Source organism: Lemur catta, chromosome 24, assembly GCF_020740605.2.
Source record: "Lemur catta isolate mLemCat1 chromosome 24, mLemCat1.pri, whole genome shotgun sequence".
Taxonomy (NCBI): Eukaryota; Metazoa; Chordata; class Mammalia; order Primates; family Lemuridae; genus Lemur; species Lemur catta.
The window spans coordinates 5,816,805-5,888,893 of record NC_059151.1 but is presented as its reverse complement, the minus strand read 5'-3'; the positions used below and the strand labels follow the sequence as shown (position 1 = coordinate 5,888,893).

The 72,089-nt window shown below is 35.2% G+C and overlaps 1 protein-coding gene across 4 annotated transcripts; it reads right to left on the bottom strand.

Moving 5' to 3' along the window:
* Window positions 1-22,074: 22,074 nt before the first annotated feature.
* On the bottom strand, window positions 22,075-70,259 carry MMRN1 (multimerin 1). Of its 4 annotated transcripts, none has more exons than XM_045536840.1 (9): window positions 70,138-70,259; window positions 64,357-65,194; window positions 54,534-54,653; window positions 50,643-50,749; window positions 41,745-41,858; window positions 40,224-40,397; window positions 32,976-34,964; window positions 24,196-24,348; window positions 22,075-22,934 (listed from the first exon to the last, which is right to left on the bottom strand). In XM_045536840.1, exons 2-9 carry the CDS (start codon window positions 64,944-64,946, stop codon window positions 22,513-22,515), a joined length of 3,669 nt encoding a protein of 1,222 aa, XP_045392796.1. In that variant the 5' UTR covers window positions 64,947-65,194; window positions 70,138-70,259; the 3' UTR covers window positions 22,075-22,512. The 4 variants fall into 4 exon arrangements, with proteins under 4 accessions (XP_045392796.1, XP_045392795.1, XP_045392798.1 ...); XM_045536839.1 differs by having other exon boundaries at window positions 70,142-70,259; XM_045536842.1 differs by lacking the exon at window positions 70,138-70,259 and adding an exon at window positions 69,982-70,020.
* Window positions 70,260-72,089: the final 1,830 nt, after the last annotated feature.

Here is a 72,089-nt window from a genome sequence, read left to right as displayed (position 1 = left end):
GTGTCTCCCACATATATATGAAATATGCATGCTAATAAAATTCTGTTTATTTTTCCCTTGTTAATCTGTCTTTGGTTACAGGAATTCCTTCCAACTAAGAACTTTTCACAGTTAAAGAAAAAATTGTTTTTCTTCCCCTATAGCTGCCAAGTACGCGCGCGCGCGCACACACACACACACACACACACACACACACCACACACACACCTTTTTGTCCAATGACATAGACACTCTCGCCATTTTCATAATGCGCCAGGATCCCTCACAACTTCCAGCTGTATACATCTCCTTCCTTTTTCTCATCTCCTTCCTTTTTCTCATCCTGGTCTTCTTCACTCCTTTCGCTTCACACCTGTGTATGATGGACTCATCATTTAAGACTCCATAAACTAGGGCTCCTGGATCGTGCCCTATTCCTCAGGATTAATTAGGTTGTTCCTTGTCTTTATTCTCTGTGCATAGGTTTAGTACAGTACTTTTCTGACTCTGTTACCATTCTTTTTTTTTTTTTTTTTTTTTTTTTGAGACAGAGTCTCACTTTGTTGCCTGGGCTAGAGTGAGTGCCGTGGCATCAGCCTAGCTCACAGCAACCTCAGACTCCTGGGCTTAAGCGATCCTACTGCCTCAGCCTCCCGAGTAGCTGGGACTACAGGCATGAGCCACCATGCCCGGCTAATTTTTTTGTATATATATTTTTAGTTGGCCAGATAATTTCTTTCTATTTTTAGTAGAGACGGGGTCTCACTCTTGCTCAGGCTGGTCTCGAACTCCTGACCTCGAGCGATCCACCCGCCTCGGCCTCCCAGAGCTAGGATTACAGGCGTGAGCCACCGCGCCCGGCCTCTGTTACCATTCTTAACTTGTCATTACTCACCACACTAGAAGGTGAGCTCCTGCTGATTAGAAAGGAGGTCACATTTCCTTCTGGAACCCTTTGTACACAATGCTTAGCATGTAACAGAGGCTCAAATGTGTATTGAAAAAAAGAATTATATGTCTTCATTGAGTTATGTTACTATTCTCAAAATTAATAATATTTCCAAATCCCTGCATTGTCACTGAATGGTTTTTAAACTTTTGGCATATTTAAGAGCCACATTTATGTGGTATGTTTTAGCTATAGCTTTCTGTGTACAAAACTCAGTTTTAAAATTGTGTGCTTGAAAATTATTCTATATATTTGAAAAAACTGAAATTACAGACTCAGAAAATGTTAACTAGTATGGTGAATTTTTTTATATTAATAGAAATTAACTGGATAACTTTATTTGGAAGGAAATTGCATGCTGAGAAGTAAAGAGCTTTTTTCCTGGACTTAATTTACTGTTTCTATTTCAGGCTTAAGGTAAAGGGAAATGAGAAGAAAATAAATTTATTTAAATTTGTAAGTTATCTGCAGATCAGTAAGAAAGAACCTAACTATCCTTTGAAGATTCTCTTTTTTTTCCATTTTCCCCATAAAAAGTGTAGGGGTGAAAAACTCTACTTCCATCTTCTTATGGCCATGGCTGGGTAGGAGAATTAAATCGACATGAGATAGATTACCAGGAGAAAAGCACAGTACAAGTTTTACGTGGCATGAGAGCCCTCACAAGGACATGAAGACCCAAAGAAGCACTTGGAGACAGTTACTTACCTTCTGGATTGGACAAAGAATAGTAGGTTGTGAGGAAACCACTAAATTATGTGGGAAGGCTTGAAAAGGAAGAGCTATTTCAGTAATGTCTGTACAGAATTCTCTTAGTTTCACCTTCTTATCCTGGAGGATAAAGATGTTGCATCTTTCAAGTATAGAAGGACGTCTTTCACTTGGGAATTTCATCCTCTGCTTTTAAGAAACAGCTCAAAGGTCAAAGTGATTTTTCTTGCACCTGCTGTGTTTCAAGTATCTTTACCTTAGTCAATATGCCAGAATAGCATATTTTAAACCCTTCAAAGGGTAAAAAAAAAAAAAAGCATTGACAGTGCACAAATTATGCTAATTAATATTTGATGAATGATTGACCAAATGCCAGATGTGAATCTACTGTGACCAAAACCAAGGAAATATCTTTCAATGATTTCCACAGCCAATGTCTTCTGGGAATTGTTGTGCTATTTCTAGTTTTCATAATCAGGCATTTATCTTCTGCTTCTATAGTTAGACGAGAAGTAAGAATCTTTGGATTTGTAATCAATGAACCAAAAGTCATGTCTCATGGAAGTATAACATTGTATACTTCAAAACTGCTGGAAACCCAAAGATAATGTAAACCTACTATACCATTTTGACTGTTATAGAGAAATATTTCTGTAGTGTAATGAAACTTGTCTATTTGCATCATTTCCTTTCTTATTGTTTTATCTCCATCAATTGCTACTCGCACTCCTGTTTCCAGACTGATTCTACCAAGATGTCACAGCTAAAATTTTCATTCTTAAGTGTTGAAACTCCTGGTTACTTCCTTCCATGCTTCTTTTCTTTTCCTCTTATTCTTTCTACACTTGTTATTGTCTCCTTCCCTCTCACACATCTTTACCTTATTTATTACATATTCTTAACTAAGGGACTGTTGCAGGTTAAGGTGCTGGGGAAGAAGACTCTAAGATGAAAATTCTATTCAGGAACTTTATTAGAAAGTGTTCTCCGGATTAACAACGGTGGAAGGGAAGGGACGTGTCTTAGTCCATTCGGGTTGTCACAGTAGAATACCATAGTCTGGGTGGCTTATAAAGAACAGAAATTTATTTCTCAGCCTTTGGGTAGCTGGAAGTCTGAGCTCAGTGTGTTAGCATGGTCGGGGGCTGGAGAAAGCCTGGTTCCTACGTTACAGACACCTGTGTTCTCACTGTGTCCTCATTGGGTGGAGAAGGGGAGAGAAGATGTTCAGGATTTCTTCTGTAAGAGCAGAAGTGTCCTCATGACCTAATCACCTACCAAAGGCCCCAGCTCCTAACACTATCACATTGAAGGTTAGGATTTCAACGCAGGAATTTGGGGTGAGGGCACGAACATTGAGTCTATAGCAGGAAGAAAGCAGGATGGAGCAGAGGGAGAGATTGAGCTGCAATATAGTCACAACAAAGACTTTAGCTCAGCCAGCTGATACTACAGGGAGCTCTGAGGCTGATATGGCCTATCCAAGTTTGTGAGTTTGAGGGAGGGGCCAAGGCCTTTATACTTCCACCTATACCAGTCGTTACGTGTGGGCTGCCCCTAGAATGGGAGCATGACCTTGGGCAAGGAGACTGTCTCCACCTGAGCCAAGTCCTGAAGAAGGCTGACAGCTGAGGGCTCACAGCAACATTATGAGTATCTAGGGAAGAAGTCCTTCGATCCTGAAAGGGATCCTGGTGGCACTTCATAGTGCCCACTGTACAAACTCTTTCAAGTGTGCCTTTTATCACAGAAGGTGAGGCTAATGCTTTCTTGGGAATTTAATTACCTTTGCTGAGTGAGGACTTTAGATCACACTATATATGCAAGACATGAAAACACTATGATGGGCCAGGCGTGGTGGCTCAGGCCTGTAATCCTAGCACTCTGGGAGGCCAAGGTGGGTGGATCGTTTGAGCTCAGGAGTTCGAGACCAGCCTGAGCAAGAGCAAGACCCTGTCTCTACTAAAAATAGAAAGAAATTATATGGACAGCTAAAAATAAATATAGAAAAATTACCCGGGCATGGTGGCGCATGCCTGTAGTCCCAGCTACTCGGGAGGCTGAGGCAGAAGGATCAATTGAACCCAGGAGTTTGAGGTTGCTGTGAGCTAGGCTGATGCCATGGCACTCTAGCCCGGGCAACACAGTGAGACTCTGTCTAAAAAAAAAAAAAAAACCCACAATGATGTAAGACATGAATGGTTTCCTTTAGAAAACTGAAACAATTCAAGGGACTGAATTAGGGGGAAAATAAGATCAGAGAAAAGGAAGTGGGATGAGAAGGACTGAGTGAGATGGTTGAAGTATGGGCACTCTATGGAACAAAGTGCCAGTGAAAAATGCCAGGTGGCATGGTAGCCAAAAGGATTTTAAAGAACATGGTTGTCAATGTCTGGTTGGCAGTTGTTGGTGTTGCTTCAGTGTAAATCTCTCTCAACTCCACCACCCCCACCGAAGTCTTTAATTAGGTTTGCTTCATCCATGTATTTGCATGAATGACATAATTTTAGTAAAAACTATTAGCTTGAGATTCATGAATGGGTTGCATAGCACTCACACAAGAAGAGTCCAGAACCAGAATTTGAACATTTGAATGTAAACCCTTGAGAATTTTCATAAGTCTTAGCAAAGGTTCTTATTTATACATGGGCCTAGAATAGGGTTCCAGTTTATCTTAATAGATTTCAAGGGACAAGGAAACTCCTGGCTACACTTGTTAATACATATATAGTAGATTTAAAATAGTTAAGTAATGAAATACTGTTAATACAGAATTTAGCAAAGGAATGGCTTTGGAACTCATCTTCTGCTGAGATAGCAAAGATGTACTAAATATGATAAAGGACATTATTATTAATAGTTGTATTCAGGCCACACTCAGCCTAGAAGATTTCCCTTTTCCACGTAAGTTAGGGGTGCTGATGAAACTCCTACTGCAGCTACAGCAGAAGGCATCCTTGTGGCAAAAAAATGTACACAAGGTTTGTCAATTGTGTGTACGTACCTGATAGACCCTTACTGTCAGAATTTCCTTTCTGGTATGGATGTTTGTGTCAACAGTTTATTAAAGGAATAGAGCAATGGAAATTGGGTTAATAAAATCTGTTGGATTTGATTGGATTAAAAATTGTTGCAGGCTTAAGATTAAACATAGAATAATTAGAGGGAGAAAAAAATTAAAAAAGAATTGGTCATTTATCAAGTACCTACTCTGTACCAGGCCCTGCACAAGGGGTCTCAAGGCCTGGTACAACTCAGAAAGGTAGACAGTCCCATTTTGCATCGAGGAACTTGAGATCAGAAGGGCTGTGTCTTTCCCAAGGACACAGAGCTGGGACTCAAACTCAGATCCATATGGCTAAGTTGTTTCTCAATTGCTGGGAAATATTGAAATGTCCTCATTAATTCTGATAAAAAGAAATGGTCAGTCTGAAATGTTTCAACAAAATCGTATGTAGAATATAAGTTATCATGAAACGCAGAAAGAGAAGACGAAAGAACAAAAGGATCTTTATAGAACTGTTGGTCAGTTGGGTTAAGGTGTCTTCAATGGCTAAGTAAGAAGGTATAGATAATTAACAAAAACTTCATTATGACTATATCTGCATATTATTTGAATTTGTTGTTATAAACCACTTATTCTTTTTATTAAATTATAATCTCTTCATTCCATAGTGTCTCATCAACAGTTATCAACCTTCTTTTGTTGACATTAGGAGATGTTGTTGAATGTGTGGGCCAAACCCATACTTGTAATTTGTAAAAATCTGTAAAATCTGTAACTTGCAAACCGGTGTACATTTGGGCAGACGAGGCAAGCAGTGTCTTTTGCTGAATGATATCTAAATCAGATCTATCTGGACTTAGTTTCACTGTACCTTAAATTTATAGATTTCAGGAAAACCTTATTAAGAAATCCATTAATGGCTATAAAAGAATTTACTTTATGTTAATATATAATCACTTTATAATTATAGACAGATTTTAGTTGAACTGGATAATAAAAATGAATCCAGGTAGTATGTAAACTTTTTATATTTAAATTCTAAAAAATTAAGAGTTACAGTTTCTAGAATTAGAAGATAAACTCTTTTAAATTTTCCATACCATTCCTTTTTCCAAACAAGCATTTTAAATAGCTATATGGTTCTCCTTATGCAAACTTATTTTAATTCTCGTGCATTTATCAGCACCCCTACTCTCGTACAACTCCAATATTTTTCCATTCTCTCTTCAAAGAAATACTCAGTAATTTTTTTTTCTATAACATAGACTTTCTGTCTTCGTGCCTTTGTTATCTTGTTCTATTCTGCAACTCACAAACATTGGATGAACAAGTGTAACACTAGAATAGCTTTCTACCACAAAGCTAGCTTCAGAGTCTTCCCCAAAAGAAGATATTATTACCACACAGTTTGGGAAGGCAGATATTCACCAATCAAATCAGACCTGTCACGTGTAGGTTTCAATGTCACAAAAGCTCAAATCTCCAATGACACAGAGTCTGCCTTCCTTCCAGGCAGGGTTTCAGTAATTGACGCCGTGCCCACATCACTCCCCCTTTGGCAGAAGCTAGCACAAAGCCAGCTTTGTCTTCCTCTTGAGCAGGACTCCAGACAACAACCCTTCTTTCTTTGCTTGCAGGTCTTCCATGCTATTATAGGAAGAAGCAGAGTATGTGTCTGCGATGCCCACATTCTGCTTCTGAAGTCCAGCTTCCGTCTCCTAACAGGAGTCTTGAAAGAAACAGTCTTTGGTTATATTTATGTGGTTTTCCTGCTGTTATTTTCTGGTAAGTACATCATACAGGGAAGGCACACTATTCTGTCTCAGAGGGAAGGCACATTTGTTGAGCCCCTACAGGTACACATGAATGATGATGATGAGGCTTAAACCCCAAGCTTCGTACCTGGAAAGCACGCACTGTTATCAGTGCACTCTATCCCTTGGGAATTATTGCTTCGTGCATGTGTTCAACTCGTGTTTCCTTGCTTATTTCTGCTATATTGGGCTTTATGTCTTCTGTCCTTCCAACTTATTTGGCAAAACCTGCCAAATGCGATGTATCTCCCCCTCTTTGTCATTTTCTGAATTCCTGGTTGCTGTATATTTACTTTACATTGTTTACCATGTAGTACAATCTTTTTAACTTCTCTTTCTAATTCCGAACCTGTTTTTAAATGTAATCTCATGTAGAAGCCCAATATACAAAACAGATAAAAATGGAGCTGATGTATTTGAAGCTGCCCCTGCTTTATCCTCCCTCAAGCGGCCTCTGACCTTGGTGCACAGTTTGAAAACCACTACTTTAGCCAGTTCAATATATTTAATGACATTTCTTGTTTCCTCTATTTCTGTATAATTTGTTGGGCCTGATACTACAAGAAAGGAACAAATTGCTCATTTTCAGAGATACATGAACTCAGGGATTCCTCCAGAATACATTTAGTAAATTACTTCTACTAGTGAAGTAAATTGTACTTTAGTGGCCTGAAAGAGATCATGAAATTAAGAAGCCAAAGAAAATCTATATCTCATTCAATTCTGTCTGTTAGGTTCTGGGCATTTTGTACAGTTTGAGTCTTTTAAGTTTGCTTCTGGGATTTTTGTTTGTTTGTGTTGTAACTTCCCAAGAGGACAGGTCAGGGACCACATTTCTTGATCCCTCTTTTTATTTCTCCAGCCTTCTTCACTATTCATCTCACAAGTCATCTTCCAGCCGTATCTTCGTCTAAGCCCGTATGACTTCAAAACTCATCCTGGGGAAATAACCAGGCAAACTCAGTTAATTACAGTAGGAAAAGGCAGGGACTGCATTCACTGAACCAATTGCAGACACCAGGAAGGATTCATTCTAGCAAGATGCATTTCCATAGGGGCTGGAGGAAGACACGAATTGAACTTATCACAGCACCTGGAGTGATAATGGATTAAGGTGTCCTACCAAGACAATTATGTACTAATTAGGAATTCACAAACTGACCGATGTTTACTCTTTCCACAGAGTCCCAACACTATCTTCTGCAAGAATCAGAGACTTGCTCATCTTTCCAAAACTTATTAGAGCCCCAGAAAGCACAACTGACATTACTTGCTCCTACACTTATCCTTCCCTTGTTTTCACTGAGTACACAAATTAATGGACAAAAATAAAGCCACACTTAAGCATATTCAGAACACTGGATAAAAAGAAAGTTCTATAAACTCCCAGAGAGGGGGAAAAAAGGGAAGGGTACTAACAAAAGATGGGTCAAAATAATTGGTCAGGAAGATTTTTCTAAGGAGGCAAATGTGGGTTGAAACCAAAAAAAAAAGTCATGCCTAGCTGGGGGTAGGTTTGGGCAGTGTTCCATGCAGAGGGAAAGAACAGTCTAAAGACCTTGAGGCAGGAAAATAATGATGTTTTAGAGGAATTGAGGAAAGGCCTGAGTGTTTATAGTGGGTGTGATGGAGTGTTTGAGATGTGTTTGAAGAAACAGGAAAGGGCTAAATCGTGCATGGATTTCACTTATAAAAAGTAGAAGAAATTAGAGTGTTTAAGCAGGCAAGAAAACTTGTCTAAATATTAATATCAACCTGGCTTCCATGTGGAGAATGGATTGGGAATAGGCAAGACTGGAAGTAAGAGACCATGTAGGAGGTGGTCCAGTCTAGAGACAATGTTAACAACAGAGATAACAAGAAGTGGTTAAATACAAAATACATTTGAGACAAAAATATACAAAATTAGGTGATGGATTTAGCATGGTGGCTGATGGAAAAGGAAGTATTAAAGATAACTCTCAGATTTCTGGTTGGGGCAACCTGGTACATGGTGGCTCCATTTATCCAGATAGGGAATGCTAGAGAAAGGACAGATGGAAGTGTGCAAGGAGAAAGGTAGATTTTTCACACAATTTAAATTGCAGATGCCATTAGGAATTCAAGGGGAGCTATGAATCTCACAGTTAGATTTGTAAATCTGAAGTTCAGATATATGTCAGGGAGCTATCAGAATACAGAAGTGATTTAAAGCTGTGGGATGGTCGCTGCAACAGCCAGAGCTGCGCAGAATGAAGAGGGAAAGGGAGGTGAAGAATTAAAGGCAACAGTGGAAAACAGAGAAAGGGTGAGTTCCCATAAAATATTTGTTAACTGAATTGGATTTTCAAGCAACCCCCTCATCTCTCAGTAAATGGAAATGTTGGGCAGGCCACAGGACAAGCTGTGGGGAAGGGAATGATGATGATCAGGAAGGGCCATAGCAGAGGGGACTGGAGTCTCAGTGTTATAAATTAGACATTAAATCAGTTACAGACTAGTGTCAAGTGACTGTCATTTTATTTTTCGAGTAAAAAGCATTCACATAAAGTAAAAAATCAGAGCCAATCTCTCAACCAGCTACAGTCACAAATGTCAAGAAGGCCAGAGCTTTCAACACCCAGTTGTACTTTAGAATTTTATAGTAAAATCAAGTTATTCCAAGTGCCTATTGATTTTTACGTCTTTAACTTGTTTTGTCACCCATACAATTTTAAAGCTGAAAGAGTTCTGTGTTAGCTTCTTATGGCTGTTGTAACAAATCATCCCAAACTTGGTGACTTGAAATAACAGAGATTTATTCTCACAGTTCTGGAGTCTGGAACGTTGAAAGCAGTATCGCTGGACCAAAATCAAGGTGTGAGCAGGGCCACAATCCCTCTGGAGGCTCTAGGAAAGAATCTGTTTATTGCCTCTTCCAGCTCCTGGTGGCTGTTGGCATTTCTTGGCATGTGGCTGCAGCACTCCATGGTCATGTTGCCTTCCTCTCTCCTGTATCAAATATCCCTCTGCCTCCCTCTTATGAAGAAAACACTGTGATTGCATTTAAAGGCCCACCTGAATAATCCAGGATAATCTCTCATCTCAAAATATTTAACCTAATCATAACTGCAAAGTCCTTTTTTGCCATAAAAGGTAATTTTCGTAGTTTTTGCACACTGGGACTGGGATATTTTGAGGAGCATTGTTTGGCCTCCCTCAAGTCCTTGGAAATCACTTAACATGATCCTTAGTCATTTTTGATGAGAAAAAATGATGCACAGTTGAAGTTACCTATCCAGGTGCATACATAATCACAGGCAGGGCTGACGCCAGCTGCCAGTCTCCTTGCTGCAGTAACCTCACATTCAATTAGAAGCAGGATGACACTTTTTCTGTTTTCTGAAACTGGTTTTATACTGGCAAGCTATACAGATTTTTGAGTCACAGAGACTTAGCATCAAAAATTCAAAAAGAAATCATAAATCATATGATTTTATTTCAACAATAATCCTAGAAATTATTTTTAACAATTACATACCTAAAATTTCTCATTTACAGTAATAATTCATAATTTAATATATTTTATTAGTTTATAGAGTTTGGTTCTTCAATTAATGTTCCTCAATGGGCTGGTGGACAATTTTCCTGAGGGTTCTGGGGAATTTTCTTCATTTGAAGAAAGTGTTCAAAAACACTGGGATAGCTGTGTTCCAGGGCATTGGTGATTCCGGAAATTAAACATTTTCTCCCTCTAGTACCTAATTAAGTGTTGTGTGGTCTATTGAGGGGGCAGGGAAGGCCAGCAGGGTTTATATACTTCCCAAACTATTTTACAGCCAGATCAGTGCACACTTTTCCCTTTTATTTATTTACACTTCACACATAAAGGTTTCCTGACCAAAGCGGGGGAAAAATAAAAACACTGCCTTAGATGATCAAATCAAACCATAGTAGATGTTGGTATGGTCAAATCATGGTTGTCAGTCATCACTGCAAACTTTCCAGGTGTCACATCTGTCTTATGGGAAAAAATCATAAAATATAGGCAAATAAACATTCAAATTCAACTTGATTATTCCACAGTCACTCAAAGCTGTCATGGAGAGGAATAAAGAGATAATATCAGAATACCTTGAGAATAACTGGTACATGCTTAATACTGTTTGGAGCTCTCCAATGTGAATTCTTATCGAGGAAACTTTTCCAAATATTAATACATTCAGCCCCACCACACCTTGTCTGAAAGACGAGCTTTGACAAATATCATGTTCTGATTCTAACTTCTCACTCAGTGGAATCATCCCCTACATCCCCACTTTACCTTCAGTCATTTCATTTTTAGCAATTCAGTGGTATGTACTCATATGTCATTGTTGTGTACCCTTTTATTAATATATGTTCATTGTCTGTTTGGATATCCTCTTTTGTCAAACTTCTGTAGAAGACTTATGCTTATTTTTCTCTTAAGCTATGTTTTCTTTATTGATTTGTAGGAGTTCTTTGTATGTACATTCTACCTCTTAAGAAAAAATCAGTTAATTATTCCTACTCTGCTTTTTATTTCATGTCTTTTCCATTGTGCTAGAGTGAGAGAAGAATATTTCTAATTGAACATTTAAAAATTCTTACTTCAGAGAAATCCATCAAGAGATTTAAGTGAAGTATTTTACTTCTACTAAGCCAAGCAATTTTTGGCAATATGGTTTCCTTAATTTTCATTTAATTTTGATGCATTAGAACAGTTTGTGATGTTCAATAGCTCTAACTCCTACATATTCTATGTGATCTGTTATAATGACATTTATGGTTATTATAATACCTAAAGAATCTATGAATACTATAGTAAAACTGATTCTAGAATGCCAATAAGCAAGCTAAAAATGGATTTAATATTTTTTATTTATGTGATAAATCCTTTTTTTATTTTGGCAATGATTTTCTTCACCTTTTTGTAGTTAAGCCTTTCTTTTTTACTCCCCTGCAAGCTTTGTGTCATTATGATAGAAAGAAAAGTGAAAAATTAATATAGTGTCTGATGTTCAACAAATAATTTCCTGTTACATTTTCTTGTTCATATGCCTTTATTTCCTATGCCAGCTTTTTGCCTCAAACACTGATGTATGACCTCAGACCAAAGATACATTGCATTTCAGAAGTATGCAACTGAACGTGCAAGATTTTTTATCTATGCATAGATGATGTCTATGAAAGTTTATGCTAATGACATGGTATTTCTTGATTTATTCATTTTCATAAGCTGTTTACCAATTCTGTTCATCTTGTGGCTTTTCCTTTTCTTTGCTAAAGCTTGAATCCAACATCAAGCAGTTACATAGAGCTTGTCACTTGTCTCCTGTGCTTTCCTGTGCATTCTCCTGTATTGCTCACAATCTTCTTTCTAGTCTAATAACAGTGCTAGCCAATCATTTTTGAGTACTTGCTAAGTACTGGTCATTGTGTTTAATATTTTACATGCATTGTCTCATTTAATCTACATCAGAGTCTTAATAGATAGGAACCATTTTTATGTCTATTTCATAGATGAAGAAAATGAGGCAGAGAAAAATTAAGGTCAGCTGGCTAATGACTAGAGTTCGAACGCAGTTAGTCACGTCCCTGTGATCTCCCACACTTAAAGCTCGCCTCTCACACCAAATAGGCATGATCTTTGGGTTTGACCAACTGACAACTGATTTCAAGCTTTGTTAAAAAATGAAGACCTGATTATCTTGGGACCTAATCTGTGATTAGTGTCAGTGAAAAACTTCACTTTCAGATAATCAAAAAATGGAATCAGAACTTTTAACAACATGCAAATACTCAAACTATAGCTTACACATGATTCTTATAGCCTTCCATTTGGAGTTGATTGACTTCTACAGATTTAATTTAATTGTTATGCTGAATAGACAGGAGATTACAGCAAACTCCATTTATATGAAAGATTATTTTTATAAAAATTTAATTTTGCTATTACAATTTCCACACACCTATGTGTATAAGTTATGCAATTCTTTATAGCTTATTTCTGTCTGAAGTCATTTTATTTACTTTCTCAGGTAACATGATATATTTGTGTATGCCTAAAACATGTATGTCCTTATGAATACTTCACTCATACATTTATTTTTCAACTCAGCAAGAAAAAACACTAAATTGTCCACTACATGTTAATTATTGGGCTGGGACTTACAGATACTGTGAAAAACAAGAAAAACCAATGTTAAGTCCCTGTGAAATAGCACTAATAAATATAACCAGCAAGTGGATATTGCAGCTTTCTGATTACAAGAGTGTTTTTTTTTTCTGTAGTAGCTATGCTTGAATGTAGATACTAAATACCAGTGTTTCTTTGTAATGAAAAGCAACATATAGAAGTTCAGAAATCTTTTCTTTTTAAAATTTAAGTCACTTGCAAAATAGGTTTGATTATTTAGAGAGGTCTATAAATTACCCTTTATTCAAAATGTCTATAATTTTAATCATGTTATTTTAATTGTGATAGGTTGTAAATTTGCAATAAAATAACAAGAAGGGAGGCTGTAACAGATGTTCTGTCAGCACATGTGATTTCATCTGAGACAATCTAGCATTCATCATGCTTAATCTTCATCAATTGAAATGTACTACTGATTTTCAATAACGTGAGCTCTGTACATTCAAAAAGCTTCTGATACTTAGAAAAAAATTTCCTTGACTGAAAGATTCATTTGTATAGTTGTTAATTTACCCCATGGATTTCTTTAGCCCTGATTATACATAATTTTATTTAGTTGTGTATTTTTTTATACTACATGATAACCAAAGTGGCTATTTTTTACGATAAATGCAGTCTTTTTTAATGGATCAGACCATGTTTCTTTGCATATGACAAATATTTTATTTAAATAAGTAAAACGTCACCTACACTTAAACTGGATGCACTTTGTAAATACTGGTATTAATTTTTTTCTTGGAAATACACTACAAAGATGGCAGTTTAATTTAATTTGTTTAGATAGCTATAGAATCCTATGGAACAACACATTAGAAGTAATATTTTCATAAAGAAAATACAATGTAGGTCTGCTTCAGTGCTATTTACAATGGAAATTAATTTCATTAATAATATAGCACTTCTTAGAGCATGGTTTGAATTATTATGGGGCCTTGAAAATATGGGGTAAAACTAAAAGAAGAAAAAGGAACAGCAGGATATATAGTCTGTACATTCGTTAAATGATGACTTAGGAAAATGTGTGTAAGAAAGGGAGAGTGGGAAGGAGAAAGAAGGATAAAGAGGAGAGCAAAAGAGAGATAGTGAAAGAAGAGAAATTCAGGGGAAAAATGAGCAGATAGAAAGAAAAAGAATAGGATGAAGAGGAGGAAGAAAAAGAGGCAGAAGAGCAGGAGGAGGGAGAGCAGGAGAGGAAGCAGAAAAGGAAAGAGAAAGAAGAAGGGAGAAATGAAAGGAGGGAAAGACAGGATCACGCAAGTGAAAAGACCAAAGCTTTGCCTTTCCAAGTGCAAGGCCAGACTCGCAGGCACATGCTGACATTCAGAGACTCACGCAGAGAATCAGGCTGCTGGGTAATGAGAAGGTGAACTCTGGCCCCAGGGCTTGTTTTCAGGGAAGAGGAGTGGATGTGGGGAAGAATGAATTAAAGTTCCTGCCAATGGGACTTGGGGAGAGGCAATTAGGTCTTGGCTAGTTCGCAGGTTCTGCAAAAGCCATTTGTCTGGGCCTGAACTGTCGCGGTTGCTGGGTAAATGATGGCGGTTTGAGAGGCTCCCGAGGACATGTGGGGAGTTGCCCAGAAACACAGGGCTGGTGAATCTAGAGGTCAAACAAAGTAATATTTCAAGTAGGAAAAAACAAGGTGGGGGGGGGAAGGAGGGGGGACAGAATTGCCCTTATTTCTTGGCCTTTTCTGTCAAAAAGGTTGGAGAACAAAATGGAATATCTTCCAGAATTTCTTTGCATTTATTCTAAAAAATTATCATCGCAACCCTGCCTGAATGACATTATAACATATTTTAGGAAGGAAAAATCAGAAGAATGTGCCTCTGATGCCTGTTCTGAGATTTTATAACGAACCCCCTCTCCCAGACTCTACCCCCACTGTTATTTGTTTATTTGTTCGTGAGTGTTTTCACCTTTTCCAAAAAGAATGCAGGCTGAAATCAAGGAAGTTTTATTTTAGGATAGAAATTTTTTTTTATCTTTTAAGAGCTTTTTGGGAGAGAGAGAAGTAAATATTATTACAAATTATATTCTGACCAATATTTATAAGAACATATTTTATATTAAGGGCCAATTCAATGTAAATTCATTTTAAAGCCAGTACTCTAAGACATTTTTTAAAAATTCGTATACCATTTTCTTTACTTTTAAAGTTCAGGAAACACAGAAAAAGTTTAAGTGCACTTGCTAACTTCCTACATTTATTTAGCAGCAATGTTAGTGTACTAAATTCAGCAATTCCATTATGGGAACTTAAGCTCTGCTTATTAAAATCATACCCACGTCATCCATTCATGTCTTTTGTTTTAATGTACACAGCTGCCTCATATGACTTAAAGGAGTATGTTGAACAAACACATCGATAATCACATTATACCAGGAAATAGTCTTAGGATCCTACTGAAAGAAAATTTATGGGGATGGTAAGTTTTTTCTCTCGTTAGAAAAATTCCCAAGTTTCAGGAAATAAGAAGGAAACAAACGAAAGACACATAATCACACAGAATTTTTGAAATTAAGTCAAGAATCCCTGTCCTTTTCCTTCCTAGCTTGTGAAGCCAGTATTAAGTTACTCAAAAATTAGCAACTTCACAAAGTGCAAAGGACAATATGTCTGGTCACAGTCTGAAATGTCAGTTCTTGGTGCGCTCGTAGCGGAATAATGACTAGATACACCAAAGTAAGGCAAGCACGAATCTGAGGTTTATTGAGAAGAGAAAGATAGGATTATAGAGTAAGGGCAAGATACAGGTTTATAGAGTGCGATACATACACCACAGATGGTGACCAGACCTGCTGTTGCAGCAAAAAGAGAAAGAAAAGAGCTTGAGTATGGTCTGGGTCTTGTTTTACAGTGTCTGGATAGAGACCTCCCTGTGGTTCAGATGTCACCATGGAACCACTTTGGACAGTTGGAAGTTATATGACCTGAGTCTTACTACACATGCAGATCTCCCGTGAGCCTCTCTGAAAGCCCTTTTGGGGCGATGGGGGTGAATCATCATGGCACCCACTTTCATCCCTAGGAGACCCAGAATCCCTCGCTATCTACCTAACAAATGTATGTCTTCAAACTTGTTCAAGACAAATTTGCAGGTTTTCAGAATGGCAACTGGATTGGGTAGAGACAGTAAATGATTGCCTATTTAGAGCTCTTCTTCTGGTTTCTCATATCATCAAAGCCAGAGGGAGGTTGATGAAATGGTACTAATATCTTACATCTCTGGTGATTTTCACTCTTCCACACTGTCTCATACTGTGTCTGCTCACCCTCTATCTCCCAAAAGGAACCAATCTGACTATGCTGTTGACCCCAAAACAACACAGGTTTGTTCTGTAAACCTATCCCCTGATATGCAGATTTTCTTTAGCCTCTGCCACCCCTGAGACAGCAAGACCAACATCCCCTCTTCCTCCTCCTCCTCCTCCTCCTCCTCCTCAGCCTACTCAACATGGAGACAATAAGGATGAAGGTCTTTATTCTACTCTTTCTTCTCCTACCTTTTGTTCATATTCTTTTTGCTTTGGCATTAATTTTCTTCCAGACAGCCACCAAAAGGTGAAAAACAACAGGGCAGGAACATATTCAGAAGTTTTGTTTCCTGATGTTTGTACTGGTTTTGATTGTACAATTATAGAAAAAAAAATGGCATTGCAACTTTTCAACTGTAGTGATATAAGGGAGATTAGTCCCTCTGGGTAATGTCTACTTCAAAAAGAAAAGGGCAAAATCAAATTCTGCATAATTATTTACTATTGAAAGTGGTCTTTCTCCCTGAGGCTGGAAGCATTTGGCCTTACTGGAAATAGTTTTATCACACGGTCACTTGTTGAGTCAATTTTTCCATTGGGGTAAAGAAGACATAGCTTGTTGACAAAACTGCATCACTGTGGTCAGGATATAGCTAGGAATGTAGTAGTTGTTTGTTACAACCCAGAATGAGAAAATCTTATGAATATTTGATGTCTTCATCACAGGCCTAAAACCTCTATTCAATGATGATAACAACATTAGTCGAATATAGATGTTGTGTTTCACCCCTCCAGATTAAACAAAGAGAAATCAGGATTGGTGGTTACAAATTCAAATATGTGTCTTCATTAGGGTGAGTAAAATGAATTTTAATAGGAAATTTTTAAATTTTATAAATTTTTCAAATTTGATTCAAGAATTTAGAACATTTAATTCTTTCCATATTCCCAGCATGTTCTGTGGATTTACTGATCTCAGTGTTTTTTCACTAGCTGCAGTGCCAAGAACTTTATTGATGAGCAATTAGCACGTGGCCTCATGGAATTCTTAGGTGTTCTGTGGGCACCTTAGTCTACTTGTTCTTCAGAATAGATTATAAAATCAGTTTTCAGATACCAGTATTGTTCCAGTGATATCTACAATGCATTTCTTAAACGTAAAAGGTTCTTTTGTGATGCCCAAGAATGCCTTTAGGGTATATAGGTGTGTTGATGATGATGACAATTTCTTTTCTCACACACATGTTCTACTTTGAGTGTACCACATGGAAACAAAAAAGACAAAATTATACAGCAATATATAATAGTAATGGCCTTTGTTTATTCTTCTCTTCATTGATGGGGTAGATTTCATAGTTTGCTATTAACATAGAGCTCCATGATACAGTCAAACTCAGTGATGATCTCAGAGTGTTGGCTATTTAAAGGAAATAGAATTAGAGTTTATGAAATAGAATCATGATTCAAAGGATTTAATGACAAGATTCAGAAGGAGCAATAAAAGTCACAATAAAAAGATGTGCAATCTCTGGAGGGTCTTTGAATTTCACCTACAGAATAATTTCTACACTACTTAGCTCCCTCTTCAGCAGGAAAAAAGAGATCTAAACTTATTCATTAAATAGCAAATCCACAGTTGTGAGATAGGAAAAAGGGTATAGTAGGGAATTGAAAGAGGGATGGAGGCTGTGGAAGTCATCTTTGTAGGCTGCTCTTTGTTAATAGCAAGATTACTCTGAAAAGTCATGAAAATTAGTGCATGTGAATATAACTAAGAAATCAGGATAAGGAAAGCACATGTTTTTGATACATATTTAATATATAAATGGAAACTAAATGTGTTTCTGTAAGTTTAAATGTTTTCTTATTACAAATTATACATCTAGCCACCTTAAATCATTTTTAGAAAGAGCTAGGTAGTACAAATAAATCTATTTTTCGTACATATATTTTTCTAGCAAATTGCTGTCATCCTTAATTCATAGATTTCACATAGATAAGAAATATGCATGTGGTCCTCTTTATACATATTATGCACAATTAAATATTTTGATGGTGATGATAGTGACAGCAAACATAAATGAGGGCAAGTAAATTACAAAAAAATAATTTAGGAACTGTCTGTGTCCTGGTAATAATAACATTCATCCCTCAGGTGATAGTGTGTCATATTTTCACTGTTAACTTGAGTAGACTTGATATAATTATTGATTTGAATTCAAAAAATAGGAAATCTAAATAAGTATTTGAATCTACATAATACATTAATAAACACCACCTCCAAGATTATGTTATGTAGCATTTTCACTATCTTCAGTGGGCATGATATAAATATTTATTTGAATCTAATAGGAAATCACATTACAATATGATCTAGTATATACTGATATTTTAAAAATTATGAAAATAATGTTTTACAACACCACTCTAGATATTACTACATTCAGTACTTGGTACAATGGACTGCATATTTGTGCCCTCTCCTCCCTCAAATGTATATGTGGAAGCTCTAACACCCACTATGATGGTATTTGGAGGTGAGGCCTTTTGGAGTAATTGGGTTTAGATGAGGTCATGAGAGTGGAGCCCACATGATGGGCTTAGGGTCTTTATAAGAAGAGAAAGAGACCAGAGTGCTCACATGCTCTCTGCTCTCTCTCTCCCTCCCTCTCTCCCTCTTTATCTTCCTCCCTAGGCCATGTGAAGCCACCACGAGAAGGCAGCCTTTTGCCTTCTGCAAGCCAAGAAGAGAGACCTCACAGAGAAACCAAATCTGCTGGGACCTTGATCTTGGACTTCCCAGTCTCCAGAACTGTGAGAAATACATGTCTGTTGTTTAAGCCACTCAGTCTGTGGTACTTTTTTATGGCAGCCCAAGCTGACTTAGATACATGGTATCTGAAAAACGCTTGGACTAAAGCCTGGGGTTTGATAGTATGTGAAGCAAACCATGAATAAATAATAAAATCTCCAAAATTTGGACTTTCCCCAGCGTTTTATATTGTTTAATTAGGATGTCATCCCAGAGAAATGAATAGTGCTTTATTGCTGTTTTCTCTAAACACAAATGCGGTATAGCTCATTGAGAATTCTCACTGAGCTGTGGTAAAGCACTTAAGGGAAGGTGCTTAGTAACACTCCCAAGCTTATTGATGAAACCCTGGATTTGAAACCACTGGGGCAGCAAACATCTCTGCCTTCCGCACAGGAGAGCAACTGAACTGCACGCTCAAGGAAGGGCAGGCCTATATTTTCTTGCCTTAATGTGTCCCGTGTGTCCTGATAGGCAAAGTTTTCAATAATGAGAAAAATTTTGCTGCATTATAAATTGCCTTTGATGAAGGCAAAGACTCACTAGGTTTCCAATGTGAGTTAGTCAATTTAAATTTTGAAATAGATGAACTACCACCAAAAAATCCCCTCTACGAGGACTAAATGGATAAACCAAACAAAAATCGTTATGCCTTATTTTAATCATTTCTTAATGCCTAAATTATATTAGCTCATTCTTCCAAAATGAGAGTTTTGACTGGTGAAAGAGGGTAAAGAAGAACAATTTTAGGCACATGTGGTTTTGAACATGAAGTCTCTCTCAATGCCTGGAGTGATCCAAAAGGAGGTAATGGGAGATAGCTCAAGAGTGCAATAAAAAGAGGGGAGTGATTATTAATGATAAATTTCCCATTCTTACAGGCTACCTATTATTCTAGTAGTAGTAAATATCTGCATGACCCTGAATAACGTATTTCAAATGCAGCACTTTTCTGTACTGATTTACTTGATATTTATTTTTATATTATTTGTTATATGTAATTTATCTTGCTTGTTATAAATTACATATTTTTATATTTATTTTGTAATTCATAATGATTTATTTAGCAATTAATAATGAATAAATTTGAGATTGTCATCATTAATTAGGACTTGGTGTACTTTGGGAGCTGGTGGGGCTGGTAGGTATGGTGAGAGATAAGGCTTTGAAATTAAATCTATAAAATATATCCAAGATAGTCAGCTATCTTCATAGAAGAAATCAAAGAAAATTCCAGTGCTGTATTTTTTCTACATGGGTAAGTTTAACTATGACAATTAGAAATCCTTTACTAAGTTTTCTTACATTATATTGAGTGGCTTTTGAAAACATAGCCAAAGAAGCTCATAGCAACTTAGAAGTTGCTATAATGCCTCTAAGCTATTGGTGACAGTTTGGTATTTAATTGTATATTCTACAAATATGTACAAAAAATAAGAAATAATATTAATAATTAAATTCCCAAATACCAAAGCATCATTTAATGCTAAATGTTCTAAATTATCTAATTACAAAATAAGTAAGTTAAATTGGGCATTGCAATGATGAATATTGTCAAAGGATTTACTTTCTTCTGTTCTGGTAATATGAAAGAAAAGTGATGCATTGAAATCACTGAAATCCACGTTGAAAAGCGTATTTGGAAAGCAAAAACTATATTTTAATTCATATTACTTGAAGAAATAAAATGAAAAACATTCTAGAGTAGAGTGAATTTTTAGGTAGGGACTGAGGAAATTATTAAAACTTATCAAATGTTTTTGAAAATGACAAATTTATACATAACAAGATAAAAATTGTCAGTAATCAGCCTCTAGTTTTCAGCTTGTAGGTCCCACTCTTTTCTGGCAGCCTGAATCTAGTACCGAGTGAAGCTGAGGTATGAAGGCCATTTACTTTGATTCCATTTGGGATATTCTAATGGACAATACTCACTTTAGAGTTCTTTGCAGGATTGACCAAGGTTTGTCAAGATGCAGTTTGAAATCTTCTTTTGCATAATTATGGTGAGATTCTTGGGTGTTGCAGTGTGTTGATTCTTCTTTATTGCTTGGTAGTACTCCATTGTATGGATATATCAAAGTTTGCTTAACCAGTTTGTCTGTTGCTGGACATGTGGGTGATTCCTAGTTTTCAGCTATTGCAAATAAAGCAACTATGAACATTCATGTACGAGTCTTTTATGGACATATGTTTTCAAGTTTTGGCAAATTTGACAAATTTTCAAGGTTCTACTATTCTATAAATAGTACTTTCACTTTTAAGATTGGCAATATTTAAAAAAATTGTGAATTTTGAGGAAGATTGTGGAGGATAAAGAGCACTCTTACTCATATTGATGGAACTATAGATTGGTACAAATATTTTTAAAAGCAACTGGATAGTACCTATAAAAATTGAAAAGGATGTTTAATCTTTGTTCCAGAAATTCTCCGGCATTTGCTGTAATATTGGAAAAATGACTTAACTTCTATGTGCCTCCTTCTAATGGGCAGAAAGAGAACGATAACAGGTAATACATATTTCATAGTTTAATACATAATTTGTCAGGTTATAGTGAGCATTAAACAAATTAATTCACAAAAAGTGCTTGCCATACCAAAATTTCTTGTTATCATTTTTATTACTGCTCATGGGAATCTAGTTTTTGGGAATAATTTGTCAAATGTGTAAGAAATGTATTTTTAAAAATGTTTACTACAATAATATTGTTATAATTAAAAATCAGAGATAACTTAAATGTCCATTGATAAGGGATTAGTTAAATAAATGCTGGTATATCTGTGGGAGGCAGTATAGCGAAAGGATGGACGTGGGCTCTGGGGAAGATATGGCCTGATTCCAATCCCGCCTCGGTCCTCATATGATGTGGGCCTCGGTCCATTCCTTAACCTCACTGTGCCTTAGTTTCTTCAACTATAAAAACAATGGTAATAATATCCACCTTGTAAGAGTTGTGAGGAATGAAACATCACATGTAAATTATTTAGAAGAGAACGTGGACACACTGAGCATCCCATAAGTTACAATATTGCACAGATTACTACTTACCCCTTATAAGAATAGGGGCAGATCTGCATGTGTTGCCATAGAAGGATACTTTTTAGAGAAAGGCTTTATTTTTCTCCCTGTAGATGTTGTATGAGGGATCCACTTACATATCCTTAGACTTGGGTATAAATGTCCAACTATGTGTTGATTTCTACTTTACCCTCTAATTATAGGAAAAGAACAATAGTTAAGCATATTTTAAGTTTTTAATTCAACTTTCTTAACTTTGATTCCAAATGAAAATTTTAGTACGCAAAGTTGAACAACTCAACAGTAAAGACGAAAAATAGAAGTTTTAAAAAGTATTTTTTAGTCTTTGAGTAATTTATTTGAATTTGTGAATCTAGGAAATATATGTTATATATTTATATACAGAGGGAATAACAGAAGTTGTGTTTTATTGAAAAGAATGCTGTGATAATACTGTGTGATTGCCATTTTATAATATTACTTTACATTGAAATGACTTAAAATGAAGGAACAAAAATAGGAATAGTTGTGCTAACAAACACTTTTTTTTTTCTGTGCCACTACATTTCTTTAGGAGCAAAAAGAATTCCTTCATATACAGGCTAGTCAAAAGATATCCAAATGATTTTATGAAATACACATACAACTTAGATTAAAAAAGAAGTTAGTTTTGTTTTCATTTTATGTAGAAAAACCAAAACAGAGCAGATGTGAATGCCAAGATAAATAAAAACACTGGCTGTTTCTCCATAAAGGTGATAGTTGTCTGTCTTTCATACTAACTTACGTACGATACAACAAGTAACCACTAAATGTAGTAACAGGGGGAAACTTGGCAGGAATTGTTCCTTTTACAAGTCGCAACCAGACTTCCTGCCCGTAATTTAATTCTAATAAGGCATCCCCAGTCAAAACCCTATCACAGTGTGTTTCACTGTTAATATTCTCGGACTCAAAGGCAAGCTTGTCTTTTCCATCAACCACTAAAAATCCAGAGATATGAGGACTAAAGGACTCAATGGTATACTTGAAAACATACACCCCAAGATATGGAACTCTGAATTTTCCAGTTCTTGGGGTATATGAAGCTCCATAGTTGACATCCAAATTGTTAAACAGGATAGGACCAGGTGTAGTCATTCCATATGTATGAGATGCAAAAAACGCCACCATCGGTGCATATCTATAAGATCCTTTGGAAAAATCTGTTAGAGGAAAAAAAAACGGCAAGAGTTAATTTTCATGTTTTTATCTTTTTTGTCTTTCTTTATGTCTTTATCATTTTATCTCAGTTACACAAAAGCTTAGCAGAAGGAAAAAGGTCATCTATCAAATTTAACAAGGGTATATGCGAGTGGTTACCTGCCTCTTTTCTTGGAGGAATTACCCTAAATCACTTAGTCTCTTGGAGCCTCAGTTTCTCCATTTAGATCAGGATAGAATGAACATGAAAATAACATTTGATACCTCTGTTATAGAAATGCCTCAAAGATTAATTTGCATGTTGCTTTGATCTCCCAAGAGATAATGGAATTCAAAGCACTCCATGATTATTACGGTATGCCAGAATGTTTTAAAGCCCCTTGCAGGAATTGAAGCTGACATGATGTAGAAACAATTTTTCCAACACCTTGTCAAACAGTTTCTAGAGGCTAAAGCGAAAACCAAATAAAGCCATATTCACTGTAGAAAAGTAGACAAAAGCAATTTTCTTTGTAATTAATGCCAAGTGTACTCACAAAGGCTGGGATTTAAAAATAGACTAAAAAATTTACTCTTCATTATACAGGATATTATTAAGAAAAGCCTGATTTGAAACCTAAATTTTGCTGTCATTAAAGAGAACATATTTTAAATGCTGCACGTATTCCTGTCTGAAAAGCAGAAATGGTGCACTCTTGAAGTAAATCTCAAGCAACCAATACTTATGAATTTAAATGGACCAAAAAGGCATCTTGTTTTACTGAATACATTCGAGCACATTCTAATAGTCCTCATACAGTCAAAATAGCACTATTAGCTTAACCTTCACAGAAAACGTGTTGCTGAGCATGGATTAAAGCCTTATCTAAATGTCCATACCTGACATGAATCAAAGGTGTATTTATTTAACAACTTGTTTGAGGAGAAAGAGTTTATACCAGTCAGATATATTAATATACACCTGTATTTTCTTTAAAAGATGAACCAGAGGCAAAAATTATGAGGGGGTAGAATTTTCCATGAATTGCCTCTATTATACCAACATTGAAAATTTCAACTAGTGAATGTAAATAAGAATTTGTTTGACAAAAAGACATTTCCACTTGTAAATCAGGTGCATTGTTCAGTAAGTTTCAAAAGTAAAAGGAATTAATTCTCATGTGGATCCAGGTTAAGCAGGTTGAAATATTCACTTGTAAACAGTTTCAAACAGGTTTCGGTTTACGACTTTGAGCAAACCCAAGGAGGCATACACTTTTTTACCTGGAGCTAAAGCATTTTTTTCCACCAGCTTGACAGTGCAGTTGTCACCAGTAAAAGGATGGCGGCAGGCACAGGTAAAGCTAGCTCTTCCGTTTATACACGTGCCCCCGTTCTGGCATGGAAACCTACTGCAGCCTGAATACTCCTCTGTTACTGAAAAAGAGTCAAGATAAAAGAGAATAAAGTGACCTATTTTCCTGTTCATCTCAAATCATACTTTGTAGCAGAATAGGAAAAATACTGAATTTGAAATAAGAAAAATGAGTTCCTAAGCCCAGGTGTCAAAGTGGTCATGAACGTGGTTATGAATGTGGTCATGAACATGGACATGAACTTGGACTTCATGTAAACCCCTCAGCTCTGATCTCCCTTTCCCCTTCTGTGAAGTGGGGAGAATTCTGTGATTCATTGTATTTATTTCTGTGACATGTTAAGACTTTGATCAAATGTAGAACAAAATAGAATTATCTAGGCACAGGACTATATATATTCAGAACTGGTACATGATAAAGGTGATGTTTCAAATTACTGGAGAAGAAAAATATCTATTTAATCCATGGGGATAAGGCAACTGAGTATCTATAAATACACAAATTCCGTGTGTACAAAAATACTAAATGTGAACAAAAAACCATACCACTGTATTACGGTCAAATAAAGTACAATATCTTTGCAGAGCTTTAACATTTTGAAAAGCTCTTTCAAAGCAAAACAACAAAAAGAAGCCATAAGAGAAAAAAAATTCTCACTTTTGATCACATAAGAATTAAAATGTATTTGCAATGAAAGCCACCCTTAAAGTTCAACTATAAGTGACATATTAAGAGAAAATATTTTTTAACAGACATAACAATATAATGAGTAATATCTATAACATCTGAAAAGCTCTGATAAGTCAAAAGGAAAAAAACACCCTCTCCTAAAAAAATGAAAAATGGGCAAATGATATAAGCAGGCAAATCACTGAACAAAAATCACAAAAGCTCACTAAAAGTTTTACAACATATGCAACTTTACTACTAATTAAGGAATAATACATTTAACAATAATAACATTTTGATTTCAGGCGGCAACATTTAAAAAGACAGAAAACAGTTATGGCAACATGAGGGAAAATGGGCTTTTTCATATGATGTTGGCTAAAACTTAAATTGTTGTTAAACCTTTTAATAGGAACATATTTATCAGCATTAAAAAGGTTCATTTACTTAGAGCCAGACATTTCTCCTGGCTGAATATATGCACTCAGACATACTTGTCCATGTACACAAAGATAATTTTTCAAGGATGACATCCTTTTCATTAGTGAGAAATTAAAAGACTCAAATGGCCACTGATACAGGACTTGTTAAATAAATGACAATATATTCCTGCTAAGGAATATTAGACAGCAGGTAAAGAATGAGGTAGATCCCCAACATATTTGCTTTACTGAAGACAGTAAGTTACAGTTTGGACATTACATGTAGAATAATTCCATTTATTTAGAAAACTTCAAATTATGAATATGCTTATATACCTAATTATGTAACTACAGAAAAAAAGAATTTAACACTTGCACTACTTGCCACAGGTACCACTATGGTGCCACCTTGTGGCAATAGCGTAAATGGTTTACAATTCACTCGTTTGAAATTGCATGATTGTGACAATTTTTAAGTTAGAAATGATTTGCTTTGTTTAATATTTTTCGCACGAAGTAAGACCTACACATATTTTATGTACATTGTGTTTCATATCTGTGTAATTGAAATTCTCATAAAATTTGACCAAATTGTATCCTTCTATTAGAATTTCTTGCAAAGAAAAAATATTCATATATTAATTATGTAATTAGAAATTTATTTGAATTATTTGGTATATGCTCTGTGATAATCTATAAATTATTTTCCTCATTGAGAAAAGTATTAAAAATATTTCATGTACCTAATATTTTTTTAACAAATATGTCAAACTGGCCCACAATTCTTTAATATCTTTTCTCCTCCATGTGTATAGGTGATCAAACCCTTTCTTTTGCTGTTAGCTATCATTAGCTATCATTCTAGAACTTAGCACGTTACTTGACAGCTTTAGAAACATCAGTGTTTCTCCATTACCTGTACAAATGTGAATTCTTTATATCAAAACATTGGCTTCATTTATTTTTACATTCTCTGAATCTAACGTAGTGATCAACTCACAGGAGACTGTTGAATTAATGTGTTTCTCTAAGAACGAATCAATTGTGCAGTGGAGTTGGGGAACACTGAATTATTTATGTAACCTGATCAGCTCTGTAATTCTAATTCTCCCAAATGGGAAAAAGTCACACTCACCTATAGACTCAGCCCCGTCCATGAATCAGGGATCAAACCTGTGCTAGAGAGGAGAATTTAAGAAGTTGTAGAAAAAATGGATTTCTCTGCATTGCTATTGACTCTACTCTGATTCTTCAGGATCAAGGCTATCCCTTCTATTTAGTCTCCAGGATGAGAATTACATTTTTCTCCCTGCGTTCCATAACCTTAGCAATGGGGCCTTGCCTTGCTCTTGTTTTTTGAGTGATTTCAAAGAGTGCTATTTTGACCTTTATTCCAATGTCTTTGTAAGGTCATTCATCTGGAGGAGGGGAGGATTTTTTTTTTTAAACATTGTGTTATATCTAAAACATCTAGAACAGTACTGGATCTCATTAGGCACTTAATTAATGTTTGTTGAACTGAATTGAACCATTATGAATTATAATTTTCAGAAAATATTAGTAATTCTAAAGATAATTTATTTGGGTTTTAAAAGAAAAACTGCTTAGAAGAGTTTTAGCACAACATTTTAAGCTAATATGACACTGAATAATAAAAATTATCTTGTACCTTTAATTGTCCCTTTAATCTAGGAAAGTATTTTACAAACATCTTCGTTTGTTTGTTTGTTTGGAGACAGAGTCTCACTCTGTTGCCTGGGCTAGAGTGCCGTGGCATCAGCCTAGCTCACAGCGACCTCAGACTCCTAGGCTCAAGCAATCCTCCCACCTTAGCCTCCTAAGTAGCTGAGCCTATAGGCATGCGCCACTATGCCCAGCTAATTTTTTCTATATATTTTTAGCTGTCCAGATAATTTATTTCTATTTTTAGTAGAGACAGGGTCTCACTCTTGCTCAGGCTGGTCTCCAACTCCTGACCTCAAGCTATCCTCCTTCCTTGGCCTCCCAGAGTGCTAGGATTACAGGCGTGAGCCACCGTGCCCGGCCACAAACATCCTCTTGAGGTAAATCTGCAGCTTGACATTTCCAAGCAAATTTCTTAGTTTATAACAAATGACTAAACAAATGTATACATGACTTTGTACAAACAATAATTTCTTAGTTGACCATAAAGTCACTGAGTGGCAGTCTGAAAAGTACATTTGAAAGGTAGTATTGATATCTCCTCATTAGTATTCAGACAGTTATTTGAGATATTGAGTATTTTTATAAATTCTAATTTACTTTGGTAGGACTGGAAAACACAATTGTATGCTAACGTCCATATATGATGTGCTCAGCCTCCTAACTCTTTGTTTCTTCTCAACAGTCTCTCCTGACTCTCTCTCTCTCTCTCTCTCTCTCTCTCTCTCTCTCTCTCTCTCTCTCTCTCACCCTTTAAAGGACACTGTTCCTCCGATTCTGCTCCTGGTTCTGGTCCTGTGGTTATGTGCATGTTCCCCTGGCTTTTCTCAACCACACCCAGAGTTTCAAAACACCATCTTTATGCTTATGCCGCTCAAATCTAAATCTCCATGCAAATTTCAAATTTTAACACTTGCTTAAGATTATAAAGCCTAAAATTCTTAAAGGAGGGTTGATTAACCACAAAACATGGTTTGCTTTTTTTGTACAAAGCAGATGTATATTTTGGTACCTTTATCATTCTGGCACAACAACATGCATTAACCTTCTTTCATTCATTTTTTTAATTTTCTAAACATTGTATAATAATTTTATTGGTAATTTGTTTTTAGGGTAAAGAGCCTTGAGTTTAGATTTATTAATAATGACATCAATAGAGTGTCATGTGATATTTTCCCCTAAAATGATGACATTCACTATAACCAGATTTGAAAAGTTCAAATTGTTTATATAATAAAATACTCATTATTTCTTTTTAGAGCCAATTTTAAGCTGTGGATAGTAAAAATGGCAATTAAAAACTTAAAAGTATGTTTTTCAAACTCCATAGGCAGTTAATACATGGTACCACTTTCATTTTTATGCTGCAATTTTTGTCAGGATGAAAGTATTATCTTCACTTAGACCATTGTGCAACAAATTCACGATATGTGATATCATAATTCCCACACCTACACCTTCCTCTCTGTGTTTGATAATCAACATGACACAGGTACAATTTTGAATTAATGATGCAATTAATGACTGGTACAAAGACATATATTCATTGTATTTAATTTGCAGACCAGTTAACCAGATTTAGTTTCAAATCTTAGGTGTGAAAGAACCAGCCTATTGCTGAGAAATAGCTCTTGTGATTCTTGCCTGGGAAGGACACAAGCATATGCAGTAACTATGTAAACGGAACCTGTTCTCTGTCCCATTTCCTTTTTAACATCATACCAGCTGTTATAACAGAATTTTGGTTCAGAAGATGTGATCATCAAAAGCCTGGGTTTCTGACTGTTCACCTTGGGTATCCTGGCTACTTTATTGTAGGACAAGGTGCAGGAAAAGGCTGTCAATTTTGTCAGCATCCTCTCTGCAACTGTCACCATCCTTCCAAATAAAGGGGAATCATATGGAAATTGGGAGGAGTCTTTTCTTCTCTCAGAGAGCTATGAGCAAAAAGTAGTTCATTTAATATTCTCTTCAACACTGATGTGTTTTATTGACACAAATTGGGGAGGCCATCCCCAGTAGACAGGCCTACTAGCCGACTCTGACACAAAGAATATCATTAAGATCACGTGCAGAAATGAGTGAACACAGCGAGCCTGAGACTGCTATCTTTAGCAAGGCCTACTTGGAAGGTTGTGCCCTGGGCTGACATCTGGGAACTTGACTTCTCTCCCTTTCTTAGCTGGTAAGTGTCATTCGCTGTGCCTAGACTTTGTATAAACAATATGGTTTATGCTGAACATCTGCTTTCCTTCTGAGAGTCTGGAGTTTTGGTATGTGCTAGCAGAGGGCGCCTATGTGACTAGCCCCCAATAAAACCCATGGAGATCTGATAGGCTTCTCTGGGAAGAATTATTGTACTTGTCACTATATTTTTTTGTGGCTAGAAAAAAGGGCACACAGAAATGTTCTCCTTTGTGGGAGGGAGAGAGCATAAAGAATCCTGTGCCTGGATTTCTCCAGACTCTGCTTGTATCTTTTTCCCTAGCTGATTGTACTATGTATAAACCTTAGCTGAGAACACAACTATATTCCAAGTCCTATGAGTGTTTCTGTTGAATCACCACATATTTGCTTGGGACCTTCTAAAACTGATCATAAATTTTATATTAAAGCAAATAGCCTTCAAAATTTAATTGGCTTCTAATTCAGCCATTTTGTGCAAAAGACAATTTATTAGTTATTTTGAGTTTATTTGAAAATGTTATTTCTTCATATATATATGGAAAATGATATAAATAGTAGAAAATCTCTTGGAGAAAACCATTATTAAATCATTTTGCAGATTTTTTCAGTGCTTATCAATGCACATGTTTTTATACAGTTAAGCCTTTATATTTTACATCCTTTTTGGATTCATCATTATATGATAAGCTTAAATGAAGTTATAAGCATATGCTGAGTTTAAAACAAACTTATAAAAATAAAGATAGGGGACAATGGGATGCCACAAGTTCATAAATTATGTTGATGCATGGAAATAATCATAAGTCAAATATTAAGTGAAAATATTAAGAAAATAAAAATATAAACATTAAATATAGCCAAGGAAATTGTATCATATAGTCATAACTATATGATAACTTCATAATATACTAATAATTAATAATAACTAACTTAATAATATACTGTGTGCAGATTATTTCTTTGATCCTCAAAGTAAACTTGTAAGGTGTGTAGGTTATTCTTATTTTATAAATAAGGAAAGAACAGTTTAGAAAAATAAATGACTTCTTACAAATAAATACATTGGTTTATGATTACAAATTCAGTGCTCATTCGTCATCACCATTGCCTCTACGCAGAGTCACAAAATTTAGAAATGACTTTAAAGTGATATAAAACAGTTACGTAGTCACTAGGTCCTTATTTTTCCTCTTCTAAGTTGCTTATGTTCACAACAATGATACTTTTTAAAAGCATTTGGTACACTACCAAATGTTTAATAGAATGTATATACTCTTAGGAGTATATAATTAATTATGAATGAAAGAGGTTTATTAAGGAGAGCGACATTGGCAAAGATTAGAGAAACGGTGGAGATAAAAAGTCAAGGGTTTCCCAAGCGGGAGGCGCGCATGCGCAGTAGTGAGGACTACGACATGTCGCCGAGGCGGGAATCAGCTGCTCCCGGAAGGGCAAGCAGCCAACTGCTCTCTGCGGGGGGAAGTCTGCCAACTGCTGCACAAACAAATCTTCAAAGATGAAATAAAAACCTCTTGGTGTCTATTAGAATATTATTTAGAAACAAATCAAATATTTAGCCATCGCACCAGAAGAGCTGATCCAGCAATGGCCTACCAGGAGTCAGAATTAGCATAATTCAATGGCTCGACAGGAAGTGATAGGGATGAATGCGTTAAATTTTGCCCTCCTCCTCCATCAGTCAAAGGAAGAGCTTGTCAATCACTGATGGTGACATTCAATGACTCCCCAGTGGCCGTATCACAGAAGAGCCAAGCTGAGAAGTAGCACCTTTGATTCCTCATGGCACAGAAACAACTTGTCAGTACTTGGATCTTCTGGAAAGGAAACCCCCTAGGAACATCAACTCTGGCCACGTGGAACCTTCAGATATGGCCGGACTCTGGACACACATGACACATGGAACAGCAACAGAAGGATAAGAAAGACATGAGAACATTTTCGACCACCTCTTGGAGGATAGTGGTGGAGGACCAAACCCTGAGTCCAGTCAACCAGGAGTCAGGCTCTATCACTTCCTAGTTGAATGATCTTAGGCAGGATACTTTAATTAATGTCTCTGAGGGTTATTTTACTCATCTGCAAAACAAGAATAATAATACCTACCTCATAGGTATTGTTAAATGAAATAACGAATACTCTATAATTTGTACAGTGTCTGAGATATAACAAATGTTAATAAATCATCTCTAATATTATAGTATTATAATATTAGATTAATATTAATTCACCACTAGTTTTATGCCCCACAGAAGCGGGGCCAGGTTAACGGGCATGAACACCTATCACCCACTTAAAAGGGTCCCACCCATTATGTTGCTGGACCTGAATAGAATGATACCTACCTTGCACATAGAATTAGGTCAATATATTTTTGTTGCCTTGACATTGTTATTGATATCTTTACTGAGATATAATAAAGAACTTTTAATTAATTATAAATTTTGATAGGTAAATATATAAAAAAATTCTACTCACAGTAAATAAAGAAACATCAAGCAATGTTATCAAGGAGTCATTGGAAAAATGAGAATCACAACTGAATTCTGTCCTATTGTTAGCCCATTAAGTGCAATACTGAGTCTATCATAATAAACATCTAAATATAATTTTTATAAAATCCTAACATGCATTCTTCATGCTATCAAAGTTAATAAGTTCTTAGGTGCTATGAAATTTTTTTACCTCGATTACTTTTGAGGCTATACTTACTGAGTAGATATTATACATATTTTTTGGTTTAGGAAGAAAAATGACATAGCTTGTCTGGTGTATGACCACACATACTGTAGAGCTTAAATAAAGCTCATGTTGAAGTTCCCACATGAAGATGAAGGATTGAAATAGTATGGAAAAAGAACAACACATTATTTTTCCTAAAACTGTTATAAGAACATCTTGTATTGAGATATTGCCTTTCTCTGGGAAATATATAAGTCTAAATAGTTTGTTCTGTGTTCCCACAGAGGTAAAATTAGTTCTCCTAGGTCAGATTAATTCGGGGGAGTCATAAATAAACATACTCATTTAAATAGTAGAGAGAATTCAACTCTGTGAATAGTGGAGAGAATTCAACAATACTCTGTGATTTTTAATATTATTAAAACATTCAGAGATTAAATATGAGGAATCAGAACCTGTTAGAATAATGATCATCTTCTTGCAATTAAAAACCAATAAAATACAAAATTTATACAAATGAGCATATAATTTAACAGCAGACTCATATGAGAAAAATACTGCCATTTCTTTTAGTAAAAATCAGTAGCTATTCTCATTCTGAAAAGATTATTCAATATAATTCATATGCCAAATATAGGGACAAACACTTCCTTCATACAGAGACGCTATTATGCAGTTTATATGCACCATGCTGAATTCTTCTTTCCCCCCAATTTATGCTCCTCCTTTGGTGTTTACATTTGGTAATGGTACCATTATCCTCTCGTTTCTCAAATTCAAAACCTCAGAATATTCTAGCTCTGTCTCTTCCCCAAGTGCCACACATTCAGGCTGTGAACAACAGCTCACTAAATTCCCAGAAGTTAGAATCAGATTCAAATGTGTCAGTGATTTTTCCATTGCTTGACTATCTACCCAAGTTCACATACGCACCTTTTATGTTTTACGGTCTTGCTAAACTATACAGATCTACTAAATATCATTTAAATAAAGAGAGGTTAAAAGTTATTTTTCTGTATTAGCTTACCAGGATATATAATGTTGTCTGTGTTTCTTTGATTCCGGCCTATCAGGACAGTGGTAAGGTTCACTGTTGGTTTCTTAGGTGTATTAGGTTTCTTTAGCAATGATTTTACTTGCTTCTGAGACTTGACAACATTTGCCAGATTTCCAGATAATGATCGATCTATATACCAAGTTAAATTAGACAGGGCAGCTTGAGTTTTTATTTCAATTATCGGTTCCACAAATTCTGTCAGATCTTTCTGGAGAAGCTGAATATCTGGCATGGAACCTTTTATCCACTTAGGTATGGTAGCGTTCAGTTCTGACATACTTGTAGAAGCATTATGACACATTGTTAAGACTTCATAGAGAGTTTTGTTGAGCAAAGCAAAGTTAATTGAAAGATGGATGGATTTTGCTTCCAGTGCCTTAAATCTGGAATTTAATACCTGCAGTTGAAGATCCTGATTTCTCTCATTTAAAGCCACATTGCCTTTTTTAAGTGAAATATAATACGGTATGAGCGATTGCGTCACTTTAGACTCGATACCTTGCAACCGAGTTTCAAAATTTTCGGAAATCTTAGCCGCTAAGAGTATCTTTTCTTCCAAATGACTCATATTTTGCTGGTATTCTCTCACTTGGGAAGTGGTTTCATTGAACAGTTCATAGATCTTTTGAAAGTTGGACTGACTAAGTTTCCCATCTTTAGGACTATCTGCAAGAGCCTTAGCAACTTGCAAAACAAAGTTGTATCTCTGATTATCGTTGACCAAAATCTGAATAGAATCATTTAAACGTTGGAATTGAGAAATAAATGTCAAAACAGTTTCCATATCTGGGGTACATTTATGATGGGCTTCGAGATTATACTTAATGGTATTTAAAGTTTCTTTTAGCACATAGTTGTCTTGAATGAAATCAATAGCATTATTTATAATAGTCATTGTCTTATTTAGGCCATCCTCCATTTCTAAGGCATAGTCATTGATACGTCTGTCTAAGACATCGCCACGACTCTGCACTTCATTTCTAAGTAAGTTGTGTCTTTTTGTAAGTTCTTTAATAAGAAAATTTAGACTATTGACAGCAGTAGTCAGATTTTCTAACTTTTTCTTTGTAACTACTGCTTCCTTTGGTTGCTGATGTGTTATAGTCTGTTGAAGTGACGCTCCCTGCTCAAGCAAGGGTTGAAGGATCTCCATGTCGTAAGTCAAATCATTTAGTTGCTCATTCATTTTGTCCATCTTATCATCCATTGGAAAGAGAATCTCAGCCAACGTTTGGTTTAACACATGTACATTCTCTTCTGTGTCCTTGAGTTGAAACTTAAAATCACTTCTGCACTGAGATAACATGGCTTCACATTCACTCCTGACCGTTTCTTTCTCCATTTCCAAAGTGACAGTGAGATTGTTAATCTTGCTGTCTTGGATGTGCAAATCGTCAAACATTTGCAGCATCATCAAACCCTGCTTCTTCATATTCTCATGCAGAGTAGCCATGTACTCAGTGACATTGTTGGTAACTGATTCGACGGCTGGAACGTTCTTCTGCTCTGATACTTTTTCAGTTGATAAAAGCTGCTCGTGTACTTCTTTCATTTTAGAAAGAGTCCTGTTGAGGGATTCGTAATACAGAATGCTTCTTGAGCGTTCCTGTTCCAAAGCACCTTCTAAATGAGACTGCTTGATTTCCAGTTCTTTAATAGGCTTCTCACATGTAAAAGTCATTTCTTGCCTTACATTCACGATGTGATTCCTTAGATCTGCTATATCCATCAAAGTGGGCCTATTTTCTTGCATTATAACAGACTTTTGCTGGACTGCTATTGAAACCACGGATTTGTTGACTTTTTGAATTATTTGCCTGGTGTTTTCAAGGTCCGCTGACAGACTTGACACAGTCTTGAAGAGCTGCGCTACCGTCTCTTGCATGTCATTTTGAAAAATTTTAAGTTGTTCTCTGACTATGTCCTTGACCAGCTCATTAATGCTTTTGGATTTTAGACCTACAGAAAGAAATAATGAACAATAATAAATGATTTTAAATAAGACTTTAGACATCCCTAAAAAGATTAAAAAAAAAATTGAGACTAAATACTAATGACATGTAATAATGAAAATACTACTTTGAATACATTTACTTATGAAATTTTAAAAATTGCTATAACTCATAAAAGGTGATCATCTCCTTAAATAAGAAGTCAGAGAGTAAAAATCACCTGTGGAACATAGTAGAATATACTAGACTTATAAAACTAAGGTTCTATGGACAAAAGATATGAAAGAACTACTACTGACTTCAGTTATAGACCCTTGTATGCAGTAATTCTAGGTCTAATCTTAGTCTTATATGAAAATAAATGGCTCTGGGCTTTGTGCCTTAGACAATAATACCTGGTGTTAGCTCATGACTGTGTTATTAGGTTTCTAGTAATTAGGTTTCAGAGCTTATGTTTTGAGCTTATAAAAGCTAATAAATTGACTGCAGAGAAGAACCTTAATGAGATTCTTAAGTGAAGAAAAATGAAGTAATATTCATAAGATTTAGCCATGGTTTATAATAACAATAGAATAATAATAATATTGAGAGGTTTGAGGATTGTAAAACTAACTCAACCTCAAATGAAAACAGAAATTCAAGATATACCTGATTATCATAATATGATGTTAAGTTTTAGCAAAAAGAGAAGAAACTGGCCACTAATGATACACATACTGGTATCTTCAATATTAGAAACCAAAGACTATTTAAAAATATAAAAAAGAAACCTGCTGCATACAAAGAGAGAAAATAGGAAAAAATAAAACCTGCCTTTGAGGTATAGTTACATGAATAGTATCTAGCTACAAAGCACACATAAATGGAAGCTGTGTCCATTCAAATTCAAAATAGAGGCAATGGGCCGGGCGCGGTGGCTCACGCCTGTAATCCTAGCTCTGGGAGGCCGAGGCGGGTGGATCACTCGAGGTCAGGAGTTCGAGACCAGCCTGAGCAAGAGTGAGACCCCGTCTCTACTAAAAATAGAAAGAAATTATCTGGCCAACTAAAAATATATATACAAAAAAAAATTAGCCGGGCATGGTGGCTCATGCCTGTAGTCCCAGCTACTAGGGAGGCTGAGGCAGTAGGATCACTTAAGCCCAGGAGTCTGAGGTTGCTGTGAGCTAGGCTGATGCCACGGCACTCACTCTAGCCCGGGCAACAAAGTGACACTCTGTCTCAAAAAAAAAAAAAAAAAAAAAAAAAAAAAAAACAAAATAGAGGCAATGACTATAATGTAAAATACAGGCAACATAATGCAAAGCATTTTAAACAGGAAAGTCTGTACAATAGGATATTGCCAAATGAGTTATGGCTACCATGTAGCCTATTCAAGAAAGATCATTATAGTATAAAAATGAATATAGGTTCTACATGTCTCTATTTTGTAAGCAAGTTTTTAAAAGTATTTAACATGCGTGAGAGACTTACTTAAAAATTATTGTGAAAGAGCAATTATAAGAAATAGTATGATGTATTGCTTGAGCATCTTGATTTTAATTCATCTGGTACAAAGACAAAGCTATAAATGTGATGGTTTTGATGGATAATCATTTCCCTGGAAATCCTACACCCTAAAGATCAATGGTGTCAAATGAAGAAAAAGGAAAAGATATTTCAGTTTACTTTTTCTAAGTCTAGTGGAAACTGAAATAAGTTTAAAAGTCCAAAAAAAAAAAAAAAGTAAAGATCAATTTGTACGTAAAAGAAAAAAATGTGAAGTATGGAATAGTAATGAATGACACACAACACCAAAGGACTAAGGAAAGGTGAAATTAATTAGAAAAGACTAAATAGCCATAATTAAGAGGAGTCATACAGAAATAGTCCTAGCTTTGGTATCTAATGACATGGATAATCACACCTGAAAGGTTTTAAAGTATTTTTATTTTCTAAATTTTGCTTAGCATTTAACCAGTCACCCATTTATTCAACAAATATTCATTAAGTACATTCTATATGCTACACAGAAAATGAAATTTGGAAAATTAGATTCTGGTGGTAACAATAGAATATGTTAGCTTCACTGAGAGTAAAGTGCTGCTCAATAGCAAAGTTATTTTTACTACTACAAGATCATTTAATCATTTCCCTGTGGTTAAAATTGTCTTTAATCACATGACACCAAAAATTCGATTAAATACAATAAAATATTTGAGGTGTGTCTTAGGCTTTCCGTTAGTTATAACCTTATAATTTTGACTTTAAGATGTTTTCTGAGATTAAAAAAGATAAAATAAAACTTAAGCTTTATTGACTTAATTAATTACTTGTGAACAATAACAATAGGCATTTACCTTCAGAAAACAAAAAACTACATAACCTGAAAGTCAGAATAAGAATGACAATAGGTAAAAACACCGTAGTTAGATATTCAGTACAGAATCTCAGTCAACATAATTAGGAAAACAAAATGAATATGAAAAATATGAGGTACTTGAGCTATTATGTTTTAAAACCTTTATAGAAAAACCTAAGTTAAAGAAAAGGCTAAATCACAGCAGTTTCTGAAAAGATATAAAACATACTATTAGCTTAAAAATTTGTTTTGGGATAAAGAGCTATTCAGATAACATTTCTACAGTTTGTTACTAAAGAAGCATTTGTGCAAGAATATAATTTTTCAAAAATATGTCAAAGTGCTTTACGTTAACATCTGAGTGGGTATATCATTTTAATTCTCTTTGATTCTGTTTCATGTGTCTATATGCTTCTACTTTCTTAAAAAGATGAGATTGTATTTCGCGATTTAACAAATATATTTGCTATCAGACACCTTGGCATGCCCTTCTCTGATTGTGAGTGTTTGATCTTTTCATAACATTCGGATACCTCTTAAGGAGTTGAGACATTTGATTTTCAACAGTTTCTATGGCTACTGGCAGATGAAGCAGTGTTTTCACCTGGGATGTAAACTATGGAAGGACGCTATGGTTTTGCAACACAAGCACTGCACCTTGGGGGTGGGTTTTGTTTTTGTTTCCTGTAAGAATATTTGTTAACTACAAGCTCTCTGGTTCTTATAATTAATGATTGCGCTCAGTACATAATTAATCCCTCCCACTGAGGATGGAATTTCATTATTGTTGCTGTTGCTGTGTGTGTTTTCTCTTGTGTCAGTCCCAGAATTTTTGTTACTAGCCTCGTAGGTCACAAAAAGCGGATGACAGGCCTAATTCTCTCAGGTCATGAGAACCAAATTTTGCTACACTAATTTCATTCACATAGTTACAAATTATATACTGTTTCTATTTGATTTCTTTATTATACTATCACTTCAGGGGAAAAAAATGGTTCTCTCTGATATTTGGACTCAGTAAGTTTGGGCCATACCAAATATGTAGGACAGGGGCTTTCTTTCAGTGGCTGAATAGCAACAATTATTTATGTGATTTAAAAAAAAAATCACGGTTGTTGTTGAGCTACATAAGTATCTGTACTGGTAGGTGGTATGTCAAATCTCCAGCTATTTATTTTTTTTTATTTGAAAACCCCAGTAGAGAAAAAAATAACTTGTGAGAAATGGGGTTGTACAGTGATACTTTTTAAATGAATAAAGCAAAGGAAAATGGACCAGTAATCCTGAAACTTGGAAACATACAATAAATCCAATGAATTGGGACATTCCTGGTTAACCGAACTATTTGCCTAGAACATCCAAGCCCTACCTGAAACCCCTTTGCCTGGTTAACTCCTCCTGACCCTTCACTCATTGCTTGAGATTGCTCCTCCTTCCAGAAACCTTCCCTGGTCCTCTTAGACTGGATTTGTTGCAAGTCTCAAAGGGTCCCATTGTACCCTGTGCATAACACTATCACAGCAATTACTCGCTATATATAATTCTCTGTAGCAGGCAGAATAATGCACACTCCTTTCCCCCAAGAGCCAGAAAGGAAAGGAACACAACCTGCTTTCAAGCCTGTTGTTCCAAGTGCACAAAAGCCAAGCAAAGCCTATTCATTTTTATAAAGAAATTATCATTCTTTAATAATAATAATAACACAATGTTCAGGATATATTTAATCGATTTTATGCCATGAATTGGATAATTTCTGGGATAACGATGCTTGTCAGATTTATCCTCAATATCTTCATTAACAGTATTGAGAAAGCCATGCGTGTAGCTGCCTTGATCATCCATCTCTTAGCTTCATCTTTTTTTTTTTGTTTTCATAAAATTTACTTTTATTGATTTGTTTATTTTTTAATTTTTATGGGCACAGAATAGTTGTGTATCTTTATAGGGCACATGTGATGTTTTGATACAGGCACACAATGTGAATTAATCAAATCAGGATAATTGGGGTATCCATCACTATAGGAATTTATCATTTCTTTGTGTTAGGACCATTCCAATTCCACTCTTTTAGGTATTTTAAAGTATACCCTGATTTGTTGTGATATCAAATATTGTTCATTCTATTTAACTACATTTTTGCACCCATTAACCATCCCCATTTTATCCTTCTCTCCTCACTACCCTTCCCAGCCTCTGGTAGCCATCCTTCTACTTGCTATCTCCATGAAATCAATTGTTTTTAGCATTTAGCTCCCACATGTGGGTGAGAACATGGGAGACTGATCTTTCTGTGCTTGGCTTATTGCACTTAACATAATGTTCTCCAGTTCCATCCACATTGTTACAAATGGCAGGATTTCATTCTTTTTTGTGGCTACATAATATTCCACTGAGTATATGTACCACAATGTCTTTATCCATTTATCTGTTGATGGACACTTAGGTTGATTCCAAATCTTGTCTATTGTGAATAGTCCTGCTATAAACATGGGAGTGCAGATATCTTTTGAATATATTGAATTCTCCTTCCATGGACATATACCCAGCAGTGGGATCTCTTGGTCATATATTTGTTCCCTTAACCTCATCTTTATTCTTGAACTGAATCCCACAATGGAAGTAAATTAAGTATGGGTCATTTTAACTAGAAATAAATACAAGTTAGGCTATAACTGGATACATAATGTCAGTCAACCAGATGGAATATTCAGTCAATGATTAGAATACATAGTAAAAAAAATTTAGATAATTAAAATTATTTCAGAAGTTTAGTGATTTAAAAATATCTTATTCAAAAAATATCTATCATAAATTTCTATACCATCCGATCTAAGGCAAATATCCCAAAGTGATGTTAGGAAAGAGAAATGAATCATTTGCTTTTTGTCTTAACTGAATGAGTAATTCATTTTATTTTATTTTTACCTTTTAGAAAAGATTGAAATTCTCTGCCTTTATCTTCACTGATTTTCTTTTCTAGGGAGGAGTAAGTGCTCCTTACATCATTCACAGCCAAAGAAATATTATCAAACTTCTTCTGCAGAAGAGTCAATTTTGTTGCCTGGTAGTTCATCTGGTCAGTCAGTTTTTGCATCACTGCTGCTTGCAGAAGGAAAGAATATTGGAACCATGAAAAATAGCTTTAAAACCACTCAAATTTCGTAAGTTTAAAGGTAATTCAAATAAACCATCTTTGCACTAATCTATTTGAAAAATAGACTATATTCACTTAGCAAATGGCAACTGAATGTTTAGACTATTTAAGTGTAGAAATTTGTAAAAAAAAAAAAAAAAAGTATTATAATATCTTAGATTTCTGAAATGTTTTAACTTTGCCCAGAATTTTCAGTCTCTTTTTAAAGAAATTTCAAAGAGTTATTTTTACACTCTCAGTAGATGAAAAAATGAAGGGTCAGAAAACCAAAATAATTTGCTTGAAGTTGCCCAGCTGATGGCTCATCTTTGGCTTCCAAATCCAATTCCCCAGCATTAAAAATGTGCAGCTATGTGTGTGTGTGTGTGTGTGTGTGTGTGTGTGTGTGTACATATATACACATATAGTATGTAGTTGTAATTATATTCTGAGAATTTTGTTGTTTACTGAGGTATTCTTTAATAAGATATAAAGATTTAGACTTTAGTTATGATCACTTTATATAGCAATGATACTCTCCATCCCTTTACATATACATTTCAATAATTCAAGAATTTTACAGTATTTTATAAAGATACAGAATTCCAATCCCTTAAAAAATTACAGTACAATTTCTAAGGCATATTCACCTGCATTCTTTAAGAGAGCCCTGTAAGTCACATTTCTCAATGAGTGTCTTGTTTTGTATGACTAGTTCTATGCCAGACATAGTAACTAGATGTTTTTAGCATTAACCAACCTTATGTTTCTAAGAGCTAAAGTCTAAATGAAATGAAAAAGCATTTATGTTAGAAATATGAGAAAATATGTGACATGCCAACTTTGGATCAACACGAGGTTCTTGTTGGTTTTTAGCCACAATTTCTTTTCTTAGTCAGTGATCAATACCCTTCAATGATCTCTTATCAACCAATGGAAGAGAGCCTTCCAGCTTCTCTTAACAAGATCAAGCCTTTCCTTCCATGTCAACATTCTTCTATGATCATCCTGTTTGAAGGACAAAATTTGCTTTTCTTTTGGAAACGTGTGATTTCCTTACAATCCAGTATCACAGCATTTTTACTCTCCTGTGTTTGCACACACAGATCCAATAATTATGTTGATGCATGGTCCTTTCGGTCTGGGAACCTACCGCTCATCTACAATATCCAGCACCAATAGAAAAGAATTGAGAGGTATGTTAATGTGTCACCATCAAACATTTGACAGCTAAGAGATTTCTTGTTTGGAAATTGTAATAAATAGTGCTGACAACAATTGGGTTAGAGATGATAGTAATTACAGTCTATGACCTGGGTCACCACAGTCTTGCTGCTGCTGCTGCTGCTGCTGCTCCGCTGACCCTCTGCCAATAGCTGCGTGACTTTCAGCCTGGTTGGTGTGTATCAGTTGCTGCTGTTCCTGGGCTGGATAGAAGCAGAAAGAGAAGGGAGAGAGTTAAGCACTAGGACTGCCTCATGTTTTCCAGTCCTGAGCAGTAATGTGGCTGACATTCATTTTCCCGTGTACCGAAGCATGATGGGCTGGGATGATTGCAGAGTAAGCTGCTCCGCCCCCAACCATAGGGCAATATGACACCAATTGGAGTTGGAAGTGCACGACTCTAATTCTGTCTGGGAAGAATAAAATTATTCAGGCCTCCTTTGGGCGAAAATGGGTGGTAGTTTGGGGGAGCTGTGTAAACTAGCAGATGTAAACTGCCTGCATAATTGAAAGGATTTTAAAAATCTGCTGTGTTAAAAGCCATAGCAGCTTTTTAAGTGGACGGCCACAAAGGCTGATTGTTTAACAAGGCAATTTCCAACTGGTGGTCTACTTAGAAATAAGGGAGAGAGCTACACATTTCTTACTGAAAAATATAGCTATTTAATTAATAGTGCCACTTAAATGAGTTGCTCTCAGGTTTTTAAAAAATACATAGTCTCAAAATGGCCTAAAAGTAAAGGTCAACTATTATAGGTTTGTTTCAAGGAGATCAACACACAACATACAGAAATTCTTGTAAAATAAATTTACTCTGCTAAAGAATGGCTTCCCATTTTCCATAAATCAAGGAATATTTTAAATGGCTAAATAGTATTTCACTGGGGAAAATAATTTAGAGGGAAGATTTATTAAAAATATTGAACATGTTGAATAACATATGTCTGTAATTTGCAGACTTCTAATGAACAATGTATCCATTGAAGTCTGCATGTCAGACATGAGGAAACAAGTGTTTTGTGTCTGGCTGTGCTTATTCCCATGTGAAATTATGAACCAATGAAACTGCATCTTTGGCACATGTTAATTATCCTCCCTAAGGCATAGGTGGTTGTGACAATAATACTGAAGCTTCTCTACTCCATACAAAGTATAATATATTCGACTTTTTTTTATTTCTTTTCCTCCACTGTACTATATAAAGTCCCGAGTAATTTTTGGTTTATTTAGTGGACAGAAACAATCTAAACTTGGGGAAAAGTATAACCACTTGTGGGCTGAGGAAGGTGGGAAAGAGTGTTGATGTTCTGCTAAATCCTAGCAATAAGGTTCTCATAAACTGGGCCTGGTGCATGTGCCTGTTTCAGCTATTCATGAGGCTTAGGACTCATGCAAATCAGGCTAAGAGTTCAAGGCCAGCCTGGGTAATATAGTGAGACACCATCTCTAAAATAATAAGAAAAAATTTAAAAGAAGGTTCTTATAGCCTAAATTCAAATTAATTCATACAAATACATCCATTAAATAATTGCATAAATTTTTTTATCATGGTTCCTCCTTAGCTGGTATAATAAAGGATTTTCTGCTGGCAGCTTAAATGTAAATCTACCCAAGTGTAACTAGAGAGTAAAGCCATGGTTCTCAAACTGGGGCCCCTGAATCAGTAGTATCAGCATCACCTGGGAATTTTTGGCACTGTAACTTCTAGGGCTCCACTGCACACCTACTAACTTAAGAAACACTTAAACTCCTAAGAATTTTAAGAAACTCTGGAGTAGGGCAGCAATCTGTGTTTTAATGAGCCCTCCAGGTGATGAACACTGAAGTTTGAAAACCACTGCAATAAAGTGTCAAGATAAATCCTCCCTAGCAACTTCCCACCTTACCATTTTGCCTGTTTGTCTGAGCAGTGGTAGAATGTTCAGGATACAAATTTATAAAGAGGTATAGCAGTAAGAACAGGTGGATTTAACAAGATGAAAAATGGTCTTTCCCTGATTAACTTTTTGAGCTAGATCACAAGGAGAGACCCAGCAGGTGCATTTAAAGGCAGCGCCATAACTTGGTAGGTGGCGGATACTTTGTTACAAGGGAGGCATAACTCAGTGAAAACAAAGACTACATTGTTTGGGGGTATACAAAGTCACCATTCAAGTTTCCTTTTCTATCATTAACTTCTGACACATTATTTTTTTTTTTTTACATCCCTTTGAATACTGGTTTTTCCAGCATGGATGGAAATCAGAAGTTCTTATAAACCTTGAAACATTAAGTGTCCATGTTCTTTCCATTTCTCTACCTGAGATTCTGATTTGGTAGATCAATTCTGGGGAATTGGGCACTTGTGTATTTTTTTTAAAACTCTACAGGTGATTTTGATGCATGGCCCTGGTTAGAAACACTCATTTAGAACAAATTGCTAAATTTTCCAATTCTAACAGGTAAATTCACTGTTATAAGGCAGAAAATACCAATAGTTTCATCCTAAAATTGCAATCCAGAAATCAGTCTTCACGGATTCTTAAACTGCATGCCTGTTGATAACAAGGGCATAAGTTCAAGACATGATTTATTAAAAGTCAAACCAATGAAAACCTTGAGTATCGCATCATTCCATAAGGAAGTGGACCATTATAAAGTGTAAGTGAAATGGGCTGGGGGTGCAAGGTGCTTTTCACAGCTTCCAGATTCACTCACATAGATATTGCCATTCTCTATTATTACAACACGAGATCCCTGAAGAGTTACTGCTGAGCATGGAAGCATAGGAACAGTGTTCCTGCTGCCTTTGCAGCAATCAGTTCTAGAGCCCACTGACAAATTTAGAATGTCTCAGAAATAAAATCCCCTTTCCACTCAGAAACTAGACTATCGCTCCTTACTCCTATCCAGCAACATTCCATATTCCCCAACTCCAAGACTGTGTTTAGCCAGTACGTACCAATGGGGTCTACCAGTTTTTAAAACACTGAAATCAAGCCATACCTGTTGGCAAAAACATCATTATAAAGTATAATATCTGACAAACTTAGTTATAAAAATTATAATATTAACTCATTCCAAGTTAATTGTGAGGACATAATAAAGGATTTATTTTGTAGGATGCATGATGAATGGAATTCCTATCATGCCAACATCTGAGAAATATTTTTCAGAATTAGAATTTTGTTGGGCCCATGGTCATGCACTGCTAGACTTCATAAAATACTCAGTTTTAGTAGAATGATCGGTTTATCATTAACTATGGTTATATAGTTACTAGAACTTTTGAATCATTTGGTGCTTACTTTAGTTTACTTATTAGTATATGCTAATCGTTCTAAGTGCATAGCTTATTTGGTAATTATAATTCAGAAATTTATAATACATTATTAAAGACAATGAAAAAGAGACAAAAGTTTAAATTTTAAAGTATTTCTTTCAGACTTCATGAGTATGAATTTTTTGAATCTCAGAAAAAAACAAAAATCATCAATTAGAATCCCAGTCCTAGGTAATCTAATGATATTGGGAAACTATCAGTCTGGACCATCTTTTATCATGTATAATATCAAAATAATATCAATTCAGTATCAAAAATAAATTCAACATAAAACAATTAAGTTATGTGTCTGGAATGAAATCAGCTCAATTTTCAATATTAGTGGATTATTTTTACTTGGTATGTAAATGTTGGATTCAAATAATGCTAGAAATTTTTATCATTTAAAATTGAAATTGCTAGAATCATTCAACACACATAAAGCTTCCCGTTTGCTCTTAGCTATAGTTATCGTTAAATTAATTGTTTCTAGAAACTTGGTGAGAAAACTGTACTCCCCAGTAAAAGAAACAACTATTAAGCATCACACAAAGATCCTTGAGATCCAATTGTCACATGAACCTCTTTGCTCTGGAATTCACTGGATGGAATCTCTGCCAAGGCTGTTAAAAACTTGAAATGCCTGTTTTACAAATTCAATAGTTTATGTTATCTTTTCCTAGCTCTGTTTATGGACTGGAGTTCAATACTTGCATTCATCCCAACTTACTGCAGGGGATTTGAGTAGACACAGCCTAGAGATGATAGGATCTCTGACAGTAGAGTCAGTTACTTTCCTGTGATAAAGAGTCTTGTTGATCGTTGCTCTTTTGTTTTTTATTAGCAATCTTTCCATCTCCCCAAATGCATTCTCTACCACAAGGATTGCCACAGATTCTAGATTTTCCAAGCAATCTATCTTCTCTTTTGCTTAAGCACAGACTTTTGCTTTGTTCCATAGAGTGCAGATTTCTAAGTCTTTTTTTCTTGGTCACTTCTAAGCCATAGGTGCAGAGACAGAAGGGCTTTTAAATCAACTAAATCTTAAAGATCTTTGTGTACTTCAGATTTTTAAAAAATGAAATATATTTTCTAAATTGGATTCTTTTTTTTTCCTTTTCTCCCAACACAATAACTCTTTTTTTCCCTTGCAATGGAAAAAAGATCCTGACCTTGTCAGATAAAGGACTTAGAGAAAAGGAAGCAAGGTCAGCAAGTGTCAAAAGCAAAAGCAACAGCTTCCTTATTAGATTTTTTTTCTTTTTTAATTAGACAGGTTTTATTTGCAAGTTTTTTTGTTTTCCTTCCAGGCCTTTGAGCCATATGGAGGAAGTCATTGATAGCAACTCAGTAATGAGGATGCTTGCCCTCTCCCCTTCAAAACCAGAAGGCTTTCCTGGATGGCTTGAGAAGACAGATTTCTAGCTGCTTCTGCAATATCAAGCGAACACTTGCATAGTGAATGTTCAGGGTATGTATAAAGATTTACTGAGATTTATTAGTTAAATTGAAGTAGGCAGTTTGATGTAACAAAGACTTAAGGTACACAGTGTTCCTTAACTAAATGTATCATAATTTTATTGTGCAAGATGCTTATAGGAGGTAATGTTTCTCAAAGAGGAAAGTGTTAACCACCACTGGGAAAAACTAGATATGCAAAAATACAGGAAATACAAATTATTCCTCTTTTAAGTACTATAATTTTCATCATATTATGTGGAATACATTTTAAAATACTGTTGTTGGAGAGGCCCCATATTTAAAATGTTAGTTACAGCAGCTCTTAAATAGTATATTGAATTATTTCACAGCATTTGTAAAACCAAATATTTGTCATATATTCATACCATATGGTAGGGGTCAGTTTATTTTAATACCTGTGCATGCTGTGTTTTCAGCATTCATAATATTTGTGATAAATTTTATAAAACATGAGTTTATAAAATACTTTTTTTTTCTGCAGAAAGGATCTAACTAAAGCAGATTGGATTTTTAAAAACAGATTTGCAAAGAAGTTTTCATCCTCTATAATCTGACACTATTTGGATTTAAATCCCTGCCCTTTGTGTCATTAAAGAAAATCACAATTTCCTTGTTCTACTTCAGAATATTTTAGAGACATCTACTGGAAAGGTGCATTATTGCAAATTTTATAAAATAGGTTTAAGTGGTATGTTACTACTGACTTTTTGAAAACTGTGTTGAATACCATATCACAAAATTAGATCCCTTTCTGAATGCCAAACTCTTATACACTCTAATCTTTGATGATTCACCCCTCATTATGTGGAAATATTATATATATGAAATGAGAAAAAGGCATAACAAATGAAAAATATGTCAAAACTATTACTTTGATGTTAGACTTAATAATCCTTTTTTCTCAAAAAAAGTTCTGTTCACTTAACTTTTTAAAAAATTGGTTTCCTTTTGATAGTGTGACTAATGTTTTTAATAAGGTAATCTGGAACAATAACTACCAGTATTTTGATTATCTGAGTTGTAGCTAAAGTGCATATGTGGCAGATCAGTGTATTGTGGAATAAGACACCAGAGAGAATTGTCTCATGGATTTGGAGTTGTCACATCCCTTCCTAACAGCCTGGGGATGAATCTACAGAAAGAGGGGGAGAAAGAAAAAGGAAGAGGGGTAGAAAAGTGGAGGAGAAGAAGTAAAAGAGAGTATAGATGCTAGCAACCCCATCTTATTCTTTTTTTTTTTTTTTTTTTTTTTTTTTGAGACAGAGTCTCACTTTGTTGCCCGGGCTAGAGTGAGTGCCGTGGCGTCAGCCTAGCTCACAGCAACCTCAGACTCCTGGGCTTAAGCGATCCTACTGCCTCAGCCTCCCGAGTAGCTGGGACTACAGGCATGAGCCACCATGCCCGGCTAATTTTTTTGTATATATATTTTTAGTTGGCCAGATAATTTCTTTCTATTTTTAGTAGAGACGGGGTCTCACTCTTGCTCAGGCTGGTCTCGAACTCCTGACCTCGAGCGATCCACCCGCCTCGGCCTCCCAGAGCTAGGATTACAGGCGTGAGCCACCGCGCCCGGCCTTCATCTTATTCTTGATCTATTAATGCTTCTTGTAAATGTAAAAGATGTCCCTACTATAATCTAAATTAAAAGGACATCATTATTTTTACATTATGGAATTTATTTTGTCTGTGGAAAGGAAACTTGTTGGGGAAGCCAGGATTTGTGAAGTTTATGTACTACTTCACACATTTTCTACGAATAAAATGATCTCTTGGTGTTTTGAGGGACTGGCACTGAAGCAGCTGTCATGGTGGCACCATAACCAGGTTATTCCAAATGCTTGAGGTCTCGGAGGAGGTTAAAGACTGGATGAGCCAAGCTGACTATTCTTGCCATATTTGGGGCAGCTTGTCATACGAGACAGCATAGACAGAATTGTAAAACACTGTTTATTCTTATGGGGAGACAATTTTCTCTCCCATATGAGAATAAACAATACTGTTGGCACATACATAAAGTGTGAAAAAAAGAGGGAGGCGTGTAATTGGGTAGGCATCAGAAGGGAAAAATGTTCAAAAACACTGCCAGGATACAGATAATGAAGAATGGCTCTAAGGAAAAAGAGACACAGTAGTTCTTGATACAAGCAGTGCATCAATTGCACTAGTAAAAAAATTCAATAGTTTTTATGTTCTGCAATGAAAGCAAAGAATAGGATAGTCAGAGTATCGTAGGAGCAACCAGAGTTTCTTCTGGAATCAAAGCTATATCAGATTGATTGTATGACAACATGACACAATGGGCCTCTCCGCCATCAGAACATTATTCCCACTGCAGATTCCAACCAAAAAGACACCTTTCAACAACACCTTAATTAGCAGAGACCTGAATAATAAGTAGTTTGAATTATACTATTGTGACAGAAGGTCATAATCAGAACTGCCCTGGGACATTTTTGCCAATGGGAACTAAGACAATGATTTGTAAATCTAGTATAAAAGATATCCACAGGTTGCTTCCAATTAAAATACAGGGTGTGATTAAACAATCCAAGCTAAACTACTTGAATTCAATTTATATATTTCACATAATACTTTGAAAAAAGGGAATAACAGTACCTGGCAGATAGTCAAACTGTCAACCAGTCTTTGTTTCTTGTGTGTGTATTTATAATGATGGAGTTCTGTTTTTTTCCTTCTTATGCATATTGTAATCCACCATATAACAAAGAATTGATTAGTAAGCGTAGAAGGATGAAGCATGAAGCAACAGCAGTCCTCATCAGCTGGAGCCTATGACATTTTTTGACCTCTACACTTTGCTCCCTGCCACATGTCTACATTCAGCCCTTTACATGCAATAGGATTTGTAATATCCTACATTTCTAGAAAGATACTCTGCAAGCAAACACTTGAACCTTCCAGAAATAATGACGAAGGAATTAATAATCTCAAGATATCCTTCTTTCTATAAGATGATAAATATGGGCTTTAGAAATATAATTCTAAGTACTGCCCAGAATCTTTAACCATTTGCCAAATACAAACTAGAGACAAATGTACTTCACCATTGTGAGTATATTTGTGCCCTTCATACAAATCCAGTCCTTTGAAAAGCACGGTCATATTTGGATCATTTTAGAATATGCTAAATTAACCCATTTCCAAATATTTTAGTATACATTATATTTTCTTTAAAAGTTTATTTTACTTGATTCTAAGTGCAGTACATATTCATCTTATAGTCTGAAAAATGTGTTGAATTTTTATAACATCTCTGAAATTTCAGCCAGACCCAGAAGAAACAGCATTCGAGTGAAACTTCCCCACAGATTCTCATTGTATGGGCTAGCAAAACCATAGATAATATCCCTAACTAAACTGCAAGATTCCTAGAGCTTTTGTATTATGCTTTCTTTTTCTTAATGTGAAGCATAATGGTTTCTCCACACTTAACATTAATTTTTAATCACAGTCTCTTACACTCTTGATTGAACTCCCCACCACTGCTAATGGCTTTTCTTATAATATTCATTCATTTAAAATATGTATGCTGATGCCATATCTTATTTTTCAAAGGAAACCTGTTTAAAGCTGAAAGTAAAATAATAGTCATATGGATGTTAGGCCACAGTGGGTTACCATATGTTTGATCAGCCTTGCCACCGGAAAATCCTCAAAATCTCAGTTGAAAAAAATGTCTCCATTAAGATACAAAAAAGGAGAATTATTCATGACATACTTTGTGTATTATTTAATATTGAATTTCATTCACATGCACATTATTTCAGATAATTGAACTGAAATAAAACTAGAGGGTTGTCTTGTTCCTACATTGAGTCACTTCTAATAATCATTTATTTAAAACTATAAAATTAGTATTCCTGATATCTTAATAAGACATGCCTCAATAGCATATAATTAAGAATAAGCAGGATATTTAGTTAGATCTCTATTGACTCGTCATACAGAACCAACATAAAAATGGGAGGAGAAATCAAAGGATAGCTTATGAGATTTTAGGGTGCTAAAATAGCTACCAAGTTAGGAAACTCTCAAAAGGTAATGGTCCTAGTAGTTTGCCTACATATTAATTTACCTTGGTTCAAAAGGGAACATGCAATTCTTTTCTTCACTAGAATCAGTTACTTATGCTTCAGAATTTTTATGCTTCTAATTGTTATTATGAAATTAATATTAAGTACACCTTTTGGCTGACATTTCGGTCCACTGTATCCAGGACAGCACCTCCAGTCCAATGAGGTAACGATTTTATGTTGCATCCTGTAGACGGGATTTGATATCTTCTGAGATCTAGAGAGGAGAGCCATTGGGGGAAAAGAGATTATTTTCTCACATTAAATTATCAGTTGGAATAATAAATGTAAAGTACTTGGAACCATGCTTGAAATATAATATGCACTTAGTGTGTGTTAGCTGGCATTATTATAATCATATCTTCGCCATCAATATCATTGCCAAATTTATATTTCTTCAAATATATTATAAAAAGAATGAGTATTATAATATTGGGTATTTTAAATTGATACCTATCATTAATTTTTTAAAGATATTATACCTTTTCCCTCAATAATGCATTTAGCTAAGCCAATGTTAAAACTTATTTTTAATTCTGATTTTTAAAGAGTTATATGGAGATAACTTATTCTATTAATATTTCAATTCCTATTATTTCCTCTATTGATATAGTTAAAAGGATCTGCATTTTTCCAGATCAGTATCAAACAACTTGAAACAAATTAGATATTAGTGATCTATTTGAAGTTAGGAAAACCACTATCATTTTCAAACTACACTTTCTCATCTCCCAAGTTTTAAAATTATACTGTCTACTATTTCTGTCATACAGTAATTGCTCTGAGAGAGACAGAAAAGATCTAACATGAGAAAATATTATTTCTTAGATGAAACCACAGAATGAAAATATACATGAAATGAATATAACATTTCAATACAGCAATCAATAAAATTACAATATAATTAGTGAATGGCACTACATTACAGGCCCTAGGTGTGTAAATGTAAGTCATAAGCACAATTTGACCATATTATAATATTATTATCCATATAATGTCAATATTTAGCTGATATTTATCAAATGGGTCTACAGGTGCATATTATCTTACTTAATCCTCACATTGGTTCTTTGATGAAGGTATTATCATTAGTTCTGTGATGAAGGTATTATTTTGCTGATATGGATCATGAAGAGTAGAGAGATGAAATAACTTGCTCAAAGTCCCACATTTAAAAGTGGTATTGCTGGGATTTTAACCCATGTTGTGTGGGCAAGCCTCCAATGTTTTTGTCCTAGAGTTTGTTACATATAACTGTGTGGAAACAACAGTCACCAGATGAGTAAACCCTGAATATGTGAAGGAAATGCGTTATAACAGACTGGGCTGTAGGGGACTTGGGTTTTCGTTTCTGCTAAAAAACATATTGACAGGTACCTCAATATGTCTGAGGTTATTCCTCAATTGTAAAATGAGCTATATAGTTCTTTCCACCTCTAAAAGCATGCTAATCATTTACCTCCATTTATTTCAGTAAATTATATTCAGTATATAATTCTGTCCAGTAAAATATCATCTTTAGTCCCAACTCACAGTGGACAGCAGACTTAAACCTAAGGCATTAAACTATAAGAATTCTAGAAGAAAATGTTGGGAAAACTCTTATAGACATTTCCCTAGGGAAAGAATTTTTGAGGAAGACCCCAAAGGCAATCACAGCAACAACAAAAATAAGTAAATGGGACCTGATCAAATTCAAAAGCTTCTGCACAGCCAAGGAAACTATCACAAGAGCAAACAGACAGCCTACAGAATGGGAGAAAATATTCACATGCTACACATCTGATAAAGGGCTGATAAGTAGAATCTATATAGAATTCAGGAAAATCAGCAAGAAAAAATCAAACAACCTGATTAAAAAGTGGGCAAAGGACATGAACAGAAACTTTTCAAAAGAAGACAGATTAGTGGTCCACAAACATGAAAAAATGCTCAACATCTCTAATAATCAGGGAAATGCAAATCAAAACCACAATGAGATATCACTTAACTCCAGTAAGAATGGCTTTTATCAAAATGTCTTGAAACAATAAATGTTGGTGTGGATATGGAGCAGAAGGGACACTCATACAGTACTGGTGGGACTGCAAACTACTACAACCTCTGTGGAAAGTAATATGGAGATACCTCAAAGAGCTACAAGTAGATCTACCATTTCATCCAGCAATCCCACTAACTGGGCATCTACCCAAAGGAAAAAAAGACATCCTATAAAAAAGACATCTGCAGTAGAATGTTTATAGCAGCACAATTCACAATTGCCAAGATGTGGAAACAACCCAAATGCCCATCAATACATGAGTGGATTAATACAATGTGGCATATGTAAACCATGGAGTTCTACTCAGCCACAAAAACAATGGTGATCTAGCACCTCTTGTATTATCCTGGATAGAGCTGGAGCCCATTCTACTAAGTGAAGTATACCAAGAATGGAAAAGCAAGCACCACATGTACTCACCATCAAATTGGTGTTAACTGATCAACACTTATGTGCTCATATAGTAGTAACATTCATCGGGTGTTGGGCAGGTAAGAGGGGGAGAAGGGGATGAGTATATTCACACCTAATGGATGCAGTGTGCACTGTCTGGGCAATGGACATGCTTGAAGCTCTGACTCAGGTGGGACAAAGGCAAGATATGTAACCTAAACCTTTGCACCCCCCCCCTAATATGCTGAAATTAAAAAAAGGAAAGAAAAAAAAAAAAAAAAAACAAAGAAAGCCAAAGGAAATAAGGCAGTTTGGAAATGGACTTTTTAGAGTTTGTAAGGGTGAGCTCAAGCAGACATTTGAATTATTATTGGATTCAATATTCTTGTTTTGGCAAACTGGATCTCTGTTGCATGTAGCTCAAACATGATGAAAGAAAGTGTCAAATATTGTATAAGTATTGAAATAGTGAATGAATGAAGAGAGACATTCAAAGGCATAAAAAGATAAATATTTCTGGTTTGTTTAAAGAGAAGAAAAAATAAGAGCTCACCTTGAACCCAGAAGGGCAGTATGATAGGGGTTACTGTGATAATATTTTCATTACCAAAGAATTAACAATGTATTCTTTGTGTCTCACATTGACAAGGAAATTGTCACAGAGGGAGTGAAGGCAGAGAGCAGAACTGGAGCACAGCTCTCCCGGATCCCTGAGATGTGCTTATCTTTCTGGATCATGAACCTTAGCTATTCCTCAAGGGACTAAGAAACACCTTGATTTTATGTATCCTTACTGTGCACTGTTCCAGATTGCCCATGTGTCAGATTCATTGGCTGAGTTATTTGTATGACAATTTGCATAACATTAGCCATCACGGCCTGAATACCAATTTTAGTTTTTATTGCAGGCTCTTCAGAAACACCCCCAGCTGAGCTACTGTGACGATGTAAATTCAGAGTATTTATCAATTACTTAGCCTCACATTTTAGGACAATGACATAGATTTTTTAAAAAACCAAAATCAAATAACACAGGCTATTAAATTAGACACAAGAAGAAAGGCCACACTTAGTATCTTTACCATGCATAATTGCAACTAGTAGCTTTCCAAATTTTAGAATCTGAGCCAAATTATGGACGTCTCTCTGAACTAGTATGAAAAGAAAATTATCAATAAATATTTGAATTTGTGTATGGATTTTGGAAGGAATTAAAGGACAAGATTGTTCATAAAATAAAAGTAATAGTGATAGTAAAGACAGAAACAAGCATGAGAGTTAACATTTATTGAACACTCGCAAAGCACAAGGCTCTAGGCTAGGTATATTACTGCGTTGTCGCATTTTAAAACTTGAGAGATGAGAAAGTACATCTAAAAATGACCATATGAGGCAAGTGTTATTAGTATCTGTGTTTTAACTTACTAAAGTTCATAATCTTAGTCTAATGTGAGTACTGTCCCCTCACCTTACTACACATATGTATCTGGGATTACGAACTTTATATATTCCAGGACATAAACAATTACGGTGCATGCAGTGGCTACTTTCCAGAAACATTACCTACCTCTGAGGACAGGATCCACTTGGCCAACCACAGGATCCTCTCCCACCTGGAATATAAGTGACCTGGTTGTCCAGTATCACTGTGGGAGACAACCTGGTATGTACATAAGCACACCAATTCCTAAGGAAGAGATTATTATTGTTAGAACAAAAAAAAATCACTGTCAAAAATAATTCTTTTCATCAAAATTATTTTCATAGATGTACTTCTGCCAGTAGTGTAGATCAGATACCTTGAAAGATTGATAACTAGCTTTAAAATAAATAAATATGAGAGAAAACAAACATTGCAGCATCGCTGTGCTCATAAAACGAAAGAAACACTACAAGACCAAAATAAAGAAGGAACAAATCAGACATAAAGGGAGAAGCTGCAGTATTTAGCTGTAAGATAAGTCAAAATCCAAGGCCGCCCTTGTTGAAAATATTAATATTAGAACTGAAATCAAAGACTCAGATCTAGGTCCATTACTTTGAATTATAACCAGGAAGACTTAAGTAAATAAATAAAAAATGGTATAAAGATCAAAAAAGAGGGGAAAATCTTGTTATTTAACAGATAATGATTGTAAACAAAGAAAATGCAAAATATTCTAGAAGTAGATTATTATAATTAATAAAAGAGTTTAGCAATGTAATTAACTTAAATATAAGTTTTTATAACTAATAAAAAAGTCAATTTATACTAATTTACCCTCAAGGTTAAGACCAGTTACATTTCTATGTACCAACAACAAATTCAAGAAGATACTCTTTACAATAGCAAAAAAATAACAAGAATAATGTACTTAATAATAAACCCAACAAAAGAAGTGTAAGTTTTAACATATAAAAATTCTAAGTTTTCTAGAATGACCTTAAAGAAAATCCAATAAACCATGTTAATTAGTGGGAAAGCCAATGTTAATGTGTCAATTCTCTTCAAATTAATCTACAAATTCACTACATTTTGTTAAAGCAAACCTTAGTTTCTTATGAGTTAAATGAGCTTATTCTATCATTTTTTATATAACAAACTAAAAAAAACATGAATTTCAGAGAGTTCTGTCTCTGGCCATAAAAGAGGATCATATTTACCTTTCAATGGAAAAAATTATAAATCTGGACAAGATACATAAAGCAACAGTTTTCAAATGTTGGACAATGTAGACAATACAGTAATATGTTTCTTGAGAGAAGGGAAACACATGGTGTGAGCTCCACATTCAATCTGGTTTTCTGCCTGGGAACAGTTTTCCAATGACGTTACAGAGGGGTAGATTCCAAAAAGAGAGAACACCAGGTGAAGGCAACAGAGATCTGAGTTTGGGGATGCTGGAGTGGTTAAAACACATGGGGAAAATTAATGAAATGAGAGGGCTTGTTAGAGATGTCATTTTAAAAGTCAACAAAGGGGTCCCCTTGAATCTTGGGGTGCATAATCTGTTGTGCTTGCAGACAACAAAATCCAGTCTCTTTAATAGCTTAATTAATGCCCACAGTGCCTGGCATGAAAAACAAACAAAAAATTAATTATAAGAAAAACAGAAAAATAGGACTAATACATAGAATAAAAATTTAGTAAATAGAAAAAACAAACAAAACAGAAATGACATAGCTGTGGGAATTAGCACCCCAGATTTTAAAACAGTTAATCATTAAATAGAACAAGAAGCATACAATATACAAACTAAAAATTGACTGGATATGCTTAATAGAAGTTTAGACACTGTAGAAATGAAGATCAATGAACTTTAAAGACTGGGCAGTAGAAACCATCCAAATTGAAGTACAGAGAAAAACAGGTTAAAATATAATTGAACAAAAATTCAAGTGGTCTAAAACTATGTAGCTCAAGTTCTAGAAGAGTAGGAGAGAGAGAGATTGGAACAGAATAAATATTTGAAAAAAAATAAAGCATTCTCAATTTGACTTAAAAAGAAATCAACTGTCATATCTAAGAAGCTCAATAAATTCCAAGAGGACAAAAACAAAGTAAAACCTCACTTAAGTCCATATACACAAACTCCAGAAAACAACATAGAAAAAGAAAAAAAATGGCTATGTTAATTAGCTAGACTTAATCATTCCACATTGTCATCCATTTTAGGAAGACAGGACAATAGGACTTACTCCATAAGATTGTTTTGAATGAGATGTTTAAAAAATCAGGCCTCTTAAAGAGATAAAAAGACATATTGGTGCATTTTGCTAAATCACTGGTGATACTTGAGGCAAAAAATGTAAAACAAAGAACTGGAAAAAGCAAGACATAAAAGTTGGGAGGATTTAAAATTAAGAGTGTCATAATAAAAGGATCTTTAAAAAATTAACTAGATTCCTCATGCAAATTCAGTGATGGTCCTAATTACTGAGAATGACTAACTTCAACAGAAGCACAATTAAATCGTGTGACACAGGTTTAATGTGTCACTTGCTGAATGATTATGGAGGGTGGAGAGTGTGGCCAAAGAATTAAAAGCACCACCATCTCTATATACTTGGGGTTTTGCAAAGAAAAAAATATACTTATTCTCTGTGAGCAAAATGGCATTGTTACCTGGCAGAGACCTGTTAACATCCTAAAGAGTAAAACAGTCTCATGGCTAAAATAGTTGGGGAGGCAAAGAAGCGGATGAGCAGATTGCTCATGGCCCAGCAATCTTTGATCCAGAAGAAACTGGAAGAACTATCCACAGCAAAAGAGCCCCTGGTGTGACTCATAATTAGGTTGATGCTACCGATGTAATAAGCTCATTAAGGGATGTTAAAATTGTAAATATAATTTTAAAACCAAATTATCTGAAAATGTAGGTTTAAAAATAGAAAATTAAGCATAGAGAAATGGTGACAGGCAGTTTAAAGGCAAATGCAATGATCCCAGACAAGCATTTGCTGAGACTTAAGAAATCCTTTGTACCTTTCTAGACTGATTATGGTGGATGGAGAGCAGTCACTTTGAAGTATTTAGCTTTTTCCATGGGGTCATAACCCTCCATCTAGCAGACCGCATTTGGGATTCTCTTTAAGGGTAATAACTCTGTTGCTTTTGTGGAGCCACATGTACTGAAAAAAGGTTGTATTGATTCTTTGGATTTTCCAAGTTAATAGGTGAAAGGTTTGTTCTAGGGGAAACCAGACAACTTTGGTTACGAGCAAAGGCCTCGCTGGTTGAACATATAAAACAGAAGATGGAAAAAGAATCTTTTATAACTCAAAACTCGAAGGCTTGTAGATAATGAACTAAGAAGGCATTGTAAATGAAGAATGTGCTATATTTTGATTTGAACATTTTAGAAACCCAATCTTTCTTGAGGGAGCTAACGAAAAGACTACATTAAGAAAAACTTCCATTAATTGTCCAAATCACCGCCCAGTCATACCCATTCTTATCCAGAACTGAGTGAGAGTGGCCTGAAGCAACAAGGATGCCTTTAAGTAATGTCCACACATAATATTTTCCAAAGAAATAGGGGGCAACAATCTAAGAATTGACATTGTTCAGTTATACTAGTCCTTGGAACTCAGATTAATAAATTACTTGTCATCCAATTCCTAAGAGGCGAAATGTTTAAATTTCCACATTAATAACCTGCTCTTGCTTTAATTGGCATAATAGTATGAAGATACCAAGTCATTAGAGTGCTCATTAGAAGTCAAGGTAAAAGAGTAAAAACTCCACCATAAATCAAGCCAATGGTATATAATTTTCTCTCAGAAGTTGAAGATCTTATGTTTGGGGGAGACATTCTGGATTGAAGGATCTTTGTTTCCTGTCATCCCCTAACTGCGATGAACTTGAAGATTTAAAGGGGAACAAGAGGAAGATGAGACAAACCAACACAGACATGACTGTTCATGAAAATTGACACTCTTCCCAAAAATAGGATTATCTGGTGACTCTAGTAATAACCTCCTACACCGCACCTAGCACTCACCCACGCCTCCCTGACTTGAGAAAGTGTGAGACCTCAAATGGCCACTTCTTCACCTTGTTTCTAAAGATGACTACAAAGTACAAATGACAACATACAGATGTACTAATGAATTCATAAATGCCTCAAGGAAAGAACTAAGTCTCTGGTGGGATTTAATTTAGAGAAAAAAATATTAATTAATCTTTCATAAGGAAATAATTTATTCATGTTGTCACTAATTTATCTCATAAAGAACACTATTGTCTTAATTATAATATTATTATCGCATGCAAATAAATCCCAACAAAAAGTTAACTAAGTTTGACCATGACTAATAGACAAATTATGAAATGACAGTGTTGTATATCATTGTACACTAAACCCCTCAATTCCATAGCAATTAAATCCCCACCAAATTCAATGATGATACGTGTGATAAACATATCCTAAATATATAAAAAGTATTCATGTGTTTTTAATAAGTGCTTACTACTCTTGCAAATCCATCTGGTTCATTTTATTCTCAACTCCATAGCAATCTGACATATGTGGTCAATTCCTGCTCTCTCTCTCTTTTTAAAATATAAATTAGTAAAAAGAAGTAGTTTGTTTAATGAGGAAAATAAAATTTTAAAGGCAAGATTTTATCTTAATAAACCTATCATTATTGATGTCAATAATCAGGGAGAAAAACATTCAAATAAAGCCTCATATGGTTCAACAGTTCAATTATTAAGTCCCTGAGGATAAATATGTGCTCTAAATTAGCAGAAAGAGAACAGATTTTAGATGGCACCACTAGTCAGGGTAAATGTTCTCCCTGGCATGCTATCCTAATTTGAGGACATCATTAAAATATCATGCATCAGAATAGTCAAAAGGTAGAAGCAAACTCAAGTGTCTGTTGATAGATGAATGGAAAAGAAAAACTATATACATACATGCACACAAACACACACAATGGGATATTATTCAAACATAAAAATGAAGAAAATTCTGATACATGCTACAACATGAATGAACCTTGAAGATATTATGCCAAGTGAAATAAGCTAGTCACAAAAGGACAAATATCCTATGGTCCCACTTATCTGGTGTACCTAAAATAGTTAAATTCACAGAGACAGAAAGTAGAATAGTGGTTGCTGGGGACCGTGGTTGGGGAGGGAGGAATGAGGAGTTATTATTTAAATGGACACAGACCTTCAGTTTGGAAAGATGAAAACGTTCTGGAAATAGATGGTGGTGACAGCTGCAGAACAATGTGAACATACTTAATGCCACAGAACTGTGCACTTAAAGACAGGTAGAATTGCACATTTTATGTAATGCATATTTTACCACAATAAAAATACATACATACAGACAGACTGCAAACATGTCACAGAAAGCCATGAACAATAATTTTATATGCCTCCTGCCAAAATCAGAGGGGGTTGAAGAAGAAAAAGAGAAAGAAAGAAATACAGGAAAGGATGAAAAGATACAACGGATAAAAGAGAAAAGCAGGCATGGAGAAAAGAAGAATGGAGAAGAGAGGGGGCATGAAGGATTTCCGTCAACATCACAGCCATCCTAAATACATGCTCTTTCCGCCCCTGTACGTCAGAATTAGAAGGTCATTTCTCGTGCTGAAGGACTGCCTGCTTGTTGGACAGATTTTCATTCTCCCTTTTATTGCACACATGGGAGCAAATTAAAAAGAGTGCATTTGTTTATCTGGAGTTTATTTTTTCTATAGCTGAATTAATTGGGGGGGATACATCTGCATAAGCGAAATAAAATAATTAAAGAAAAAATTTCCCCGAATAGAGGCACATAAGATAGCTGGATGCTGGAGCCAGGCTGCCTGCTTTTTAAGTCTTGACTCTGCAGTTTATTACTCATTACCTTGTCTGTTAAATGTGGCTTTCTCATCTGTATAGTAAGTAGTAATATAATACTATTACCTATCTCACAAGATTATTGTGAGACTCAATGAGTTAATAAAAGGAAAACACTTGTGACTGTTGCTGGCTCTGCTGATTAATAATTAAATGTTTCAAAGAGTTAAGTGGATTTTTTTTAATGCAGAGGACATATATACGGCCCCATTTTATTTTTTTTTTGCCTCAGATACAGAGAGACATGACTCCTGTTTTGCTTCCTTAATAACCTAATAAATTCACCTTAAGCATAGTTGCTTGTATGTTTCAAGCAATTTTTCAGAAAAACAATATTTTTAAACAACAAAATATAATAATTTATGTTTGTGGTCCATTTTCTTTTAGTTAGTGTACCTTTATATAGTTATAGTTCATTCTCTGGCATTATTATATGCAATATTCAAACTTCGATAAAAACATTAGTTTATAAAAGAATGATGTAAATAAATTGATATTTAAAATAAATTTTTGAAAAGCAATCATGCAAAGCTCAGGTCATGGGGAGTTTCCAATACTTTAATTTTACGGTTAATTTAGGCTTTAAGGAGAAATCCCTTTTTATGTACCAACTTTTGCAATTAAATTCTTTTGTCAAGCATCATTAGTTTGCTTTTGATAGTGGGCACGGTACGGTGAATATAATTGAGTTTTCAATGATAGATGACTGCACAGTGCCTCAGAGTCCCAAATTATTGTTTATATACAACATTCTCGGTGCAAAGTTTTAGGAGAAGGAGCTGAATGTATCCCCATGGCAAGGTATACATGAGTTTGCTTTTAGGATCCAATTTCCAATTTTAAAATCAAAGATAATAAGTTTTTCATGTGGTTCGTTGAATTAAATGTGTATAACCTATAGGTCTTTTCATAAGTAATGGTTCTTAAGGTCAATCTTATGTTAAAGATTATATTAAACGTTTTTCACAAATTTGTTTTATTTTACCTAGTTGTATTTTTCTGCAGACTGATTTCAGGATATTCAGGGCATTGTAAACTGTTTCTATTCCAGCAGGTGTCAGGCTTTCCCAGTGGGCAGACCACAAGTGCAGGCTAGCCTGCTGTGATGCTTAATTCTACGCTTCATTGAGTTCCTGTAAACCGACTTTTATAACGTTTTTGCCTACATAGTAAATTTTTAAAATTATAACTGTATATTCAGAAAAGCAGAAGGTGTGGAAATACAAAATGTTTTCACTTAATTACCAAAACTATATAAGCATTCATTCAATTCTAGCCTATAAAATACAATATACTATATTTGTATATTTAGTAGTAATTTAGTGAGTAGATATAGTAAAATAATGAAATAAAGAAAATGATTAATGAGAAAAAATTGATACAGAAGATACTTTATATAGTATTTGCTGCCCTGGCAGTTATATAATAGGTGGATTTATTTCCCAAGGATATAAGAAAATACCCTTTCGTGTAATAATATGTTTAGAATTTTATGGCAGGTAAGAATAATCCCTTTTCTTGGATGCTATTAGATCTAATAATAACTCTGGAAACAACACGTGAATTTAATTGATCATGTTTTTCACATCTAAAAACTACTCATTGACACAAAATGAGCAGGAAAAAAATGTGTATTGTGACAGCAGAATTAATTTAATGGCTGGTTTTGTAATTTTAAAACAATAATTTAAGTGAGGTACTTATTTTTTTAATTTATAAGTAACCTAATAAAACGTTTCGAATTCATCATCCTAAACATTATGTTAGAAGTCATAAAACATTTAATTTAAGCTGCCTCTTATACATCAAACAAGTTACGTAGCTTTCAGAAAAAGAATATACCAAATGCAATTTTAAAACAAACAAGTAATTAAACTCTGCAAAAAAGCATCTTGTTTTTCTGCATATTCAATTTTTATCTTCCTTCTGCCTTACCTCATTAACATTTTAACCTATTTATGGCCACTCTGTATATAAAAGAAAACTTAAAAAGTAACAAAAACAAAAAATGGAAATCTGGACTGGCTTTGGTTTCTGATCTATTTTTCATCTCCCTTTTTATTGAAAAAGAAAAAAACCTCAAAAACTCCTCAACAGAGTTGCCCAGAACTGCTGTCTCTTTTTTTTTCACCTTCCTTCACGCCTCAATTCCCTGAAGCCAGAGCACAGCACTCACTTCACTGCTTATCACCACCATGCCACTAAGACCGTGGATATTTTCAGTCCTCATTTTATTGTCTTTTTAACCAGTATTTCACATTATTGATCACTTACCTTCCTTTTAAAATCTTCTCTTCCTTTGCTCAGCACAATTCACTATAGCAAGGATGTGGAAACAACCCAAGTGCCCTTCAATCCATGAGTGGATTCATAAAATGTGGTACATGTATACCATGGAGTACTACTCAATTACAAAAAACAATGGTGATCTAGCACCTCTTACATTATCCTGGCTAGGGCTTGACTCCATCCTTTGAAGTGAGGTCTCACAAGAAGGGAAAAACAAGCATCACATGTACTCGTCATCAAATTGGTACTAACTAATCAACACTAAGTAAATCATAGTTTACATATGCTCACATGGTAGTAATATTCACTGGGTGTCGGTCAGGTGGGGAGGTGGGAGTGGGTAAACTCACAACTAATGGATGTGGTGCACACAGTATGGGGGAAGGGCATGCCTCTAGCCCTCGCTTGGGCTAGGCAAAGTCATTACTTGTAACCAAAATGTTTGTACCCCCATCATATCCTGAAATAAAAATAATAATAATAAAAGAATCCCTCATGCTAAATGCTTCTGGGACACCCTGTATAAGCACAAATGTATTGGCTTGCATTATTCCCCATGTCTCTCTCCTCATCTTTATATTAACAGCAGCTTTAACAAAATGCTCTCCCATAGCAGGTGTCAACTCCTGTTTTTAACTTGAATGTTATCATATTATTAGTAAGATGTTTAACTCAGTTTAGCTCCCAAGGAATGTCTAGTGTCTTGACATTGTTTTATTATATAAAAGGTATTCGTAAGTTTAGTTTTGTAACACTAAACTTCAGGTATTCCAAATATACAGATGACTCTGAATAGAAAATGAAGACAACATTGACCTGCCAGGAATTTTTGTGTTTGCTTGATTTGTTTTTTTGTCCTTTTGAAAACCTTCTTTAACAATACTACTTTAAGCTTTGTTTCATTATTTTACTTCAGCAATCCAAATTGCTCTAACTTTAAATCAATTTGAAAAATAGGCTTTCCTGATTGATCACATTCATGATGATAACTACTCAATATAATAGCAGTACTAGTAAATTTAATTTGTTGAGCACCTATTCTGTGAAAAGTATGCCTCAAAGCATATTTCATTAATTTGAGTGTGCATGATAACCCTGAAAAGTTGTATTTTTATCTGTACTCCTGTATTATATCTGTAGTTTACATATGAAGAAACTGAGGTTCAGGGAGATCAGTTGGCTTGGTCAAAGTCATGGATCTAGAAGACAATACTGGAGGCAGGGCTGCTGCCCCGGTCTCCTTGTTTTGATTTTTGATAACTGTATATTTGATAGTTTCTACAATGTTGCTATTCCAACATTCAAATCTGTTCACGTCCCAGTTTTATTGGTTTTTTTTTTCCTTTCATATTGTGGTGTGATTGAGGGCATGATCAACATATCCTTCCTTGACTTGAATTAAATAAGCTAACAGCCACCATGATGCTATTTTGTTTGATAGTGACTATCCCCAGGAAAAGAGCCTCTACAAATGAATAGAAAAGTGACTTGGACTATTTCAGTTAAAACAAAATTGCTGGATTTTATTTGTCCTCTTCCCCATTAGAGAAGAAAATAATTACCTTATCTACCTGAAATGATGAAATTGCAAATAGAGTTCAATTTCATCTTGAACCTCAAATAATTTTCTGGGAGTCAGGCAGTTTAAACTGTTCATTTGCAATCTTACAGACCTTATAGTCAGAGAAAGAACATAAAATAAAATAAAATAAAATAAAATAAAATAAAATAAATAAAATTAAATTAAATTTCTTACTTTCCTCTAGTTGTTTCAAAACTTGGTTTTTGGTAGTCAGTTCTTTGGCTTGGACGGCTGTCACCTCTGCTGAGGTATGTCTCCCGTGGGGCTCGATTTCCTGTGCCTCCAACTGAGTTTGGAGAGATCGCTTGTTGAGTTGACTTTTGGGCAAAGCTCCGAAGGAATTTCAGTGTTGAGTTGGAAAGGACCACTGACTCTTCTCCAGGATTGAACTTGATGCTAGGGTTGGTTGAGAGAGCAAGAGTTTGTACCGTTAGCACTCCTTCTTCTGTCTTCTTTGTGGGTGTGAGGGTTTGGTTTCCCACACCCTCAGGAGGTGCCCCTGTCTCTAAGGGAGGCGCTGTTGATTTCAGGAGACTCTCTTCAGAAGTTCTTGCCTCCAGAGTTGGAGTTATCTCAGCTGACATGACCTGAGTGGTTGGCAGCATTTGGAAACTTGGTATTTTATTTAGAGGAACTGAAGCAGATGTCATAGTCTTCTGGGAGTTTTCATCCTCAGGTGTAGTCCCAGAATGCTTACTGTTATTAAAGCCAATGGTCCCGCTCCATAAACTAAAAAGCAGGACAAATAACCCTGCTCTCTTCATCTCAGTAGTTTGAAGCAAGAAAGCTCCTATGAAATCGGGAGGAAAAGTCCTTCAGGCCCTTCTGCTAGCTGCTTCCACACTGAATCTGCTAAGACAGGGCTTTGCCAATTTGCAATGTGTAGAGGAAACAGGTTTCTGTGTTTTGTCCAGGACTCAGGAAGTTCAAGTTCCTGTTTCTGTAGGTTTTTTGTGATCTGTGACCTCTGGTAGGATGGCTCTATGGAAGCGGTGAAGGGTCTCTGACAGAGCTAGGAGTAAATGGGAAAATACAGACAATTATTATCAGGAAAACCCATGAGAAAAACATGAAGTAACTTTCCTGTCCTAGGTGCACTCATGTTTCATGTCTTACTGATTTTGAAGAGAAGCTTCATGTTGACAATGGGGAGTATAAAATTTTGCTTGTGTAGGCTGAATAAAGGAATTGAACATTTTGTTCTGCTACATAAAGAAATTTTTGTGATACTTCTTATCACTATGCCCTACCCAGAGAGCCACATTTTGTTCAAGTGCATATCTACATGCACCCACATAAACATGGTGTTTCTATCCTTTCGTAGACCACAGGCTGAACTATGAAAAAATATATATTACATCTCCCTATTTTTATAAATACATTTCAGCTGTATCATCATTACTTGAAGTTAATCTCAATGATTATACATAATAATAGAAAAGGAAAGCATGAATAATTAAATTCTACAGGCCTACACGGAACTCACTTTAAATTTTGCTCTTAGAACTTCTACCAGAGGTATCCATTAATGGAAGGAATAATCAGAATTTTACTTTCTCTATTTTCCAATCCTGATCTAATGGTTGGGGGTAATTAGTATTTTACCACTAAGGAATAGATGAAGAAAAAGTGGAGTCACATGAAAATAAACACATATAATGTTTTCATTCTTTATTGTAGTGTAAAATTCTAGTTTTTGGAAACAGAGAACTAAATAAATCAAAGAGCTGTCTCTGGCTTTTTTTGGGAAGAGATGCTTCATGGGATTTATGATTTCATTTCTCCAGCAAATCTCTGATCCTCAGATTTCAAATAACCTCTCGCATCTGTAAAATTCTATAGTAGACTCTTTAGACAGATATATAAGGTAAGTTATAGCAGTATATTCATTCATTTTTGTATTCATTCATTCAGTAGTAACCTAAACCCTCAGTTTGAGCAAGATACTCTCTTAGGTGCTGGGATTATAAAAGAAAGCAAAAGTATTCTTGGCTGTCAATTAGCTTATGGTCTGTTATATGTTATTTGAAAGCTAGATCCATGTGTAATTATTAATCTTTCTGTCAACTTCTGTGCCAGGCATCAGACTCTTACTAAATATTCAGTCATGTATTATTAAATTATTATTAGATTTTATTATTTTAATATTATTAGATTATTAAATTATTTCTTTCATAATTGGAGAATTGGAAACCTGGTGCCTGTTTGGTTATATATTATTATAAATATTGGCTCTTGTCCTTATTCCTGGACAGAGGACGCTAGGATTTGAAACAAGGCTTAATTCTTCCCTAAACCACTAACTACTTGGTCTTAATACTTTTTTCTTCCTTCAAAGTTTGTCACTCATTTCTATGAGCATATTGTTGACCCAGTAGAGAGTATATAATATGTGGTAATTTAAACTAAGACACAAAATAATTCAATAACACAATAATTCAATAATTCAAAGACACAGAGTAATTCAATAAAATTCAAGTAAAATATTTCTATTTAGTATACAATTTTAAACCCATTTTCTTAGATTTAGTAAAAGTAGATAAATAGGCTGTCTTGAAAGTTTAAAAAAGACCCAGAATAATGTAACTCATGAGTTTTTTTTGCTTCTACAGGTTGAAAGACCACCTCGATCCTGGTCAGGACAAGTGAACTTGGGGATAAAGGTACCCCTTGGATCTATAACTGATAACAAATAGATATCAAATGGTAAAAACTGAATGGAGGTAAGCCATTCATTATACCTCTTATAAGGTATTGACCAATAAGGACTTTTGCTCACTCATATCCTAGCTTACAAGTGACCTTTGATCAAAAGACTAAAGGTTCTTTATCTCATTATTGATCTACTAAGCCATGTTGCACTGTAACTCTTCAGAGAATCCCAGTTCATTTGATGGTTTGGGGTGTATGGATTAGCCTTTAATTAGTTACATAAAATATTTGTACTCCAGAAACTATCACAGTTCTAATCTCAAATTATGCCTTCTAAGGCTCATTAGTACTCACCAAATAACAATTAAGAAAAATAATGTTCCTGAGATGACTGCCTGAAGAATACGTAGTTCATTCATTCTTCTAGATACTGTAAATACTAATGTTGGATTAAACTATAGTATCGGTTTTATATACCTGGACCCCATCACTCCAGTATACCCTGATTTTCCACTACCTTGTTTATATTAAATTACATTTTACCATATTGCCATTTATGCACTTTGAATATTTTATAAAAAAAATTATCATGAAACTCATTATATTATGTGCTATCAGGAGGTTTAGGTCATTGTTAATTTTACCATAAGTGTAGGATTGAATATATACTGCAAAAGGGGTTATTTCCAGGTGATGAGATAATGAATTTGTTTTATTTCTCTTTTTTTCCTTATAACCCATATGAACCAAATTTCTAACCACAAGGAGAAAATAGCAAAAAAACATAAAAAGTGTGAGTTAAAAGAGAACCTTGGATTGAGGCGTTCACTATACATTGTGCTATGTATTTTTCAAAGCCATTTTTATAGCTGCAAAAGTTATTATTATTTGTAAAATGCTGGGTGTATGGAATAACTTCCACTTGATTAATAGGATTTCTTGGCAACTTCTTTATTTTTTGTATGAGAAATTCTTATTCTCTTAAAATATTTCAAAGCTTCTAAATATGATTTCATTATAGCCTTCTGTAAATTGGAGCTGTCAAAAATAATTGCAGAAAACAAAGTTCTAATCTTTTTTCAATTTTATGTTGTTTGAAAAATATTTAAAACTTCTTAAATTTACATATGGACAAAGAGAGTTTATGAGCACACAGCAAAAGGGCTGGGGGAAGGAGAGAAACAGATTTCTGCATGATTTTAATGAGCCAGACAATGTGCTAGTTAAGTTAAATTTGGCATATTATTTAATTCTCACAATTGTGTTAGGTAAGTATCCTATTCTCATTTTACTCAGGGGAAATTAAGCTTAAAGAAGTTAAATAACTTTCTGGGGTGACACACTAGAAATTGATAGAACAGATATTTATGCCCCATTCTGATTCTTTCTACCATCTGATAATGCCCCTAAATAGAAATAGTAAACATTTAAGTTTAGAGAGATTTAGAGAAAATAATTTTCAAATTGTCTGAAATTTATTAAATTCATTTTCTCAATTGTTTTTAACTGTTTCATTTTTTGTGTTTATCTCATAGCTAAAACATATATTGAGATACTTCTAATAGTCTAATGATTTCTATTAGTTTCAGTTTATGATGTTAGAAGGGAAAATTTGTGTTTTTATAAGTTTGTGTTCAGTGTAATAATGACTTTTCCTTTCCTTTTTGGTTGGGTGCCTTTTCCAATTCCGACATAAAATTGTAAGAGCTGATGTTGCCATACCCTTGACAGCACAGCAACCATACTGCCTTCATTTTCTGGAATAGAACCTCCAGAAAAGCAAATGACTGCTGCATTCTGAGCATCTAGACTGGTGTTTGTTAGGCATTCAATAAATATTTGTGAAATGAATGGATGAAGCTATGAATGCACTCTTACATATAGTAGTAACACCTGTCAGGGGGTTAAGGAGAGAGGAGGTCTTTATTTTACCTCCTCATAGCCACACAAAAGAAAAAAAAAAGCAATATAATGCACTTGCTCTAGGAATACGACTTCAAAAGTCTGAAATATTCTTTCAATTATATTGCCTCCTGTAAGTCCCTCCTAAATAAAATTCAAAAAGCCCATTGCTTCCACATGTTTACAAAATAAATTGAGAAGGCTTATTCTGAAACCATCATAGCCACATTAGAATCATAAAACAGACTAAAAGCTGTATAATAAAGGATAGTGAAGCAGTAGCCATGCTAGAAATATGTAAGATATGCAAATAAAATTAAGAACAAATTTAGGTCCTAGTGGACTTTCAGGAAAAGGAATATGGAAGTATAATCACTTATATAATTCTTAATATTAACTGGGAGAAGCATATTAATTTCTAAGAAAAAAAACAATATATTCTTTCTTAACGTTAAATTTTTAACTTTATGATTAAGAACATAAAGAACATACTAATAAAAATGTCCAGATGTCCCTCATAAGAAAATGTCTGTAGGGATACTTTGCAAAACTATTATCTTGCTTATTTTATATCTCCCATCTAAGCAGAACAGTACCTTTGAAGAGAAAAAGTTAATTTCAAAAGTCTTTAAGTCTTATTTTTCTTTTGGTCATTTTAGAAATAACAACGTTTTCATTTCCTTAAGAGAAAATTATATCTGGTTATCACGTGATTATCCTTAGTGACTTCTGCTTCTAAAAATATGGAATAGACATATTTTCCCTAGTCCTCCTGCTAAGGTACATCTAAAAATCCTGGCTAGTACATATAAAACAAACATAAGAAGACTCTGAAGGGTGGAGAAGAGAAGGCCGAATGGCTAGGTGACCTGAGGAACAACCCAGTCTGGAGTTCCTAAGCACTCCGCTCCCACCAAACACCGTGGAAAGCAACCTCACACCTGCCAGCAAAAGCTGGAGTAGTGTCAGAGAAGACCAAGAGAGGAGGCAGAAATTTCGTCATCACGAGGGCTACACTGAGGCTACTGCCATAGCTCTCCAAAGCCTGAGTGAAGGGAAGAGAACTGAAATAAGTCGCTTTGAGGCGTGCCAGGTCTTCACCGTGTACACTTTGGAGGAATGGTCCTCCCAAAGCTGGAGAAGAGGTGAGAGGCTAGACAGGTATCTTCCCAGCTGTAGAAATCTAGGGGCAGATCTGGAAAGAAAACTGAGCCCACCAGAGATTTTTAAAAATTGATTTCTTACTGTAAAGTAGAAGAAGATGTCCCACAGTGTTGTAATCACCTCTTCTTCGCCCCCTTGGTGAGGGACGAATTCCCACTCTAGGGTTATGGGGACGGCTGAACACATGACCCAACCCGACATCGGATAAACGAAATTGGCAGCAGCCTATACACATACTCACAGCTCCGGGGAGGAAGACATGGCAAACCACACTGGTCACACAGGGCTTGCACTCGGGGACAGAGTGGACAGTCGAGGACTATGGCAGGCACACTTTGTAATATCAACAGTGCAGGGTGTTCCTTGGCTCCCACAGGAGGATATGATTGGCTTCTTTGAAGACTTCTGTGGGTTGGCAGGAAGCTGAAACCCACTACTCAGGGATAAACAGGGACGGTGCCTGGCCCCCCTGATAAGGCGCCTGGGTATTGGACCTTATCCGCAAGGGCACAGTGGGGAAGGGAACTTGTGGTTAAGGCCATCAGACACCCTCTGGTTTCAGATGTTAAGGCAGCACATAATATTGCATCTTAGTTTTAGGCCATATGCCATGCACAATTTAGAAATCTTTTTCTTTGTATTAGAAAGAATAAAGAACTCTTCAGAGCTTTGCCTGTGCTCAGATCTCAAGCTTAGTTGGAGAAACAAACAAATATTCTGATCATGCCCTCAACGTAGTTTAAGACCATAATGAGTTAAAACTAATTAAAGCTGCAACAACTTTGGTTTAGAGGAGACCTAGCTCAATTACACATTGGGGTAACTCAGCTCCCACAATACAGGGCTGACAGGATAAGGAGTCTGTCCTGCTCTGAGGTGAGGATTATTTACTACAGTCTTCACTGGGTTTTTTTATTCACAATGCCCCTATTCATATAATCAACAATTATGAGACAAATGAAGAAATAAGGAAACATGATCGATGGTTAAGAAAGAAACCCTCCATAAAAAGAAAAATCCAATTGAAATAAAAATCACAGCAATGGTATGGTAGGATTGATAACATTTGTAGTTAAAATGAAAGACAATTATAAGCTGGGTGTGCACCGCACCCATTAGGTGGGAATATACCCACCCCCTCCTCTGGGGGACGGACACGCTTGTAGCTCTGACTCAAGCAGGGCAAAGGCAATATATGTAACCTAAACATTTGTACCCCCGTAATATTCTGAAATGAAAAAAAAAAAAAAAAAAGAAGCTGGCAGCTGGGAAGTGATAGAACTGCCATCTGAGCCCAGGCCCTTTTACTTTAAGGCTTAAAGTAAACCCTGTCCCCCAAGGTAAGTTGATTTCATATTTTAATTTAGATTCTTAGTAATTTTGTTGACACACAAAAGTCAACTTCTGCTACATTAGAAAATGGATGGAAACAAACTCAGAGCTTGGCTTCAAAAGAAAAAGAAAAAAGCATTTGTATTTGTACATATACCATTGTCCTCCCCCAGGCTTTCTGTACCCAGAGCAATCAGATTGTCTGTAAAATTAAACCAGCAACACGCCATGTCCCAAAGATTAACAATTTCACAGCACAAAGTTTGTTGATTTAGTGGTTGATGTAGTCTGTCAGCTAAAGTGCTGTAAGCGATAACATGATAACAGTAGTCAACATAAATGCTTTTCTTCAGGCTATTTTCATATGTCTTGTGGAATTCTGCTAGAAGATTTTTCTCTGCACACACACATTACTGGATTATAAATGCCACACATTTTTAAAAAAAAATTAATACTTTTTCAAAAAAGTCAATGAATCTTACACAAAGTGTTGAATTACTAGTACTCAAAACAGACCTGTAATCTCATTAGAAGCAACAATAGCAAACTCTTGAGTTTTTTGAGAAAAGCAGAATGTTAATTAAAAAATATACATATATATTGGCAGCTCTTACCTTAATAATCTTTGCCTGTGGAGTATCCTAGATGCTAACATATAGAAACCTCTGTTGGCTTCTCTGTAGGCTGTCTCCAAATATTCACTTATTTTCAGAAGCAGAGAAGGGGGAATTTAAAGGGGGCGGGAGAGAAACCCACCCTTACAATGGCCCTGCCATTATTCTCTCAGCGAATGCCTAGCAACAGAAGTCCAGGGACCTAGAAACTTAGATGCCTGAGGTCACTGACCCCCAGCCTGT

Bases quoted from the DNA above. Each gene is read 5' to 3' on its own strand.
- MMRN1 (XM_045536840.1), bottom strand. From the start codon at position 64,946: ATGAAGAGAGCAGGGTTATTTGTCCTGCTTTTTAGTTTATGGAGCGGG. The intron at 54,654-64,356 runs GTAAGAAATTTA...TCTCTTCCTTAG, and splicing joins TTTGAAACAACTAGAGGAAA to GAATTGGTGTGCTTATGTAC. The intron at 50,750-54,533 runs GTAGGTAATGTT...TCTCCTCTCTAG, and splicing joins AGTGGATCCTGTCCTCAGAG to ATCTCAGAAGATATCAAATC.